This window comes from Microcebus murinus, unplaced genomic scaffold (assembly GCF_040939455.1).
Source record: "Microcebus murinus isolate Inina unplaced genomic scaffold, M.murinus_Inina_mat1.0 scaf029_hap2_Mmur4.0, whole genome shotgun sequence".
NCBI classification, from domain to species: domain Eukaryota; kingdom Metazoa; phylum Chordata; class Mammalia; order Primates; family Cheirogaleidae; genus Microcebus; species Microcebus murinus.
The window spans coordinates 70,186-122,893 of NW_027438975.1; the positions used below are offsets into that span (position 1 = coordinate 70,186).

The 52,708-nt window shown below is 62.6% G+C and overlaps 13 pseudogenes; all 13 read left to right on the top strand.

Annotated features, from left to right (window-relative positions):
• The first annotated feature begins 1,732 nt into the window (after nt 1–1,732).
• Nucleotides 1,733–1,851, top strand: LOC142868311 (uncharacterized; annotated as a pseudogene).
• Nucleotides 1,852–5,688: 3,837 nt separating this feature from the next.
• LOC142868350 (uncharacterized) lies at nt 5,689–5,808 on the top strand (annotated as a pseudogene).
• A 3,820-nt stretch (nt 5,809–9,628) lies between these two features.
• Nucleotides 9,629–9,747, top strand: LOC142868312 (uncharacterized; annotated as a pseudogene).
• Nucleotides 9,748–13,582: 3,835 nt separating this feature from the next.
• On the top strand, nt 13,583–13,701 carry LOC142868313 (uncharacterized; annotated as a pseudogene).
• A 3,837-nt stretch (nt 13,702–17,538) lies between these two features.
• LOC142868351 (uncharacterized) lies at nt 17,539–17,658 on the top strand (annotated as a pseudogene).
• Nucleotides 17,659–21,478: 3,820 nt separating this feature from the next.
• Nucleotides 21,479–21,597, top strand: LOC142868314 (uncharacterized; annotated as a pseudogene).
• A 3,823-nt stretch (nt 21,598–25,420) lies between these two features.
• LOC142868316 (uncharacterized) lies at nt 25,421–25,539 on the top strand (annotated as a pseudogene).
• Nucleotides 25,540–29,360: 3,821 nt separating this feature from the next.
• Nucleotides 29,361–29,479, top strand: LOC142868317 (uncharacterized; annotated as a pseudogene).
• A 3,820-nt stretch (nt 29,480–33,299) lies between these two features.
• On the top strand, nt 33,300–33,418 carry LOC142868318 (uncharacterized; annotated as a pseudogene).
• A 3,838-nt stretch (nt 33,419–37,256) lies between these two features.
• On the top strand, nt 37,257–37,375 carry LOC142868338 (uncharacterized; annotated as a pseudogene).
• A 3,816-nt stretch (nt 37,376–41,191) lies between these two features.
• Nucleotides 41,192–41,310, top strand: LOC142868319 (uncharacterized; annotated as a pseudogene).
• A 3,823-nt stretch (nt 41,311–45,133) lies between these two features.
• On the top strand, nt 45,134–45,252 carry LOC142868320 (uncharacterized; annotated as a pseudogene).
• A 3,824-nt stretch (nt 45,253–49,076) lies between these two features.
• On the top strand, nt 49,077–49,195 carry LOC142868321 (uncharacterized; annotated as a pseudogene).
• The last annotated feature ends 3,513 nt before the right edge of the window (nt 49,196–52,708 follow it).

Sequence of the window (52,708 nt, forward strand, 5' to 3'; positions counted from 1 at the left end):
GGGGGCGGGGTGGGAGGAGGAGGAGGAGGAGGAGGAGGAGGAGGAGGAGGAGGAGGAGGAGGTGGGAAGGGCCGTGGCCTGCAGTGGTGTTCCCCGGGGTGGCACAGCATGTGGCTTCTTCCACAGGCTGCTTGGCCTGGGCTCCCTGCACCTGGGCCTTTGGAGGACTGGCCCTGTGCTTGCCAACACTTCCTGCAGGGACCCAGAGCTGGGAGGTTGCATCTCTCAGCCCTGGGTCGGGCAGAGCCCCAGCGGGCCATGCCCACAACCTCTCTCAGCAGGGGTCCCCCAGAAGGCTCCTTTGGGACCAGGATTCTCTTGCGGGTGACTCTTTAAGGTCTGGCCCCTGGATGGAGGGGCACCAGGAGTAGAGGAGCAGGAAGGGGAAGGGGGTGGCCATGCGAGGGGACACTTTCAGGCCAAGTCCCAGCTTCAGTCTGATCCTCCTGGGAACCCCGGGGTGGACATCACACCTCCTGGTTGCCCCGCTCTGAGACAAGGAGCCGGGCTTCGCATTCCCACAGCAGCCAGTCGTGGGCTGAGGACACCTGGGGCGTTGGGAACTCCCTGGCTTCTCCTTGGCTTAACATCTGGAGCTGCTTGTGAATTGTGCCGCCACACACACCCGAGTGCAGGTGTCTTCTGCACAGACTGCGGGCCTCGCTCTTCTGAGTGCCGCTAGCTCGCGACCCACCCACGGGTGAACCTGGTCAGGGTACTTTCTCTCAGGGGCAGACTCTGATCCGGGCGGGCTACCGGTGTCTCTGTTTGCTCCTTTCTTTCTTCCACTTCGGGAAAGGCTTCCTTACTGGGTGTGGAAATCTCCTATGCCTTTCCTCGCCTATTCTGTCAGCTCTAAAATTCTCTTTCGGTTGCCACCCTCACAGATGGATTAGGAAACTCTTTGCGGTGCACTCATTAGTGAAATGACCTCAATGACGCTGGAATCCAATATCTAATGGCCGATTTTTAGCGAGTCCACACGCCAGGGTGGTTGGGGTCCAGTGCAGCCCCGGCCAGGCCCAGGCCCCTTGGACTGGGCCACAGGAGGACACAGAGGAGGGTCCCGGCCCCCACGGTAGCGGTGCGGGCAGTTCTCCAAGGGCTTGGGTGTTTTCCAGAGGGAGGAGATGGAGGGGACTGATTTCTTCAGCGCCCCACAAACCACGCCACCCCACCCCACCCCACCCATGGGACACATCCCGAGAGAGAGAGAGACGCCCCATACACTGGCTCCCCTCCCCCGTGCGCTGTGCCCCAGCCCTGGCCCGGGGGAATAGGCGGCCGCCGGGCCACAGGGTGGGGGGCGCAGCTGAAAGGGGTTGTGGGGGAGGGCCGCCCCTGGCTGGGGTCAAAGGGCGAGCGCCCCGCCCCTCCCGCCCGTGCGCAGTCTGCGGCCCCGGCGCGCTGGGGGTGGGGGGCGGGGAGGTGAAGGAGGCCAGGCGAGGAGAGGAGGGGGGCTTGAAGGTCTCCACCTTGGCGGGTCCAGCCGTGGAGGCGCATCTTGTGTGAGTGTGAGTGAGTGAGTGAGTGTGAGTGTGAGTGTGTGTGTGTACAGAGACAGCCCCCAACCCCGGCCCGCCCCGCCTGTCACCCCCCGTCCCTCGGAGCCCGCGGGACCCGGCCGGCGAACTCAACAGGCCCGACCCGGCGCGGGGCCTGGGGCGGGAGGAGGCGGCGGGGAAGCGCAGAGAGGCTCGGCTTCTTGAGCGGGGCAGGGGCGCCCTCCGCCGTCCACGGCCACACCACCCCGAACGCGCCCGATCCCGTCTGGTCTCGGAAGCTAAGCAGGGTCGGGCCTGGTTAGAACTTGGATGGGAGACCGCCCGGGAATACCGGGTGCCGTAGGCTTCTTCTTTTTTTTTTTTGCCTCTGGTTCTGTCGCGTTTCTGGGAGTGCGGGGGCGGCCCGGGGTGGGGGTGACCCCCACCCTCAGCGCCCGCCGCGGTGCCTGGCGCCCCAGCCCGCGCCGTTGGGCCTCCTCTTGTCCCGAGCCGTGACACCGCCGCCACGCGGCAGCATGCGTGGCTTCTGGACAGTCAGGTCTCAGACCAAAGGTCTGCTCTGTGGGAGCCGACACGCTGGAGGAAACCTTGAGAGTCTGAGAGGGGAGGGAGTTCCAGAAGAAGGCCAGGATGTCATTTTGAGGGAGTATGTGACCAGAACTCCTCCCGTTGCTTTTGGGGTTCTATGGGCTACACGTAGGAATCTTTGGTGGTGGCACCTGATGTTCGGGGATCCGGAGTCACACCCAGACCTGCTCCACAGGCCTCCTTTTACTTTTCTCTTCGGATTCATTTTTTTTTTTTTTTTTTTTTGAGACAGAGTCTCGGTTTGTTGCCCAGGCTAGAGTGAGTGCCGTGGCGTCAGCCTAGCTCACAGCAACTTCAAACTCCTGGGCTCGAGTGATCCTTCTGCCTCAGCCTCCAGGGTAGCTGGGACTGCAGGCATGCGCCACCATGCCCCGCTAATTTTTTATATATATATCAGTTGGCCAATTAATTTCTTTCTATTTATAGTAGAGACGGGGTCTCGCTCTTGCTCAGGCTGGTTTTGAACTCCTGACCTTGAGCAATCCGCCCGCCTCGGCCTCCCAAGAGCTAGGATTACAGGCGTGAGCCACAGCGCCCGGCCGGATTCATTATTTTTAAAAAGTGTCTCTTATCTCTATTATTGCATTTTCTTTTCTCTCTCTTTTCAAGCAGATGATGGGAGTCCAAGTATTAAGGTGACATGTGTTGCCCGTGCCCCCCTCCCCCCCCCCGTGTTCTTATTCATTTACCTCTCATGTTGTTCCAGCATATTGTGGGGGCACCAATGTTAAGGTCGGGTGCGTTGCCCTCTCCCAGCCTCCCCCCTCGGGTCAGAGCTTCAAGTGCGCCCATCCCCCAGTCGGTGCGTACCCACCCCATTCCTAATGGATGTGTATGCCCATCCCCTCCCCCCACCCGCCCGACACCCACCCGAAGAAGGTGATTCCTCTGTGTCCACTTAGGTGTCCATCGGTTCGTACCCATTTGCTGGTGAGCGCGAGCACGTGGTGCTCGTGTGTCCATTCTTGGGATACTTGGCTTACTGGAACGGGTTCCAGCTCTGGCCAGGAGAACCACGAGAGGTGCCCCCTCACCGCTGCTCCTCATAGCCGAATAGCACTCCGTGGTGTCCACGCGCCACATTTTATTTACCCACTCGTGGGTCGATGGGCACTCGGGTGGCTTCCAGGTCTTTGCGATTGTGACTTGTGCCCTGACACTAACCCTAACCCTTACCCAGCCCGTCTCCTCCACGGCCCCTGCCTGACTGACTCCTTCCCGCCCGGCCTATCACCTGTCACCGTCCTCTGCCCCTGCCTGACACGCTCGTCCCCGCCCGGGCCGTCACCGTCCTCGGCCCCTGCCTGACGGGGCTCCTCCGTCGCCTGGGCCTTCCAAGGGCTTGGTGTGGACGCTGGTTCCAGGACGCCCTCCCAGGAACCCGGTAGCAGGGCGGCCGCAGCGTCTCGTGCAACCCAACCGTCCGCCGGCTGGCCGCCTTCGCTAAGTGGCCTGCGGGGGACGTGCTCCCGCTGTGCCGTGGGGGCCCAGCCTGGTGTCTTCTCTGAGGCCCCGCGGCTGCCGCTCCCCGCAAGGGGATAGCCGAGGAGGTGGGGACCGCCTCCTCATGGGGACGTATACCCAGCTCTCCACGTCGGATTCCGGGGCTCTCTGTCCTGCCAGAAGGCCCAGCTGGCCTGCGGGTCCTTAGAGTGGCAAAAACATCCGAAAACTGAGATTGAGGGTCCGGTGGGTGTCTGCACTTTTGTGCTGGGCACCCCAGGGAGGCCCGGGGGCTGGCTGGACAACGTGGTCTGCTGGGCTGGGGGGGGGGGTTTGGAGGAGCAACTGATGCCCTTTGCACTTTGGGTAGCAAGTGTCTGAGGTGTCTCTGGGCCCTGTGCCATGTGGGGGCGGGGGCGGGGGCGGGGTGGGAGGAGGAGGAGGAGGAGGAGGAGGAGGAGGAGGAGGAGGAGGAGGAGGTGGGAAGGGCCGTGGCCTGCAGTGGTGTTCCCCGGGGTGGCACAGCATGTGGCTTCTTCCACAGGCTGCTTGGCCTGGGCTCCCTGCACCTGGGCCTTTGGAGGACTGGCCCTGTGCTTGCCAACACTTCCTGCAGGGACCCAGAGCTGGGAGGTTGCATCTCTCAGCCCTGGGTCGGGCAGAGCCCCAGCGGGCCATGCCCACAACCTCTCTCAGCAGGGGTCCCCCAGAAGGCTCCTTTGGGACCAGGATTCTCTTGCGGGTGACTCTTTAAGGTCTGGCCCCTGGATGGAGGGGCACCAGGAGTAGAGGAGCAGGAAGGGGAAGGGGGTGGCCATGCGAGGGGACACTTTCAGGCCAAGTCCCAGCTTCAGTCTGATCCTCCTGGGAACCCCGGGGTGGACATCACACCTCCTGGTTGCCCCGCTCTGAGACAAGGAGCCGGGCTTCGCATTCCCACAGCAGCCAGTCGTGGGCTGAGGACACCTGGGGCGTTGGGAACTCCCTGGCTTCTCCTTGGTTTAACATCTGGAGCTGCTTGTGAATTGTGCCGCCACACACACCCGAGTGCAGGTGTCTTCTGCACAGACTGCGGGCCTCGCTCTTCTGAGTGCCGCTAGCTCGCGACCCACCCACGGGTGAACCTGGTCAGGGTACTTTCTCTCAGGGGCAGACTCTGATCCGGGCGGGCTACCGGTGTCTCTGTTTGCTCCTTTCTTTCTTCCACTTCGGGAAAGGCTTCCTTACTGGGTGTGGAAATCTCCTATGCCTTTCCTCGCCTATTCTGTCAGCTCTAAAATTCTCTTTCGGTTGCCACCCTCACAGATGGATTAGGAAACTCTTTGCGGTGCACTCATTAGTGAAATGACCTCAATGACGCTGGAATCCAATATCTAATGGCCGATTTTTAGCGAGTCCACACGCCAGGGTGGTTGGGGTCCAGTGCAGCCCCGGCCAGGCCCAGGCCCCTTGGACTGGGCCACAGGAGGACACAGAGGAGGGTCCCGGCCCCCACGGTAGCGGTGCGGGCAGTTCTCCAAGGGCTTGGGTGTTTTCCAGAGGGAGGAGATGGAGGGGACTGATTTCTTCCGCGCCCCACAAACCACACCACCCCACCCATGGGACACATCCCGAGAGAGAGAGACGCCCCATACACTGGCTCCCCTCCCCCGTGCGCTGTGCCCCAGCCCTGGCCCGGGGGAATAGGCGGCCGCCGGGCCACAGGGTGGGGGGCGCAGCTGAAAGGGGTTGTGGGGGAGGGCCGCCCCTGGCTGGGGTCAAAGGGCGAGCGCCCCGCCCCTCCCGCCCGTGCGCAGTCTGCGGCCCCGGCGCGCTGGGGGTGGGGGGCGGGGAGGTGAAGGAGGCCAGGCGAGGAGAGGAGGGGGGCTTGAAGGTCTCCACCTTGGCGGGTCCAGCCGTGGAGGCGCATCTTGTGTGAGTGTGAGTGAGTGAGTGAGTGTGAGTGTGAGTGTGTGTGTGTACAGAGACAGCCCCCAACCCCGGCCCGCCGCTCCCTGCCCGCCCCGCCTGTCACCCCCCGTCCCTCGGAGCCCGCGGGACCCGGCCGGCGAACTCAACAGGCCCGACCCGGCGCGGGGCCTGGGGCGGGAGGAGGCGGCGGGGAAGCGCAGAGAGGCTCGGCTTCTTGAGCGGGGCAGGGGCGCCCTCCGCCGTCCACGGCCACACCACCCCGAACGCGCCCGATCCCGTCTGGTCTCGGAAGCTAAGCAGGGTCGGGCCTGGTTAGAACTTGGATGGGAGACCGCCCGGTGTATACCGGGTGCCGTAGGCTTCTTCTTTTCTTTTTTTGCCTCTGGTTCTGTCGCGTTTCTGGGAGTGCGGGGGCGGCCCGGGGTGGGGGTGACCCCCACCCTCAGCGCCCGCCGCGGTGCCTGGCGCCCCAGCCCGCACCGTTGGGCCTCCTCTTGTCCCGAGCCGTGACACCGCCGCCACGCGGCAGCATGCGTGGCTTCTGGACAGTCAGGTCTCAGACCAAAGGTCTGCTCTGTGGGAGCCGACACGCTGGAGGAAACCTTGAGAGTCTGAGAGGGGAGGGAGTTCCAGAAGAAGGCCAGGATGTCATTTTGAGGGAGTATGTGACCAGAACTCCTCCCGTTGCTTTTGGGGTTCTATGGGCTACACGTAGGAATCTTTGGTGGTGGCACCTGATGTTCGGGGATCCGGAGTCACACCCAGACCTGCTCCACAGGCCTCCTTTTACTTTTCTCTTCGGATTCATTTTTTTTTTTTTTTTTTTGAGACAGAGTCTCGGTTTGTTGCCCAGGCTAGAGTGAGTGCCGTGGCGTCAGCCTAGCTCACAGCAACTTCAAACTCCTGGGCTCGAGTGATCCTTCTGCCTCAGCCTCCAGGGTAGCTGGGACTGCAGGCATGCGCCACCATGCCCCGCTAATTTTTTATATATATATCAGTTGGCCAATTAATTTCTTTCTATTTATAGTAGAGACGGGGTCTCGCTCTTGCTCAGGCTGGTTTTGAACTCCTGACCTTGAGCAATCCGCCCGCCTCGGCCTCCCAAGAGCTAGGATTACAGGCGTGAGCCACAGCGCCCGGCCGGATTCATTATTTTTAAAAAGTGTCTCTTATCTCTATTATTGCATTTTCTTTTCTCTCTCTTTTCAAGCAGATGATGGGAGTCCAAGTATTAAGGTGACATGTGTTGCCCGTGCCCCCCTCCCCCCCCCGTGTTCTTATTCATTTACCTCTCATGTTGTTCCAGCATATTGTGGGGGCACCAATGTTAAGGTCGGGTGCGTTGCCCTCTCCCAGCCTCCCCCCTCGGGTCAGAGCTTCAAGTGCGCCCATCCCCCAGTCGGTGCGTACCCACCCCATTCCTAATGGATGTGTATGCCCATCCCCTCCCCCCACCCGCCCGACACCCACCCGAAGAAGGTGATTCCTCTGTGTCCACTTAGGTGTCCATCGGTTCGTACCCATTTGCTGGTGAGCGCGAGCACGTGGTGCTCGTGTGTCCATTCTTGGGATACTTGGCTTACTGGAACGGGTTCCAGCTCTGGCCAGGAGAACCACGAGAGGTGCCCCCTCACCGCTGCTCCTCATAGCCGAATAGCACTCCGTGGTGTCCACGCGCCACATTTTATTTACCCACTCGTGGGTCGATGGGCACTCGGGTGGCTTCCAGGTCTTTGCGATTGTGACTTGTGCCCTGACACTAACCCTAACCCTTACCCAGCCCGTCTCCTCCACGGCCCCTGCCTGACTGACTCCTTCCCGCCCGGCCTATCACCTGTCACCGTCCTCTGCCCCTGCCTGACACGCTCGTCCCCGCCCGGGCCGTCACCGTCCTCGGCCCCTGCCTGACGGGGCTCCTCCGTCGCCTGGGCCTTCCAAGGGCTTGGTGTGGACGCTGGTTCCAGGACGCCCTCCCAGGAACCCGGTAGCAGGGCGGCCGCAGCGTCTCGTGCAACCCAACCGTCCGCCGGCTGGCCGCCGTCGCTAAGTGGCCTGCGGGGGACGTGCTCCCGCTGTGCCGTGGGGGCCCAGCCTGGTGTCTTCTCTGAGGCCCCGCGGCTGCCGCTCCCCGCAAGGGGATAGCCGCGGAGGTGGGGACCGCCTCCTCATGGGGACGTATACCCAGCTCTCCACGTCGGATTCCGGGGCTCTCTGTCCTGCCAGAAGGCCCAGCTGGCCTGCGGGTCCTTAGAGTGGCAAAAACATCCGAAAACTGAGATTGAGGGTCCGGTGGGTGTCTGCACTTTTGTGCTGGGCACCCCAGGGAGGCCCGGGGGCTGGCTGGACAACGTGGTCTGCTGGGCTGGGGGGGGGGTTTGGAGGAGCAACTGATGCCCTTTGCACTTTGGGTAGCAAGTGTCTGAGGTGTCTCTGGGCCCTGTGCCATGTGGGGGCGGGGGCGGGGTGGGAGGAGGAGGAGGAGGAGGAGGAGGAGGAGGAGGAGGTGGGAAGGGCCGTGGCCTGCAGTGGTGTTCCCCGGGGTGGCACAGCATGTGGCTTCTTCCACAGGCTGCTTGGCCTGGGCTCCCTGCACCTGGGCCTTTGGAGGACTGGCCCTGTGCTTGCCAACACTTCCTGCAGGGACCCAGAGCTGGGAGGTTGCATCTCTCAGCCCTGGGTCGGGCAGAGCCCCAGCGGGCCATGCCCACAACCTCTCTCAGCAGGGGTCCCCCAGAAGGCTCCTTTGGGACCAGGATTCTCTTGCGGGTGACTCTTTAAGGTCTGGCCCCTGGATGGAGGGGCACCAGGAGTAGAGGAGCAGGAAGGGGAAGGGGGTGGCCATGCGAGGGGACACTTTCAGGCCAAGTCCCAGCTTCAGTCTGATCCTCCTGGGAACCCCGGGGTGGACATCACACCTCCTGGTTGCCCCGCTCTGAGACAAGGAGCCGGGCTTCGCATTCCCACAGCAGCCAGTCGTGGGCTGAGGACACCTGGGGCGTTGGGAACTCCCTGGCTTCTCCTTGGTTTAACATCTGGAGCTGCTTGTGAATTGTGCCGCCACACACACCCGAGTGCAGGTGTCTTCTGCACAGACTGCGGGCCTCGCTCTTCTGAGTGCCGCTAGCTCGCGACCCACCCACTGGTGAACCTGGTCAGGGTACTTTCTCTCAGGGGCAGACTCTGATCCGGGCGGGCTACCGGTGTCTCTGTTTGCTCCTTTCTTTCTTCCACTTCGGGAAAGGCTTCCTTACTGGGTGTGGAAATCTCCTATGCCTTTCCTCGCCTATTCTGTCAGCTCTAAAATTCTCTTTCGGTTGCCACCCTCACAGATGGATTAGGAAACTCTTTGCGGTGCACTCATTAGTGAAATGACCTCAATGACGCTGGAATCCAATATCTAATGGCCGATTTTTAGCGAGTCCACACGCCAGGGTGGTTGGGGTCCAGTGCAGCCCCGGCCAGGCCCAGGCCCCTTGGACTGGGCCACAGGAGGACACAGAGGAGGGTCCCGGCCCCCACGGTAGCGGTGCGGGCAGTTCTCCAAGGGCTTGGGTGTTTTCCAGAGGGAGGAGATGGAGGGGACTGATTTCTTCAGCGCCCCACAAACCACGCCACCCCACCCCACCCATGGGACACATCCCGAGAGAGAGAGACGCCCCATACACTGGCTCCCCTCCCCCGTGCGCTGTGCCCCAGCCCTGGCCCGGGGGAATAGGCGGCCGCCGGGCCACAGGGTGGGGGGCGCAGCTGAAAGGGGTTGTGGGGGAGGGCCGCCCCTGGCTGGGGTCAAAGGGCGAGCGCCCCGCCCCTCCCGCCCGTGCGCAGTCTGCGGCCCCGGCGCGCTGGGGGTGGGGGGCGGGGAGGTGAAGGAGGCCAGGCGAGGAGAGGAGGGGGGCTTGAAGGTCTCCACCTTGGCGGGTCCAGCCGTGGAGGCGCATCTTGTGTGAGTGTGAGTGAGTGAGTGAGTGTGAGTGTGAGTGTGTGTGTGTACAGAGACAGCCCCCAACCCCGGCCCGCCGCTCCCTGCCCGCCCCGCCTGTCACCCCCCGTCCCTCGGAGCCCGCGGGACCCGGCCGGCGAACTCAACAGGCCCGACCCGGCGCGGGGCCTGGGGCGGGAGGAGGCGGCGGGGAAGCGCAGAGAGGCTCGGCTTCTTGAGCGGGGCAGGGGCGCCCTCCGCCGTCCACGGCCACACCACCCCGAACGCGCCCGATCCCGTCTGGTCTCGGAAGCTAAGCAGGGTCGGGCCTGGTTAGAACTTGGATGGGAGACCGCCCGGGAATACCGGGTGCCGTAGGCTTCTTCTTTTTTTTTTTTGCCTCTGGTTCTGTCGCGTTTCTGGGAGTGCGGGGGCGGCCCGGGGTGGGGGTGACCCCCACCCTCAGCGCCCGCCGCGGTGCCTGGCGCCCCAGCCCGCGCCGTTGGGCCTCCTCTTGTCCCGAGCCGTGACACCGCCGCCACGCGGCAGCATGCGTGGCTTCTGGACAGTCAGGTCTCAGACCAAAGGTCTGCTCTGTGGGAGCCGACACGCTGGAGGAAACCTTGAGAGTCTGAGAGGGGAGGGAGTTCCAGAAGAAGGCCAGGATGTCATTTTGAGGGAGTATGTGACCAGAACTCCTCCCGTTGCTTTTGGGGTTCTATGGGCTACACGTAGGAATCTTTGGTGGTGGCACCTGATGTTCGGGGATCCGGAGTCACACCCAGACCTGCTCCACAGGCCTCCTTTTACTTTTCTCTTCGGATTCATTTTTTTTTTTTTTTTTTTTTGAGACAGAGTCTCGGTTTGTTGCCCAGGCTAGAGTGAGTGCCGTGGCGTCAGCCTAGCTCACAGCAACTTCAAACTCCTGGGCTCGAGTGATCCTTCTGCCTCAGCCTCCAGGGTAGCTGGGACTGCAGGCATGCGCCACCATGCCCCGCTAATTTTTTATATATATATCAGTTGGCCAATTAATTTCTTTCTATTTATAGTAGAGACGGGGTCTCGCTCTTGCTCAGGCTGGTTTTGAACTCCTGACCTTGAGCAATCCGCCCGCCTCGGCCTCCCAAGAGCTAGGATTACAGGCGTGAGCCACAGCGCCCGGCCGGATTCATTATTTTTAAAAAGTGTCTCTTATCTCTATTATTGCATTTTCTTTTCTCTCTCTTTTCAAGCAGATGATGGGAGTCCAAGTATTAAGGTGACATGTGTTGCCCGTGCCCCCCTCCCCCCCCCCGTGTTCTTATTCATTTACCTCTCATGTTGTTCCAGCATATTGTGGGGGCACCAATGTTAAGGTCGGGTGCGTTGCCCTCTCCCAGCCTCCCCCCTCGGGTCAGAGCTTCAAGTGCGCCCATCCCCCAGTCGGTGCGTACCCACCCCATTCCTAATGGATGTGTATGCCCATCCCCTCCCCCCACCCGCCCGACACCCACCCGAAGAAGGTGATTCCTCTGTGTCCACTTAGGTGTCCATCGGTTCGTACCCATTTGCTGGTGAGCGCGAGCACGTGGTGCTCGTGTGTCCATTCTTGGGATACTTGGCTTACTGGAACGGGTTCCAGCTCTGGCCAGGAGAACCACGAGAGGTGCCCCCTCACCGCTGCTCCTCATAGCCGAATAGCACTCCGTGGTGTCCACGCGCCACATTTTATTTACCCACTCGTGGGTCGATGGGCACTCGGGTGGCTTCCAGGTCTTTGCGATTGTGACTTGTGCCCTGACACTAACCCTAACCCTTACCCAGCCCGTCTCCTCCACGGCCCCTGCCTGACTGACTCCTTCCCGCCCGGCCTATCACCTGTCACCGTCCTCTGCCCCTGCCTGACACGCTCGTCCCCGCCCGGGCCGTCACCGTCCTCGGCCCCTGCCTGACGGGGCTCCTCCGTCGCCTGGGCCTTCCAAGGGCTTGGTGTGGACGCTGGTTCCAGGACGCCCTCCCAGGAACCCGGTAGCAGGGCGGCCGCAGCGTCTCGTGCAACCCAACCGTCCGCCGGCTGGCCGCCTTCGCTAAGTGGCCTGCGGGGGACGTGCTCCCGCTGTGCCGTGGGGGCCCAGCCTGGTGTCTTCTCTGAGGCCCCGCGGCTGCCGCTCCCCGCAAGGGGATAGCCGAGGAGGTGGGGACCGCCTCCTCATGGGGACGTATACCCAGCTCTCCACGTCGGATTCCGGGGCTCTCTGTCCTGCCAGAAGGCCCAGCTGGCCTGCGGGTCCTTAGAGTGGCAAAAACATCCGAAAACTGAGATTGAGGGTCCGGTGGGTGTCTGCACTTTTGTGCTGGGCACCCCAGGGAGGCCCGGGGGCTGGCTGGACAACGTGGTCTGCTGGGCTGGGGGGGGGGGTTTGGAGGAGCAACTGATGCCCTTTGCACTTTGGGTAGCAAGTGTCTGAGGTGTCTCTGGGCCCTGTGCCATGTGGGGGCGGGGGCGGGGGCGGGGTGGGAGGAGGAGGAGGAGGAGGAGGAGGAGGAGGAGGAGGAGGAGGAGGAGGTGGGAAGGGCCGTGGCCTGCAGTGGTGTTCCCCGGGGTGGCACAGCATGTGGCTTCTTCCACAGGCTGCTTGGCCTGGGCTCCCTGCACCTGGGCCTTTGGAGGACTGGCCCTGTGCTTGCCAACACTTCCTGCAGGGACCCAGAGCTGGGAGGTTGCATCTCTCAGCCCTGGGTCGGGCAGAGCCCCAGCGGGCCATGCCCACAACCTCTCTCAGCAGGGGTCCCCCAGAAGGCTCCTTTGGGACCAGGATTCTCTTGCGGGTGACTCTTTAAGGTCTGGCCCCTGGATGGAGGGGCACCAGGAGTAGAGGAGCAGGAAGGGGAAGGGGGTGGCCATGCGAGGGGACACTTTCAGGCCAAGTCCCAGCTTCAGTCTGATCCTCCTGGGAACCCCGGGGTGGACATCACACCTCCTGGTTGCCCCGCTCTGAGACAAGGAGCCGGGCTTCGCATTCCCACAGCAGCCAGTCGTGGGCTGAGGACACCTGGGGCGTTGGGAACTCCCTGGCTTCTCCTTGGCTTAACATCTGGAGCTGCTTGTGAATTGTGCCGCCACACACACCCGAGTGCAGGTGTCTTCTGCACAGACTGCGGGCCTCGCTCTTCTGAGTGCCGCTAGCTCGCGACCCACCCACGGGTGAACCTGGTCAGGGTACTTTCTCTCAGGGGCAGACTCTGATCCGGGCGGGCTACCGGTGTCTCTGTTTGCTCCTTTCTTTCTTCCACTTCGGGAAAGGCTTCCTTACTGGGTGTGGAAATCTCCTATGCCTTTCCTCGCCTATTCTGTCAGCTCTAAAATTCTCTTTCGGTTGCCACCCTCACAGATGGATTAGGAAACTCTTTGCGGTGCACTCATTAGTGAAATGACCTCAATGACGCTGGAATCCAATATCTAATGGCCGATTTTTAGCGAGTCCACACGCCAGGGTGGTTGGGGTCCAGTGCAGCCCCGGCCAGGCCCAGGCCCCTTGGACTGGGCCACAGGAGGACACAGAGGAGGGTCCCGGCCCCCACGGTAGCGGTGCGGGCAGTTCTCCAAGGGCTTGGGTGTTTTCCAGAGGGAGGAGATGGAGGGGACTGATTTCTTCAGCGCCCCACAAACCACGCCACCCCACCCCACCCCACCCATGGGACACATCCCGAGAGAGAGAGAGACGCCCCATACACTGGCTCCCCTCCCCCGTGCGCTGTGCCCCAGCCCTGGCCCGGGGGAATAGGCGGCCGCCGGGCCACAGGGTGGGGGGCGCAGCTGAAAGGGGTTGTGGGGGAGGGCCGCCCCTGGCTGGGGTCAAAGGGCGAGCGCCCCGCCCCTCCCGCCCGTGCGCAGTCTGCGGCCCCGGCGCGCTGGGGGTGGGGGGCGGGGAGGTGAAGGAGGCCAGGCGAGGAGAGGAGGGGGGCTTGAAGGTCTCCACCTTGGCGGGTCCAGCCGTGGAGGCGCATCTTGTGTGAGTGTGAGTGAGTGAGTGAGTGTGAGTGTGAGTGTGTGTGTGTACAGAGACAGCCCCCAACCCCGGCCCGCCCCGCCTGTCACCCCCCGTCCCTCGGAGCCCGCGGGACCCGGCCGGCGAACTCAACAGGCCCGACCCGGCGCGGGGCCTGGGGCGGGAGGAGGCGGCGGGGAAGCGCAGAGAGGCTCGGCTTCTTGAGCGGGGCAGGGGCGCCCTCCGCCGTCCACGGCCACACCACCCCGAACGCGCCCGATCCCGTCTGGTCTCGGAAGCTAAGCAGGGTCGGGCCTGGTTAGAACTTGGATGGGAGACCGCCCGGGAATACCGGGTGCCGTAGGCTTCTTCTTTTTTTTTTTTGCCTCTGGTTCTGTCGCGTTTCTGGGAGTGCGGGGGCGGCCCGGGGTGGGGGTGACCCCCACCCTCAGCGCCCGCCGCGGTGCCTGGCGCCCCAGCCCGCGCCGTTGGGCCTCCTCTTGTCCCGAGCCGTGACACCGCCGCCACGCGGCAGCATGCGTGGCTTCTGGACAGTCAGGTCTCAGACCAAAGGTCTGCTCTGTGGGAGCCGACACGCTGGAGGAAACCTTGAGAGTCTGAGAGGGGAGGGAGTTCCAGAAGAAGGCCAGGATGTCATTTTGAGGGAGTATGTGACCAGAACTCCTCCCGTTGCTTTTGGGGTTCTATGGGCTACACGTAGGAATCTTTGGTGGTGGCACCTGATGTTCGGGGATCCGGAGTCACACCCAGACCTGCTCCACAGGCCTCCTTTTACTTTTCTCTTCGGATTCATTTTTTTTTTTTTTTTTTTTTGAGACAGAGTCTCGGTTTGTTGCCCAGGCTAGAGTGAGTGCCGTGGCGTCAGCCTAGCTCACAGCAACTTCAAACTCCTGGGCTCGAGTGATCCTTCTGCCTCAGCCTCCAGGGTAGCTGGGACTGCAGGCATGCGCCACCATGCCCCGCTAATTTTTTATATATATATCAGTTGGCCAATTAATTTCTTTCTATTTATAGTAGAGACGGGGTCTCGCTCTTGCTCAGGCTGGTTTTGAACTCCTGACCTTGAGCAATCCGCCCGCCTCGGCCTCCCAAGAGCTAGGATTACAGGCGTGAGCCACAGCGCCCGGCCGGATTCATTATTTTTAAAAAGTGTCTCTTATCTCTATTATTGCATTTTCTTTTCTCTCTCTTTTCAAGCAGATGATGGGAGTCCAAGTATTAAGGTGACATGTGTTGCCCGTGCCCCCCTCCCCCCCCCCGTGTTCTTATTCATTTACCTCTCATGTTGTTCCAGCATATTGTGGGGGCACCAATGTTAAGGTCGGGTGCGTTGCCCTCTCCCAGCCTCCCCCCTCGGGTCAGAGCTTCAAGTGCGCCCATCCCCCAGTCGGTGCGTACCCACCCCATTCCTAATGGATGTGTATGCCCATCCCCTCCCCCCACCCGCCCGACACCCACCCGAAGAAGGTGATTCCTCTGTGTCCACTTAGGTGTCCATCGGTTCGTACCCATTTGCTGGTGAGCGCGAGCACGTGGTGCTCGTGTGTCCATTCTTGGGATACTTGGCTTACTGGAACGGGTTCCAGCTCTGGCCAGGAGAACCACGAGAGGTGCCCCCTCACCGCTGCTCCTCATAGCCGAATAGCACTCCGTGGTGTCCACGCGCCACATTTTATTTACCCACTCGTGGGTCGATGGGCACTCGGGTGGCTTCCAGGTCTTTGCGATTGTGACTTGTGCCCTGACACTAACCCTAACCCTTACCCAGCCCGTCTCCTCCACGGCCCCTGCCTGACTGACTCCTTCCCGCCCGGCCTATCACCTGTCACCGTCCTCTGCCCCTGCCTGACACGCTCGTCCCCGCCCGGGCCGTCACCGTCCTCGGCCCCTGCCTGACGGGGCTCCTCCGTCGCCTGGGCCTTCCAAGGGCTTGGTGTGGACGCTGGTTCCAGGACGCCCTCCCAGGAACCCGGTAGCAGGGCGGCCGCAGCGTCTCGTGCAACCCAACCGTCCGCCGGCTGGCCGCCTTCGCTAAGTGGCCTGCGGGGGACGTGCTCCCGCTGTGCCGTGGGGGCCCAGCCTGGTGTCTTCTCTGAGGCCCCGCGGCTGCCGCTCCCCGCAAGGGGATAGCCGAGGAGGTGGGGACCGCCTCCTCATGGGGACGTATACCCAGCTCTCCACGTCGGATTCCGGGGCTCTCTGTCCTGCCAGAAGGCCCAGCTGGCCTGCGGGTCCTTAGAGTGGCAAAAACATCCGAAAACTGAGATTGAGGGTCCGGTGGGTGTCTGCACTTTTGTGCTGGGCACCCCAGGGAGGCCCGGGGGCTGGCTGGACAACGTGGTCTGCTGGGCTGGGGGGGGGGGTTTGGAGGAGCAACTGATGCCCTTTGCACTTTGGGTAGCAAGTGTCTGAGGTGTCTCTGGGCCCTGTGCCATGTGGGGGCGGGGGCGGGGGCGGGGTGGGAGGAGGAGGAGGAGGAGGAGGAGGAGGAGGAGGAGGAGGAGGAGGAGGTGGGAAGGGCCGTGGCCTGCAGTGGTGTTCCCCGGGGTGGCACAGCATGTGGCTTCTTCCACAGGCTGCTTGGCCTGGGCTCCCTGCACCTGGGCCTTTGGAGGACTGGCCCTGTGCTTGCCAACACTTCCTGCAGGGACCCAGAGCTGGGAGGTTGCATCTCTCAGCCCTGGGTCGGGCAGAGCCCCAGCGGGCCATGCCCACAACCTCTCTCAGCAGGGGTCCCCCAGAAGGCTCCTTTGGGACCAGGATTCTCTTGCGGGTGACTCTTTAAGGTCTGGCCCCTGGATGGAGGGGCACCAGGAGTAGAGGAGCAGGAAGGGGAAGGGGGTGGCCATGCGAGGGGACACTTTCAGGCCAAGTCCCAGCTTCAGTCTGATCCTCCTGGGAACCCCGGGGTGGACATCACACCTCCTGGTTGCCCCGCTCTGAGACAAGGAGCCGGGCTTCGCATTCCCACAGCAGCCAGTCGTGGGCTGAGGACACCTGGGGCGTTGGGAACTCCCTGGCTTCTCCTTGGTTTAACATCTGGAGCTGCTTGTGAATTGTGCCGCCACACACACCCGAGTGCAGGTGTCTTCTGCACAGACTGCGGGCCTCGCTCTTCTGAGTGCCGCTAGCTCGCGACCCACCCACGGGTGAACCTGGTCAGGGTACTTTCTCTCAGGGGCAGACTCTGATCCGGGCGGGCTACCGGTGTCTCTGTTTGCTCCTTTCTTTCTTCCACTTCGGGAAAGGCTTCCTTACTGGGTGTGGAAATCTCCTATGCCTTTCCTCGCCTATTCTGTCAGCTCTAAAATTCTCTTTCGGTTGCCACCCTCACAGATGGATTAGGAAACTCTTTGCGGTGCACTCATTAGTGAAATGACCTCAATGACGCTGGAATCCAATATCTAATGGCCGATTTTTAGCGAGTCCACACGCCAGGGTGGTTGGGGTCCAGTGCAGCCCCGGCCAGGCCCAGGCCCCTTGGACTGGGCCACAGGAGGACACAGAGGAGGGTCCCGGCCCCCACGGTAGCGGTGCGGGCAGTTCTCCAAGGGCTTGGGTGTTTTCCAGAGGGAGGAGATGGAGGGGACTGATTTCTTCCGCGCCCCACAAACCACACCACCCCACCCATGGGACACATCCCGAGAGAGAGAGACGCCCCATACACTGGCTCCCCTCCCCCGTGCGCTGTGCCCCAGCCCTGGCCCGGGGGAATAGGCGGCCGCCGGGCCACAGGGTGGGGGGCGCAGCTGAAAGGGGTTGTGGGGGAGGGCCGCCCCTGGCTGGGGTCAAAGGGCGAGCGCCCCGCCCCTCCCGCCCGTGCGCAGTCTGCGGCCCCGGCGCGCTGGGGGTGGGGGGCGGGGAGGTGAAGGAGGCCAGGCGAGGAGAGGAGGGGGGCTTGAAGGTCTCCACCTTGGCGGGTCCAGCCGTGGAGGCGCATCTTGTGTGAGTGTGAGTGAGTGAGTGAGTGTGAGTGTGAGTGTGTGTGTGTACAGAGACAGCCCCCAACCCCGGCCCGCCGCTCCCTGCCCGCCCCGCCTGTCACCCCCCGTCCCTCGGAGCCCGCGGGACCCGGCCGGCGAACTCAACAGGCCCGACCCGGCGCGGGGCCTGGGGCGGGAGGAGGCGGCGGGGAAGCGCAGAGAGGCTCGGCTTCTTGAGCGGGGCAGGGGCGCCCTCCGCCGTCCACGGCCACACCACCCCGAACGCGCCCGATCCCGTCTGGTCTCGGAAGCTAAGCAGGGTCGGGCCTGGTTAGAACTTGGATGGGAGACCGCCCGGTGTATACCGGGTGCCGTAGGCTTCTTCTTTTCTTTTTTTGCCTCTGGTTCTGTCGCGTTTCTGGGAGTGCGGGGGCGGCCCGGGGTGGGGGTGACCCCCACCCTCAGCGCCCGCCGCGGTGCCTGGCGCCCCAGCCCGCACCGTTGGGCCTCCTCTTGTCCCGAGCCGTGACACCGCCGCCACGCGGCAGCATGCGTGGCTTCTGGACAGTCAGGTCTCAGACCAAAGGTCTGCTCTGTGGGAGCCGACACGCTGGAGGAAACCTTGAGAGTCTGAGAGGGGAGGGAGTTCCAGAAGAAGGCCAGGATGTCATTTTGAGGGAGTATGTGACCAGAACTCCTCCCGTTGCTTTTGGGGTTCTATGGGCTACACGTAGGAATCTTTGGTGGTGGCACCTGATGTTCGGGGATCCGGAGTCACACCCAGACCTGCTCCACAGGCCTCCTTTTACTTTTCTCTTCGGATTCATTTTTTTTTTTTTTTTTTTGAGACAGAGTCTCGGTTTGTTGCCCAGGCTAGAGTGAGTGCCGTGGCGTCAGCCTAGCTCACAGCAACTTCAAACTCCTGGGCTCGAGTGATCCTTCTGCCTCAGCCTCCAGGGTAGCTGGGACTGCAGGCATGCGCCACCATGCCCCGCTAATTTTTTATATATATATCAGTTGGCCAATTAATTTCTTTCTATTTATAGTAGAGACGGGGTCTCGCTCTTGCTCAGGCTGGTTTTGAACTCCTGACCTTGAGCAATCCGCCCGCCTCGGCCTCCCAAGAGCTAGGATTACAGGCGTGAGCCACAGCGCCCGGCCGGATTCATTATTTTTAAAAAGTGTCTCTTATCTCTATTATTGCATTTTCTTTTCTCTCTCTTTTCAAGCAGATGATGGGAGTCCAAGTATTAAGGTGACATGTGTTGCCCGTGCCCCCCTCCCCCCCCCGTGTTCTTATTCATTTACCTCTCATGTTGTTCCAGCATATTGTGGGGGCACCAATGTTAAGGTCGGGTGCGTTGCCCTCTCCCAGCCTCCCCCCTCGGGTCAGAGCTTCAAGTGCGCCCATCCCCCAGTCGGTGCGTACCCACCCCATTCCTAATGGATGTGTATGCCCATCCCCTCCCCCCACCCGCCCGACACCCACCCGAAGAAGGTGATTCCTCTGTGTCCACTTAGGTGTCCATCGGTTCGTACCCATTTGCTGGTGAGCGCGAGCACGTGGTGCTCGTGTGTCCATTCTTGGGATACTTGGCTTACTGGAACGGGTTCCAGCTCTGGCCAGGAGAACCACGAGAGGTGCCCCCTCACCGCTGCTCCTCATAGCCGAATAGCACTCCGTGGTGTCCACGCGCCACATTTTATTTACCCACTCGTGGGTCGATGGGCACTCGGGTGGCTTCCAGGTCTTTGCGATTGTGACTTGTGCCCTGACACTAACCCTAACCCTTACCCAGCCCGTCTCCTCCACGGCCCCTGCCTGACTGACTCCTTCCCGCCCGGCCTATCACCTGTCACCGTCCTCTGCCCCTGCCTGACACGCTCGTCCCCGCCCGGGCCGTCACCGTCCTCGGCCCCTGCCTGACGGGGCTCCTCCGTCGCCTGGGCCTTCCAAGGGCTTGGTGTGGACGCTGGTTCCAGGACGCCCTCCCAGGAACCCGGTAGCAGGGCGGCCGCAGCGTCTCGTGCAACCCAACCGTCCGCCGGCTGGCCGCCGTCGCTAAGTGGCCTGCGGGGGACGTGCTCCCGCTGTGCCGTGGGGGCCCAGCCTGGTGTCTTCTCTGAGGCCCCGCGGCTGCCGCTCCCCGCAAGGGGATAGCCGCGGAGGTGGGGACCGCCTCCTCATGGGGACGTATACCCAGCTCTCCACGTCGGATTCCGGGGCTCTCTGTCCTGCCAGAAGGCCCAGCTGGCCTGCGGGTCCTTAGAGTGGCAAAAACATCCGAAAACTGAGATTGAGGGTCCGGTGGGTGTCTGCACTTTTGTGCTGGGCACCCCAGGGAGGCCCGGGGGCTGGCTGGACAACGTGGTCTGCTGGGCTGGGGGGGGGGTTTGGAGGAGCAACTGATGCCCTTTGCACTTTGGGTAGCAAGTGTCTGAGGTGTCTCTGGGCCCTGTGCCATGTGGGGGCGGGGGCGGGGTGGGAGGAGGAGGAGGAGGAGGAGGAGGAGGAGGAGGAGGTGGGAAGGGCCGTGGCCTGCAGTGGTGTTCCCCGGGGTGGCACAGCATGTGGCTTCTTCCACAGGCTGCTTGGCCTGGGCTCCCTGCACCTGGGCCTTTGGAGGACTGGCCCTGTGCTTGCCAACACTTCCTGCAGGGACCCAGAGCTGGGAGGTTGCATCTCTCAGCCCTGGGTCGGGCAGAGCCCCAGCGGGCCATGCCCACAACCTCTCTCAGCAGGGGTCCCCCAGAAGGCTCCTTTGGGACCAGGATTCTCTTGCGGGTGACTCTTTAAGGTCTGGCCCCTGGATGGAGGGGCACCAGGAGTAGAGGAGCAGGAAGGGGAAGGGGGTGGCCATGCGAGGGGACACTTTCAGGCCAAGTCCCAGCTTCAGTCTGATCCTCCTGGGAACCCCGGGGTGGACATCACACCTCCTGGTTGCCCCGCTCTGAGACAAGGAGCCGGGCTTCGCATTCCCACAGCAGCCAGTCGTGGGCTGAGGACACCTGGGGCGTTGGGAACTCCCTGGCTTCTCCTTGGTTTAACATCTGGAGCTGCTTGTGAATTGTGCCGCCACACACACCCGAGTGCAGGTGTCTTCTGCACAGACTGCGGGCCTCGCTCTTCTGAGTGCCGCTAGCTCGCGACCCACCCACTGGTGAACCTGGTCAGGGTACTTTCTCTCAGGGGCAGACTCTGATCCGGGCGGGCTACCGGTGTCTCTGTTTGCTCCTTTCTTTCTTCCACTTCGGGAAAGGCTTCCTTACTGGGTGTGGAAATCTCCTATGCCTTTCCTCGCCTATTCTGTCAGCTCTAAAATTCTCTTTCGGTTGCCACCCTCACAGATGGATTAGGAAACTCTTTGCGGTGCACTCATTAGTGAAATGACCTCAATGACGCTGGAATCCAATATCTAATGGCCGATTTTTAGCGAGTCCACACGCCAGGGTGGTTGGGGTCCAGTGCAGCCCCGGCCAGGCCCAGGCCCCTTGGACTGGGCCACAGGAGGACACAGAGGAGGGTCCCGGCCCCCACGGTAGCGGTGCGGGCAGTTCTCCAAGGGCTTGGGTGTTTTCCAGAGGGAGGAGATGGAGGGGACTGATTTCTTCAGCGCCCCACAAACCACGCCACCCCACCCCACCCATGGGACACATCCCGAGAGAGAGAGACGCCCCATACACTGGCTCCCCTCCCCCGTGCGCTGTGCCCCAGCCCTGGCCCGGGGGAATAGGCGGCCGCCGGGCCACAGGGTGGGGGGCGCAGCTGAAAGGGGTTGTGGGGGAGGGCCGCCCCTGGCTGGGGTCAAAGGGCGAGCGCCCCGCCCCTCCCGCCCGTGCGCAGTCTGCGGCCCCGGCGCGCTGGGGGTGGGGGGCGGGGAGGTGAAGGAGGCCAGGCGAGGAGAGGAGGGGGGCTTGAAGGTCTCCACCTTGGCGGGTCCAGCCGTGGAGGCGCATCTTGTGTGAGTGTGAGTGAGTGAGTGAGTGTGAGTGTGAGTGTGTGTGTGTACAGAGACAGCCCCCAACCCCGGCCCGCCGCTCCCTGCCCGCCCCGCCTGTCACCCCCCGTCCCTCGGAGCCCGCGGGACCCGGCCGGCGAACTCAACAGGCCCGACCCGGCGCGGGGCCTGGGGCGGGAGGAGGCGGCGGGGAAGCGCAGAGAGGCTCGGCTTCTTGAGCGGGGCAGGGGCGCCCTCCGCCGTCCACGGCCACACCACCCCGAACGCGCCCGATCCCGTCTGGTCTCGGAAGCTAAGCAGGGTCGGGCCTGGTTAGAACTTGGATGGGAGACCGCCCGGGAATACCGGGTGCCGTAGGCTTCTTCTTTTTTTTTTTTGCCTCTGGTTCTGTCGCGTTTCTGGGAGTGCGGGGGCGGCCCGGGGTGGGGGTGACCCCCACCCTCAGCGCCCGCCGCGGTGCCTGGCGCCCCAGCCCGCGCCGTTGGGCCTCCTCTTGTCCCGAGCCGTGACACCGCCGCCACGCGGCAGCATGCGTGGCTTCTGGACAGTCAGGTCTCAGACCAAAGGTCTGCTCTGTGGGAGCCGACACGCTGGAGGAAACCTTGAGAGTCTGAGAGGGGAGGGAGTTCCAGAAGAAGGCCAGGATGTCATTTTGAGGGAGTATGTGACCAGAACTCCTCCCGTTGCTTTTGGGGTTCTATGGGCTACACGTAGGAATCTTTGGTGGTGGCACCTGATGTTCGGGGATCCGGAGTCACACCCAGACCTGCTCCACAGGCCTCCTTTTACTTTTCTCTTCGGATTCATTTTTTTTTTTTTTTTTTTTTTGAGACAGAGTCTCGGTTTGTTGCCCAGGCTAGAGTGAGTGCCGTGGCGTCAGCCTAGCTCACAGCAACTTCAAACTCCTGGGCTCGAGTGATCCTTCTGCCTCAGCCTCCAGGGTAGCTGGGACTGCAGGCATGCGCCACCATGCCCCGCTAATTTTTTATATATATATCAGTTGGCCAATTAATTTCTTTCTATTTATAGTAGAGACGGGGTCTCGCTCTTGCTCAGGCTGGTTTTGAACTCCTGACCTTGAGCAATCCGCCCGCCTCGGCCTCCCAAGAGCTAGGATTACAGGCGTGAGCCACAGCGCCCGGCCGGATTCATTATTTTTAAAAAGTGTCTCTTATCTCTATTATTGCATTTTCTTTTCTCTCTCTTTTCAAGCAGATGATGGGAGTCCAAGTATTAAGGTGACATGTGTTGCCCGTGCCCCCCTCCCCCCCCCGTGTTCTTATTCATTTACCTCTCATGTTGTTCCAGCATATTGTGGGGGCACCAATGTTAAGGTCGGGTGCGTTGCCCTCTCCCAGCCTCCCCCCTCGGGTCAGAGCTTCAAGTGCGCCCATCCCCCAGTCGGTGCGTACCCACCCCATTCCTAATGGATGTGTATGCCCATCCCCTCCCCCCACCCGCCCGACACCCACCCGAAGAAGGTGATTCCTCTGTGTCCACTTAGGTGTCCATCGGTTCGTACCCATTTGCTGGTGAGCGCGAGCACGTGGTGCTCGTGTGTCCATTCTTGGGATACTTGGCTTACTGGAACGGGTTCCAGCTCTGGCCAGGAGAACCACGAGAGGTGCCCCCTCACCGCTGCTCCTCATAGCCGAATAGCACTCCGTGGTGTCCACGCGCCACATTTTATTTACCCACTCGTGGGTCGATGGGCACTCGGGTGGCTTCCAGGTCTTTGCGATTGTGACTTGTGCCCTGACACTAACCCTAACCCTTACCCAGCCCGTCTCCTCCACGGCCCCTGCCTGACTGACTCCTTCCCGCCCGGCCTATCACCTGTCACCGTCCTCTGCCCCTGCCTGACACGCTCGTCCCCGCCCGGGCCGTCACCGTCCTCGGCCCCTGCCTGACGGGGCTCCTCCGTCGCCTGGGCCTTCCAAGGGCTTGGTGTGGACGCTGGTTCCAGGACGCCCTCCCAGGAACCCGGTAGCAGGGCGGCCGCAGCGTCTCGTGCAACCCAACCGTCCGCCGGCTGGCCGCCTTCGCTAAGTGGCCTGCGGGGGACGTGCTCCCGCTGTGCCGTGGGGGCCCAGCCTGGTGTCTTCTCTGAGGCCCCGCGGCTGCCGCTCCCCGCAAGGGGATAGCCGCGGAGGTGGGGACCGCCTCCTCATGGGGACGTACACCCAGCTCTCCACGTCGGATTCCGGGGCTCTCTGTCCTGCCAGAAGGCCCAGCTGGCCTGCGGGTCCTTAGAGTGGCAAAAACATCCGAAAACTGAGATTGAGGGTCCGGTGGGTGTCTGCACTTTTGTGCTGGGCACCCCAGGGAGGCCCGGGGGCTGGCTGGACAACGTGGTCTGCTGGGCTGGGGGGGGGGTTTGGAGGAGCAACTGATGCCCTTTGCACTTTGGGTAGCAAGTGTCTGAGGTGTCTCTGGGCCCTGTGCCATGTGGGGGCGGGGGCGGGGTGGGAGGAGGAGGAGGAGGAGGAGGAGGAGGAGGAGGAGGTGGGAAGGGCCGTGGCCTGCAGTGGTGTTCCCCGGGGTGGCATAGCATGTGGCTTCTTCCACGGGATGCTTGGCCTGGGCTCCCTGCACCTGGGCCTTTGGAGGACTGGCCCTGTGCTTGCCAACACTTCCTGCAGGGACCCAGAGCTGGGAGGTTGCATCTCTCAGCCCTGGGTCGGGCAGAGCCCCAGCGGGCCATGCCCACAACCTCTCTCAGCAGGGGTCCCCCAGAAGGCTCCTTTGGGACCAGGATTCTCTTGCGGGTGACTCTTTAAGGTCTGGCCCCTGGATGGAGGGGCACCAGGAGTAGAGGAGCAGGAAGGGGAAGGGGGTGGCCATGCGAGGGGACACTTTCAGGCCAAGTCCCAGCTTCAGTCTGATCCTCCTGGGAACCCCGGGGTGGACATCACACCTCCTGGTTGCCCCGCTCTGAGACAAGGAGCCGGGCTTCGCATTCCCACAGCAGCCAGTCGTGGGCTGAGGACACCTGGGGCGTTGGGAACTCCCTGGCTTCTCCTTGGTTTAACATCTGGAGCTGCTTGTGAATTGTGCCGCCACACACACCCGAGTGCAGGTGTCTTCTGCACAGACTGCGGGCCTCGCTCTTCTGAGTGCCGCTAGCTCGCGACCCACCCACTGGTGAACCTGGTCAGGGTACTTTCTCTCAGGGGCAGACTCTGATCCGGGCGGGCTACCGGTGTCTCTGTTTGCTCCTTTCTTTCTTCCACTTCGGGAAAGGCTTCCTTACTGGGTGTGGAAATCTCCTATGCCTTTCCTCGCCTATTCTGTCAGCTCTAAAATTCTCTTTCGGTTGCCACCCTCACAGATGGATTAGGAAACTCTTTGCGGTGCACTCATTAGTGAAATGACCTCAATGACGCTGGAATCCAATATCTAATGGCCGATTTTTAGCGAGTCCACACGCCAGGGTGGTTGGGGTCCAGTGCAGCCCCGGCCAGGCCCAGGCCCCTTGGACTGGGCCACAGGAGGACACAGAGGAGGGTCCCGGCCCCCACGGTAGCGGTGCGGGCAGTTCTCCAAGGGCTTGGGTGTTTTCCAGAGGGAGGAGATGGAGGGGACTGATTTCTTCAGCGCCCCACAAACCACGCCACCCCACCCCACCCATGGGACACATCCCGAGAGAGAGAGACGCCCCATACACTGGCTCCCCTCCCCCGTGCGCTGTGCCCCAGCCCTGGCCCGGGGGAATAGGCGGCCGCCGGGCCACAGGGTGGGGGGCGCAGCTGAAAGGGGTTGTGGGGGAGGGCCGCCCCTGGCTGGGGTCAAAGGGCGAGCGCCCCGCCCCTCCCGCCCGTGCGCAGTCTGCGGCCCCGGCGCGCTGGGGGTGGGGGGCGGGGAGGTGAAGGAGGCCAGGCGAGGAGAGGAGGGGGGCTTGAAGGTCTCCACCTGGGCGGGTCCAGCCGTGGAGGCGCATCTTGTGTGAGTGTGAGTGAGTGAGTGAGTGTGAGTGTGAGTGTGTGTGTGTACAGAGACAGCCCCCAACCCCGGCCCGCCGCTCCCTGCCCGCCCCGCCTGTCACCCCCCGTCCCTCGGAGCCCGCGGGACCCGGCCGGCGAACTCAACAGGCCCGACCCGGCGCGGGGCCTGGGGCGGGAGGAGGCGGCGGGGAAGCGCAGAGAGGCTCGGCTTCTTGAGCGGGGCAGGGGCGCCCTCCGCCGTCCACGGCCACACCACCCCGAACGCGCCCGATCCCGTCTGGTCTCGGAAGCTAAGCAGGGTCGGGCCTGGTTAGAACTTGGATGGGAGACCGCCCGGGAATACCGGGTGCCGTAGGCTTCTTCTTTTTTTTTTTTGCCTCTGGTTCTGTCGCGTTTCTGGGAGTGCGGGGGCGGCCCGGGGTGGGGGTGACCCCCACCCTCAGCGCCCGCCGCGGTGCCTGGCGCCCCAGCCCGCGCCGTTGGGCCTCCTCTTGTCCCGAGCCGTGACACCGCCGCCACGCGGCAGCATGCGTGGCTTCTGGACAGTCAGGTCTCAGACCAAAGGTCTGCTCTGTGGGAGCCGACACGCTGGAGGAAACCTTGAGAGTCTGAGAGGGGAGGGAGTTCCAGAAGAAGGCCAGGATGTCATTTTGAGGGAGTATGTGACCAGAACTCCTCCCGTTGCTTTTGGGGTTCTATGGGCTACACGTAGGAATCTTTGGTGGTGGCACCTGATGTTCGGGGATCCGGAGTCACACCCAGACCTGCTCCACAGGCCTCCTTTTACTTTTCTCTTCGGATTCATTTTTTTTTTTTTTTTTTTTTGAGACAGAGTCTCGGTTTGTTGCCCAGGCTAGAGTGAGTGCCGTGGCGTCAGCCTAGCTCACAGCAACTTCAAACTCCTGGGCTCGAGTGATCCTTCTGCCTCAGCCTCCAGGGTAGCTGGGACTGCAGGCATGCGCCACCATGCCCCGCTAATTTTTTATATATATATCAGTTGGCCAATTAATTTCTTTCTATTTATAGTAGAGACGGGGTCTCGCTCTTGCTCAGGCTGGTTTTGAACTCCTGACCTTGAGCAATCCGCCCGCCTCGGCCTCCCAAGAGCTAGGATTACAGGCGTGAGCCACAGCGCCCGGCCGGATTCATTATTTTTAAAAAGTGTCTCTTATCTCTATTATTGCATTTTCTTTTCTCTCTCTTTTCAAGCAGATGATGGGAGTCCAAGTATTAAGGTGACATGTGTTGCCCGTGCCCCCCTCCCCCCCCGTGTTCTTATTCATTTACCTCTCATGTTGTTCCAGCATATTGTGGGGGCACCAATGTTAAGGTCGGGTGCGTTGCCCTCTCCCAGCCTCCCCCCTCGGGTCAGAGCTTCAAGTGCGCCCATCCCCCAGTCGGTGCGTACCCACCCCATTCCTAATGGATGTGTATGCCCATCCCCTCCCCCCACCCGCCCGACACCCACCCGAAGAAGGTGATTCCTCTGTGTCCACTTAGGTGTCCATCGGTTCGTACCCATTTGCTGGTGAGCGCGAGCACGTGGTGCTCGTGTGTCCATTCTTGGGATACTTGGCTTACTGGAACGGGTTCCAGCTCTGGCCAGGAGAACCACGAGAGGTGCCCCCTCACCGCTGCTCCTCATAGCCGAATAGCACTCCGTGGTGTCCACGCGCCACATTTTATTTACCCACTCGTGGGTCGATGGGCACTCGGGTGGCTTCCAGGTCTTTGCGATTGTGACTTGTGCCCTGACACTAACCCTAACCCTTACCCAGCCCGTCTCCTCCACGGCCCCTGCCTGACTGACTCCTTCCCGCCCGGCCTATCACCTGTCACCGTCCTCTGCCCCTGCCTGACACGCTCGTCCCCGCCCGGGCCGTCACCGTCCTCGGCCCCTGCCTGACGGGGCTCCTCCGTCGCCTGGGCCTTCCAAGGGCTTGGTGTGGACGCTGGTTCCAGGACGCCCTCCCAGGAACCCGGTAGCAGGGCGGCCGCAGCGTCTCGTGCAACCCAACCGTCCGCCGGCTGGCCGCCGTCGCTAAGTGGCCTGCGGGGGACGTGCTCCCGCTGTGCCGTGGGGGCCCAGCCTGGTGTCTTCTCTGAGGCCCCGCGGCTGCCGCTCCCCGCAAGGGGATAGCCGCGGAGGTGGGGACCGCCTCCTCATGGGGACGTACACCCAGCTCTCCACGTCGGATTCCGGGGCTCTCTGTCCTGCCAGAAGGCCCAGCTGGCCTGCGGGTCCTTAGAGTGGCAAAAACATCCGAAAACTGAGATTGAGGGTCCGGTGGGTGTCTGCACTTTTGTGCTGGGCACCCCAGGGAGGCCCGGGGGCTGGCTGGACAACGTGGTCTGCTGGGCTGGGGGGGGGGTTTGGAGGAGCAACTGATGCCCTTTGCACTTTGGGTAGCAAGTGTCTGAGGTGTCTCTGGGCCCTGTGCCATGTGGGGGCGGGGGCGGGGTGGGAGGAGGAGGAGGAGGAGGAGGAGGAGGAGGAGGAGGTGGGAAGGGCCGTGGCCTGCAGTGGTGTTCCCCGGGGTGGCATAGCATGTGGCTTCTTCCACGGGATGCTTGGCCTGGGCTCCCTGCACCTGGGCCTTTGGAGGACTGGCCCTGTGCTTGCCAACACTTCCTGCAGGGACCCAGAGCTGGGAGGTTGCATCTCTCAGCCCTGGGTCGGGCAGAGCCCCAGCGGGCCATGCCCACAACCTCTCTCAGCAGGGGTCCCCCAGAAGGCTCCTTTGGGACCAGGATTCTCTTGCGGGTGACTCTTTAAGGTCTGGCCCCTGGATGGAGGGGCACCAGGAGTAGAGGAGCAGGAAGGGGAAGGGGGTGGCCATGCGAGGGGACACTTTCAGGCCAAGTCCCAGCTTCAGTCTGATCCTCCTGGGAACCCCGGGGTGGACATCACACCTCCTGGTTGCCCCGCTCTGAGACAAGGAGCCGGGCTTCGCATTCCCACAGCAGCCAGTCGTGGGCTGAGGACACCTGGGGCGTTGGGAACTCCCTGGCTTCTCCTTGGTTTAACATCTGGAGCTGCTTGTGAATTGTGCCGCCACACACACCCGAGTGCAGGTGTCTTCTGCACAGACTGCGGGCCTCGCTCTTCTGAGTGCCGCTAGCTCGCGACCCACCCACTGGTGAACCTGGTCAGGGTACTTTCTCTCAGGGGCAGACTCTGATCCGGGCGGGCTACCGGTGTCTCTGTTTGCTCCTTTCTTTCTTCCACTTCGGGAAAGGCTTCCTTACTGGGTGTGGAAATCTCCTATGCCTTTCCTCGCCTATTCTGTCAGCTCTAAAATTCTCTTTCGGTTGCCACCCTCACAGATGGATTAGGAAACTCTTTGCGGTGCACTCATTAGTGAAATGACCTCAATGACGCTGGAATCCAATATCTAATGGCCGATTTTTAGCGAGTCCACACGCCAGGGTGGTTGGGGTCCAGTGCAGCCCCGGCCAGGCCCAGGCCCCTTGGACTGGGCCACAGGAGGACACAGAGGAGGGTCCCGGCCCCCACGGTAGCGGTGCGGGCAGTTCTCCAAGGGCTTGGGTGTTTTCCAGAGGGAGGAGATGGAGGGGACTGATTTCTTCAGCGCCCCACAAACCACGCCACCCCACCCCACCCATGGGACACATCCCGAGAGAGAGAGACGCCCCATACACTGGCTCCCCTCCCCCGTGCGCTGTGCCCCAGCCCTGGCCCGGGGGAATAGGCGGCCGCCGGGCCACAGGGTGGGGGGCGCAGCTGAAAGGGGTTGTGGGGGAGGGCCGCCCCTGGCTGGGGTCAAAGGGCGAGCGCCCCGCCCCTCCCGCCCGTGCGCAGTCTGCGGCCCCGGCGCGCTGGGGGTGGGGGGCGGGGAGGTGAAGGAGGCCAGGCGAGGAGAGGAGGGGGGCTTGAAGGTCTCCACCTGGGCGGGTCCAGCCGTGGAGGCGCATCTTGTGTGAGTGTGAGTGAGTGAGTGAGTGTGAGTGTGAGTGTGTGTGTGTACAGAGACAGCCCCCAACCCCGGCCCGCCGCTCCCTGCCCGCCCCGCCTGTCACCCCCCGTCCCTCGGAGCCCGCGGGACCCGGCCGGCGAACTCAACAGGCCCGACCCGGCGCGGGGCCTGGGGCGGGAGGAGGCGGCGGGGAAGCGCAGAGAGGCTCGGCTTCTTGAGCGGGGCAGGGGCGCCCTCCGCCGTCCACGGCCACACCACCCCGAACGCGCCCGATCCCGTCTGGTCTCGGAAGCTAAGCAGGGTCGGGCCTGGTTAGAACTTGGATGGGAGACCGCCCGGGAATACCGGGTGCCGTAGGCTTCTTCTTTTTTTTTTTTGCCTCTGGTTCTGTCGCGTTTCTGGGAGTGCGGGGGCGGCCCGGGGTGGGGGTGACCCCCACCCTCAGCGCCCGCCGCGGTGCCTGGCGCCCCAGCCCGCGCCGTTGGGCCTCCTCTTGTCCCGAGCCGTGACACCGCCGCCACGCGGCAGCATGCGTGGCTTCTGGACAGTCAGGTCTCAGACCAAAGGTCTGCTCTGTGGGAGCCGACACGCTGGAGGAAACCTTGAGAGTCTGAGAGGGGAGGGAGTTCCAGAAGAAGGCCAGGATGTCATTTTGAGGGAGTATGTGACCAGAACTCCTCCCGTTGCTTTTGGGGTTCTATGGGCTACACGTAGGAATCTTTGGTGGTGGCACCTGATGTTCGGGGATCCGGAGTCACACCCAGACCTGCTCCACAGGCCTCCTTTTACTTTTCTCTTCGGATTCATTTTTTTTTTTTTTTTTTTTGAGACAGAGTCTCGGTTTGTTGCCCAGGCTAGAGTGAGTGCCGTGGCGTCAGCCTAGCTCACAGCAACTTCAAACTCCTGGGCTCGAGTGATCCTTCTGCCTCAGCCTCCAGGGTAGCTGGGACTGCAGGCATGCGCCACCATGCCCCGCTAATTTTTTATATATATATCAGTTGGCCAATTAATTTCTTTCTATTTATAGTAGAGACGGGGTCTCGCTCTTGCTCAGGCTGGTTTTGAACTCCTGACCTTGAGCAATCCGCCCGCCTCGGCCTCCCAAGAGCTAGGATTACAGGCGTGAGCCACAGCGCCCGGCCGGATTCATTATTTTTAAAAAGTGTCTCTTATCTCTATTATTGCATTTTCTTTTCTCTCTCTTTTCAAGCAGATGATGGGAGTCCAAGTATTAAGGTGACATGTGTTGCCCGTGCCCCCCTCCCCCCCCGTGTTCTTATTCATTTACCTCTCATGTTGTTCCAGCATATTGTGGGGGCACCAATGTTAAGGTCGGGTGCGTTGCCCTCTCCCAGCCTCCCCCCTCGGGTCAGAGCTTCAAGTGCGCCCATCCCCCAGTCGGTGCGTACCCACCCCATTCCTAATGGATGTGTATGCCCATCCCCTCCCCCCACCCGCCCGACACCCACCCGAAGAAGGTGATTCCTCTGTGTCCACTTAGGTGTCCATCGGTTCGTACCCATTTGCTGGTGAGCGCGAGCACGTGGTGCTCGTGTGTCCATTCTTGGGATACTTGGCTTACTGGAACGGGTTCCAGCTCTGGCCAGGAGAACCACGAGAGGTGCCCCCTCACCGCTGCTCCTCATAGCCGAATAGCACTCCGTGGTGTCCACGCGCCACATTTTATTTACCCACTCGTGGGTCGATGGGCACTCGGGTGGCTTCCAGGTCTTTGCGATTGTGACTTGTGCCCTGACACTAACCCTAACCCTTACCCAGCCCGTCTCCTCCACGGCCCCTGCCTGACTGACTCCTTCCCGCCCGGCCTATCACCTGTCACCGTCCTCTGCCCCTGCCTGACACGCTCGTCCCCGCCCGGGCCGTCACCGTCCTCGGCCCCTGCCTGACGGGGCTCCTCCGTCGCCTGGGCCTTCCAAGGGCTTGGTGTGGACGCTGGTTCCAGGACGCCCTCCCAGGAACCCGGTAGCAGGGCGGCCGCAGCGTCTCGTGCAACCCAACCGTCCGCCGGCTGGCCGCCGTCGCTAAGTGGCCTGCGGGGGACGTGCTCCCGCTGTGCCGTGGGGGCCCAGCCTGGTGTCTTCTCTGAGGCCCCGCGGCTGCCGCTCCCCGCAAGGGGATAGCCGCGGAGGTGGGGACCGCCTCCTCATGGGGACGTACACCCAGCTCTCCACGTCGGATTCCGGGGCTCTCTGTCCTGCCAGAAGGCCCAGCTGGCCTGCGGGTCCTTAGAGTGGCAAAAACATCCGAAAACTGAGATTGAGGGTCCGGTGGGTGTCTGCACTTTTGTGCTGGGCACCCCAGGGAGGCCCGGGGGCCGGCTGGACAACGTGGTCTGCTGGGCTGGGGGGGGGGTTTGGAGGAGCAACTGATGCCCTTTGCACTTTGGGTAGCAAGTGTCTGAGGTGTCTCTGGGCCCTGTGCCATGTGGGGGCGGGGGCGGGGTGGGAGGAGGAGGAGGAGGAGGAGGAGGAGGAGGAGGAGGTGGGAAGGGCCGTGGCCTGCAGTGGTGTTCCCCGGGGTGGCATAGCATGTGGCTTCTTCCACGGGATGCTTGGCCTGGGCTCCCTGCACCTGGGCCTTTGGAGGACTGGCCCTGTGCTTGCCAACACTTCCTGCAGGGACCCAGAGCTGGGAGGTTGCATCTCTCAGCCCTGGGTCGGGCAGAGCCCCAGCGGGCCATGCCCACAACCTCTCTCAGCAGGGGTCCCCCAGAAGGCTCCTTTGGGACCAGGATTCTCTTGCGGGTGACTCTTTAAGGTCTGGCCCCTGGATGGAGGGGCACCAGGAGTAGAGGAGCAGGAAGGGGAAGGGGGTGGCCATGCGAGGGGACACTTTCAGGCCAAGTCCCAGCTTCAGTCTGATCCTCCTGGGAACCCCGGGGTGGACATCACACCTCCTGGTTGCCCCGCTCTGAGACAAGGAGCCGGGCTTCGCATTCCCACAGCAGCCAGTCGTGGGCTGAGGACACCTGGGGCGTTGGGAACTCCCTGGCTTCTCCTTGGTTTAACATCTGGAGCTGCTTGTGAATTGTGCCGCCACACACACCCGAGTGCAGGTGTCTTCTGCACAGACTGCGGGCCTCGCTCTTCTGAGTGCCGCTAGCTCGCGACCCACCCACTGGTGAACCTGGTCAGGGTACTTTCTCTCAGGGGCAGACTCTGATCCGGGCGGGCTACCGGTGTCTCTGTTTGCTCCTTTCTTTCTTCCACTTCGGGAAAGGCTTCCTTACTGGGTGTGGAAATCTCCTATGCCTTTCCTCGCCTATTCTGTCAGCTCTAAAATTCTCTTTCGGTTGCCACCCTCACAGATGGATTAGGAAACTCTTTGCGGTGCACTCATTAGTGAAATGACCTCAATGACGCTGGAATCCAATATCTAATGGCCGATTTTTAGCGAGTCCACACGCCAGGGTGGTTGGGGTCCAGTGCAGCCCCGGCCAGGCCCAGGCCCCTTGGACTGGGCCACAGGAGGACACAGAGGAGGGTCCCGGCCCCCACGGTAGCGGTGCGGGCAGTTCTCCAAGGGCTTGGGTGTTTTCCAGAGGGAGGAGATGGAGGGGACTGATTTCTTCAGCGCCCCACAAACCACGCCACCCCACCCCACCCATGGGACACATCCCGAGAGAGAGAGACGCCCCATACACTGGCTCCCCTCCCCCGTGCGCTGTGCCCCAGCCCTGGCCCGGGGGAATAGGCGGCCGCCGGGCCACAGGGTGGGGGGCGCAGCTGAAAGGGGTTGTGGGGGAGGGCCGCCCCTGGCTGGGGTCAAAGGGCGAGCGCCCCGCCCCTCCCGCCCGTGCGCAGTCTGCGGCCCCGGCGCGCTGGGGGTGGGGGGCGGGGAGGTGAAGGAGGCCAGGCGAGGAGAGGAGGGGGGCTTGAAGGTCTCCACCTGGGCGGGTCCAGCCGTGGAGGCGCATCTTGTGTGAGTGTGAGTGAGTGAGTGAGTGTGAGTGTGAGTGTGTGTGTGTACAGAGACAGCCCCCAACCCCGGCCCGCCGCTCCCTGCCCGCCCCGCCTGTCACCCCCCGTCCCTCGGAGCCCGCGGGACCCGGCCGGCGAACTCAACAGGCCCGACCCGGCGCGGGGCCTGGGGCGGGAGGAGGCGGCGGGGAAGCGCAGAGAGGCTCGGCTTCTTGAGCGGGGCAGGGGCGCCCTCCGCCGTCCACGGCCACACCACCCCGAACGCGCCCGATCCCGTCTGGTCTCGGAAGCTAAGCAGGGTCGGGCCTGGTTAGAACTTGGATGGGAGACCGCCCGGGAATACCGGGTGCCGTAGGCTTCTTCTTTTTTTTTTTTGCCTCTGGTTCTGTCGCGTTTCTGGGAGTGCGGGGGCGGCCCGGGGTGGGGGTGACCCCCACCCTCAGCGCCCGCCGCGGTGCCTGGCGCCCCAGCCCGCGCCGTTGGGCCTCCTCTTGTCCCGAGCCGTGACACCGCCGCCACGCGGCAGCATGCGTGGCTTCTGGACAGTCAGGTCTCAGACCAAAGGTCTGCTCTGTGGGAGCCGACACGCTGGAGGAAACCTTGAGAGTCTGAGAGGGGAGGGAGTTCCAGAAGAAGGCCAGGATGTCATTTTGAGGGAGTATGTGACCAGAACTCCTCCCGTTGCTTTTGGGGTTCTATGGGCTACACGTAGGAATCTTTGGTGGTGGCACCTGATGTTCGGGGATCCGGAGTCACACCCAGACCTGCTCCACAGGCCTCCTTTTACTTTTCTCTTCGGATTCATTTTTTTTTTTTTTTTTTTTTTGAGACAGAGTCTCGGTTTGTTGCCCAGGCTAGAGTGAGTGCCGTGGCGTTAGCCTAGCTCACAGCAACTTCAAACTCCTGGGCTCCAGTGATCCTTCTGCCTCAGCCTCCAGGGTAGCTGGGACTGCAGGCATGCGCCACCATGCCCCGCTAATTTTTTATATATATATCAGTTGGCCAATTAATTTCTTTCTATTTATAGTAGAGACGGGGTCTCGCTCTTGCTCAGGCTGGTTTTGAACTCCTGACCTTGAGCAATCCGCCCGCCTCGGCCTCCCAAGAGCTAGGATTACAGGCGTGAGCCACAGCGCCCGGCCGGATTCATTATTTTTAAAAAGTGTCTCTTATCTCTATTATTGCATTTTCTTTTCTCTCTCTTTTCAAGCAGATGATGGGAGTCCAAGTATTAAGGTGACATGTGTTGCCCGTGCCCCCCTCCCCCCCCCGTGTTCTTATTCATTTACCTCTCATGTTGTTCCAGCATATTGTGGGGGCACCAATGTTAAGGTCGGGTGCGTTGCCCTCTCCCAGCCTCCCCCCTCGGGTCAGAGCTTCAAGTGCGCCCATCCCCCAGTCGGTGCGTACCCACCCCATTCCTAATGGATGTGTATGCCCATCCCCTCCCCCCACCCGCCCGACACCCACCCGAAGAAGGTGATTCCTCTGTGTCCACTTAGGTGTCCATCGGTTCGTACCCATTTGCTGGTGAGCGCGAGCACGTGGTGCTCGTGTGTCCATTCTTGGGATACTTGGCTTACTGGAACGGGTTCCAGCTCTGGCCAGGAGAACCACGAGAGGTGCCCCCTCACCGCTGCTCCTCATAGCCGAATAGCACTCCGTGGTGTCCACGCGCCACATTTTATTTACCCACTCGTGGGTCGATGGGCACTCGGGTGGCTTCCAGGTCTTTGCGATTGTGACTTGTGCCCTGACACTAACCCTAACCCTTACCCAGCCCGTCTCCTCCACGGCCCCTGCCTGACTGACTCCTTCCCGCCCGGCCTATCACCTGTCACCGTCCTCTGCCCCTGCCTGACACGCTCGTCCCCGCCCGGGCCGTCACCGTCCTCGGCCCCTGCCTGACGGGGCTCCTCCGTCGCCTGGGCCTTCCAAGGGCTTGGTGTGGACGCTGGTTCCAGGACGCCCTCCCAGGAACCCGGTAGCAGGGCGGCCGCAGCGTCTCGTGCAACCCAACCGTCCGCCGGCTGGCCGCCGTCGCTAAGTGGCCTGCGGGGGACGTGCTCCCGCTGTGCCGTGGGGGCCCAGCCTGGTGTCTTCTCTGAGGCCCCGCGGCTGCCGCTCTCCGCAAGGGGATAGCCGCGGAGGTGGGGACCGCCTCCTCATGGGGACGTATACCCAGCTCTCCACGTCGGATTCCGGGGCTCTCTGTCCTGCCAGAAGGCCCAGCTGGCCTGCGGGTCCTTAGAGTGGCAAAAACATCCGAAAACTGAGATTGAGGGTCCGGTGGGTGTCTGCACTTTTGTGCTGGGCACCCCAGGGAGGCCCGGGGGCCGGCTGGACAACGTGGTCTGCTGGGCTGGGGGGGGGGTTTGGAGGAGCAACTGATGCCCTTTGCACTTTGGGTAGCAAGTGTCTGAGGTGTCTCTGGGCCCTGTGCCATGTGGGGGCGGCGGCGGGGGCGGGGTGGGAGGAGGAGGAGGAGGAGGAGGAGGAGGAGGAGGAGGAGGAGGAGGTGGGAAGGGCCGTGGCCTGCAGTGGTGTTCCCCGGGGTGGCACAGCATGTGGCTTCTTCCACAGGCTGCTTGGCCTGGGCTCCCTGCACCTGGGCCTTTGGAGGACTGGCCCTGTGCTTGCCAACACTTCCTGCAGGGACCCAGAGCTGGGAGGTTGCATCTCTCAGCCCTGGGTCGGGCAGAGCCCCAGCGGGCCATGCCCACAACCTCTCTCAGCAGGGGTCCCCCAGAAGGCTCCTTTGGGACCAGGATTCTCTTGCGGGTGACTCTTTAAGGTCTGGCCCCTGGATGGAGGGGCACCAGGAGTAGAGGAGCAGGAAGGGGAAGGGGGTGGCCATGCGAGGGGACACTTTCAGGCCAAGTCCCAGCTTCAGTCTGATCCTCCTGGGAACCCCGGGGTGGACATCACACCTCCTGGTTGCCCCGCTCTGAGACAAGGAGCCGGGCTTCGCATTCCCACAGCAGCCAGTCGTGGGCTGAGGACACCTGGGGCGTTGGGAACTCCCTGGCTTCTCCTTGGTTTAACATCTGGAGCTGCTTGTGAATTGTGCCGCCACACACACCCGAGTGCAGGTGTCTTCTGCACAGACTGCGGGCCTCGCTCTTCTGAGTGCCGCTAGCTCGCGACCCACCCACGGGTGAACCTGGTCAGGGTACTTTCTCTCAGGGGCAGACTCTGATCCGGGCGGGCTACCGGTGTCTCTGTTTGCTCCTTTCTTTCTTCCACTTCGGGAAAGGCTTCCTTACTGGGTGTGGAAATCTCCTATGCCTTTCCTCGCCTATTCTGTCAGCTCTAAAATTCTCTTTCGGTTGCCACCCTCACAGATGGATTAGGAAACTCTTTGCGGTGCACTCATTAGTGAAATGACCTCAATGACGCTGGAATCCAATATCTAATGGCCGATTTTTAGCGAGTCCACACGCCAGGGTGGTTGGGGTCCAGTGCAGCCCCGGCCAGGCCCAGGCCCCTTGGACTGGGCCACAGGAGGACACAGAGGAGGGTCCCGGCCCCCACGGTAGCGGTGCGGGCAGTTCTCCAAGGGCTTGGGTGTTTTCCAGAGGGAGGAGATGGAGGGGACTGATTTCTTCAGCGCCCCACAAACCACGCCACCCCACCCCACCCATGGGACACATCCCGAGAGAGAGAGACGCCCCATACACTGGCTCCCCTCCCCCGTGCGCTGTGCCCCAGCCCTGGCCCGGGGGAATAGGCGGCCGCCGGGCCACAGGGTGGGGGGCGCAGCTGAAAGGGGTTGTGGGGGAGGGCCGCCCCTGGCTGGGGTCAAAGGGCGAGCGCCCCGCCCCTCCCGCCCGTGCGCAGTCTGCGGCCCCGGCGCGCTGGGGGTGGGGGGCGGGGAGGTGAAGGAGGCCAGGCGAGGAGAGGAGGGGGGCTTGAAGGTCTCCACCTGGGCGGGTCCAGCCGTGGAGGCGCATCTTGTGTGAGTGTGAGTGAGTGAGTGAGTGTGAGTGTGAGTGTGTGTGTGTACAGAGACAGCCCCCAACCCCGGCCCGCCGCTCCCTGCCCGCCCCGCCTGTCACCCCCCGTCCCTCGGAGCCCGCGGGACCCGGCCGGCGAACTCAACAGGCCCGACCCGGCGCGGGGCCTGGGGCGGGAGGAGGCGGCGGGGAAGCGCAGAGAGGCTCGGCTTCTTGAGCGGGGCAGGGGCGCCCTCCGCCGTCCACGGCCACACCACCCCGAACGCGCCCGATCCCGTCTGGTCTCGGAAGCTAAGCAGGGTCGGGCCTGGTTAGAACTTGGATGGGAGACCGCCCGGGAATACCGGGTGCTGTAGGCTTCTTCTTTTTTTTTTTTGCCTCTGGTTCTGTCGCGTTTCTGGGAGTGCGGGGGCGGCCCGGGGTGGGGGTGACCCCCACCCTCAGCGCCCGCCGCGGTGCCTGGCGCCCCAGCCCGCGCCGTTGGGCCTCCTCTTGTCCCGAGCCGTGACACCGCCGCCACGCGGCAGCATGCGTGGCTTCTGGACAGTCAGGTCTCAGACCAAAGGTCTGCTCTGTGGGAGCCGACACGCTGGAGGAAACCTTGAGAGTCTGAGAGGGGAGGGAGTTCCAGAAGAAGGCCAGGATGTCATTTTGAGGGAGTATGTGACCAGAACTCCTCCCGTTGCTTTTGGGGTTCTATGGGCTACACGTAGGAATCTTTGGTGGTGGCACCTGATGTTCGGGGATCCGGAGTCACACCCAGACCTGCTCCACAGGCCTCCTTTTACTTTTCTCTTCGGATTCATTTTTTTTTTTTTTTTTTTTTGAGACAGAGTCTCGGTTTGTTGCCCAGGCTAGAGTGAGTGCCGTGGCGTTAGCCTAGCTCACAGCAACTTCAAACTCCTGGGCTCCAGTGATCCTTCTGCCTCAGCCTCCAGGGTAGCTGGGACTGCAGGCATGCGCCACCATGCCCCGCTAATTTTTTATATATATATCAGTTGGCCAATTAATTTCTTTCTATTTATAGTAGAGACGGGGTCTCGCTCTTGCTCAGGCTGGTTTTGAACTCCTGACCTTGAGCAATCCGCCCGCCTCGGCCTCCCAAGAGCTAGGATTACAGGCGTGAGCCACAGCGCCCGGCCGGATTCATTATTTTTAAAAAGTGTCTCTTATCTCTATTATTGCATTTTCTTTTCTCTCTCTTTTCAAGCAGATGATGGGAGTCCAAGTATTAAGGTGACATGTGTTGCCCGTGCCCCCCTCCCCCCCCCGTGTTCTTATTCATTTACCTCTCATGTTGTTCCAGCATATTGTGGGGGCACCAATGTTAAGGTCGGGTGCGTTGCCCTCTCCCAGCCTCCCCCCTCGGGTCAGAGCTTCAAGTGCGCCCATCCCCCAGTCGGTGCGTACCCACCCCATTCCTAATGGATGTGTATGCCCATCCCCTCCCCCCACCCGCCCGACACCCACCCGAAGAAGGTGATTCCTCTGTGTCCACTTAGGTGTCCATCGGTTCGTACCCATTTGCTGGTGAGCGCGAGCACGTGGTGCTCGTGTGTCCATTCTTGGGATACTTGGCTTACTGGAACGGGTTCCAGCTCTGGCCAGGAGAACCACGAGAGGTGCCCCCTCACCGCTGCTCCTCATAGCCGAATAGCACTCCGTGGTGTCCACGCGCCACATTTTATTTACCCACTCGTGGGTCGATGGGCACTCGGGTGGCTTCCAGGTCTTTGCGATTGTGACTTGTGCCCTGACACTAACCCTAACCCTTACCCAGCCCGTCTCCTCCACGGCCCCTGCCTGACTGACTCCTTCCCGCCCGGCCTATCACCTGTCACCGTCCTCTGCCCCTGCCTGACACGCTCGTCCCCGCCCGGGCCGTCACCGTCCTCGGCCCCTGCCTGACGGGGCTCCTCCGTCGCCTGGGCCTTCCAAGGGCTTGGTGTGGACGCTGGTTCCAGGACGCCCTCCCAGGAACCCGGTAGCAGGGCGGCCGCAGCGTCTCGTGCAACCCAACCGTCCGCCGGCTGGCCGCCGTCGCTAAGTGGCCTGCGGGGGACGTGCTCCCGCTGTGCCGTGGGGGCCCAGCCTGGTGTCTTCTCTGAGGCCCCGCGGCTGCCGCTCCCCGCAAGGGGATAGCCGCGGAGGTGGGGACCGCCTCCTCATGGGGACGTATACCCAGCTCTCCACGTCGGATTCCGGGGCTCTCTGTCCTGCCAGAAGGCCCAGCTGGCCTGCGGGTCCTTAGAGTGGCAAAAACATCCGAAAACTGAGATTGAGGGTCCGGTGGGTGTCTGCACTTTTGTGCTGGGCACCCCAGGGAGGCCCGGGGGCTGGCTGGACAACGTGGTCTGCTGGGCTGGGGGGGGGGTTTGGAGGAGCAACTGATGCCCTTTGCACTTTGGGTAGCAAGTGTCTGAGGTGTCTCTGGGCCCTGTGCCATGTGGGGGCGGGGGCGGGGTGGGAGGAGGAGGAGGAGGAGGAGGAGGAGGAGGTGGGAAGGGCCGTGGCCTGCAGTGGTGTTCCCCGGGGTGGCACAGCATGTGGCTTCTTCCACGGGATGCTTGGCCTGGGCTCCCTGCACCTGGGCCTTTGGAGGACTGGCCCTGTGCTTGCCAACACTTCCTGCAGGGACCCAGAGCTGGGAGGTTGCATCTCTCAGCCCTGGGTCGGGCAGAGCCCCAGCGGGCCATGCCCACAACCTCTCTCAGCAGGGGTCCCCCAGAAGGCTCCTTTGGGACCAGGATTCTCTTGCGGGTGACTCTTTAAGGTCTGGCCCCTGGATGGAGGGGCACCAGGAGTAGAGGAGCAGGAAGGGGAAGGGGGTGGCCATGCGAGGGGACACTTTCAGGCCAAGTCCCAGCTTCAGTCTGATCCTCCTGGGAACCCCGGGGTGGACATCACACCTCCTGGTTGCCCCGCTCTGAGACAAGGAGCCGGGCTTCGCATTCCCACAGCAGCCAGTCGTGGGCTGAGGACACCTGGGGCGTTGGGAACTCCCTGGCTTCTCCTTGGTTTAACATCTGGAGCTGCTTGTGAATTGTGCCGCCACACACACCCGAGTGCAGGTGTCTTCTGCACAGACTGCGGGCCTCGCTCTTCTGAGTGCCGCTAGCTCGCGACCCACCCACTGGTGAACCTGGTCAGGGTACTTTCTCTCAGGGGCAGACTCTGATCCGGGCGGGCTACCGGTGTCTCTGTTTGCTCCTTTCTTTCTTCCACTTCGGGAAAGGCTTCCTTACTGGGTGTGGAAATCTCCTATGCCTTTCCTCGCCTATTCTGTCAGCTCTAAAATTCTCTTTCGGTTGCCACCCTCACAGATGGATTAGGAAACTCTTTGCGGTGCACTCATTAGTGAAATGACCTCAATGACGCTGGAATCCAATATCTAATGGCCGATTTTTAGCGAGTCCACACGCCAGGGTGGTTGGGGTCCAGTGCAGCCCCGGCCAGGCCCAGGCCCCTTGGACTGGGCCACAGGAGGACACAGAGGAGGGTCCCGGCCCCCACGGTAGCGGTGCGGGCAGTTCTCCAAGGGCTTGGGTGTTTTCCAGAGGGAGGAGATGGAGGGGACTGATTTCTTCAGCGCCCCACAAACCACGCCACCCCACCCCACCCATGGGACACATCCCGAGAGAGAGAGACGCCCCATACACTGGCTCCCCTCCCCCGTGCGCTGTGCCCCAGCCCTGGCCCGGGGGAATAGGCGGCCGCCGGGCCACAGGGTGGGGGGCGCAGCTGAAAGGGGTTGTGGGGGAGGGCCGCCCCTGGCTGGGGTCAAAGGGCGAGCGCCCCGCCCCTCCCGCCCGTGCGCAGTCTGCGGCCCCGGCGCGCTGGGGGTGGGGGGCGGGGAGGTGAAGGAGGCCAGGCGAGGAGAGGAGGGGGGCTTGAAGGTCTCCACCTGGGCGGGTCCAGCCGTGGAGGCGCATCTTGTGTGAGTGTGAGTGAGTGAGTGAGTGTGAGTGTGAGTGTGTGTGTGTACAGAGACAGCCCCCAACCCCGGCCCGCCGCTCCCTGCCCGCCCCGCCTGTCACCCCCCGTCCCTCGGAGCCCGCGGGACCCGGCCGGCGAACTCAACAGGCCCGACCCGGCGCGGGGCCTGGGGCGGGAGGAGGCGGCGGGGAAGCGCAGAGAGGCTCGGCTTCTTGAGCGGGGCAGGGGCGCCCTCCGCCGTCCACGGCCACACCACCCCGAACGCGCCCGATCCCGTCTGGTCTCGGAAGCTAAGCAGGGTCGGGCCTGGTTAGAACTTGGATGGGAGACCGCCCGGGAATACCGGGTGCCGTAGGCTTCTTCTTTTTTTTTTTTGCCTCTGGTTCTGTCGCGTTTCTGGGAGTGCGGGGGCGGCCCGGGGTGGGGGTGACCCCCACCCTCAGCGCCCGCCGCGGTGCCTGGCGCCCCAGCCCGCGCCGTTGGGCCTCCTCTTGTCCCGAGCCGTGACACCGCCGCCACGCGGCAGCATGCGTGGCTTCTGGACAGTCAGGTCTCAGACCAAAGGTCTGCTCTGTGGGAGCCGACACGCTGGAGGAAACCTTGAGAGTCTGAGAGGGGAGGGAGTTCCAGAAGAAGGCCAGGATGTCATTTTGAGGGAGTATGTGACCAGAACTCCTCCCGTTGCTTTTGGGGTTCTATGGGCTACACGTAGGAATCTTTGGTGGTGGCACCTGATGTTCGGGGATCCGGAGTCACACCCAGACCTGCTCCACAGGCCTCCTTTTACTTTTCTCTTCGGATTCATTTTTTTTTTTTTTTTTTTTTGAGACAGAGTCTCGGTTTGTTGCCCAGGCTAGAGTGAGTGCCGTGGCGTTAGCCTAGCTCACAGCAACTTCAAACTCCTGGGCTCGAGTGATCCTTCTGCCTCAGCCTCCAGGGTAGCTGGGACTGCAGGCATGCGCCACCATGCCCCGCTAATTTTTTATATATATATCAGTTGGCCAATTAATTTCTTTCTATTTATAGTAGAGACGGGGTCTCGCTCTTGCTCAGGCTGGTTTTGAACTCCTGACCTTGAGCAATCCGCCCGCCTCGGCCTCCCAAGAGCTAGGATTACAGGCGTGAGCCACAGCGCCCGGCCGGATTCATTATTTTTAAAAAGTGTCTCTTATCTCTATTATTGCATTTTCTTTTCTCTCTCTTTTCAAGCAGATGATGGGAGTCCAAGTATTAAGGTGACATGTGTTGCCCGTGCCCCCCTCCCCCCCCCCGTGTTCTTATTCATTTACCTCTCATGTTGTTCCAGCATATTGTGGGGGCACCAATGTTAAGGTCGGGTGCGTTGCCCTCTCCCAGCCTCCCCCCTCGGGTCAGAGCTTCAAGTGCGCCCATCCCCCAGTCGGTGCGTACCCACCCCATTCCTAATGGATGTGTATGCCCATCCCCTCCCCCCACCCGCCCGACACCCACCCGAAGAAGGTGATTCCTCTGTGTCCACTTAGGTGTCCATCGGTTCGTACCCATTTGCTGGTGAGCGCGAGCACGTGGTGCTCGTGTGTCCATTCTTGGGATACTTGGCTTACTGGAACGGGTTCCAGCTCTGGCCAGGAGAACCACGAGAGGTGCCCCCTCACCGCTGCTCCTCATAGCCGAATAGCACTCCGTGGTGTCCACGCGCCACATTTTATTTACCCACTCGTGGGTCGATGGGCACTCGGGTGGCTTCCAGGTCTTTGCGATTGTGACTTGTGCCCTGACACTAACCCTAACCCTTACCCAGCCCGTCTCCTCCACGGCCCCTGCCTGACTGACTCCTTCCCGCCCGGCCTATCACCTGTCACCGTCCTCTGCCCCTGCCTGACACGCTCGTCCCCGCCCGGGCCGTCACCGTCCTCGGCCCCTGCCTGACGGGGCTCCTCCGTCGCCTGGGCCTTCCAAGGGCTTGGTGTGGACGCTGGTTCCAGGACGCCCTCCCAGGAACCCGGTAGCAGGGCGGCCGCAGCGTCTCGTGCAACCCAACCGTCCGCCGGCTGGCCGCCGTCGCTAAGTGGCCTGCGGGGGACGTGCTCCCGCTGTGCCGTGGGGGCCCAGCCTGGTGTCTTCTCTGAGGCCCCGCGGCTGCCGCTCCCCGCAAGGGGATAGCCGCGGAGGTGGGGACCGCCTCCTCATGGGGACGTATACCCAGCTCTCCACGTCGGATTCCGGGGCTCTCTGTCCTGCCAGAAGGCCCAGCTGGCCTGCGGGTCCTTAGAGTGGCAAAAACATCCGAAAACTGAGATTGAGGGTCCGGTGGGTGTCTGCACTTTTGTGCTGGGCACCCCAGGGAGGCCCGGGGGCTGGCTGGACAACGTGGTCTGCTGGGCTGGGGGGGGGGTTTGGAGGAGCAACTGATGCCCTTTGCACTTTGGGTAGCAAGTGTCTGAGGTGTCTCTGGGCCCTGTGCCATGTGGGGGCGGGGGCGGGGTGGGAGGAGGAGGAGGAGGAGGAGGAGGAGGAGGAGGAGGTGGGAAGGGCCGTGGCCTGCAGTGGTGTTCCCCGGGGTGGCACAGCATGTGGCTTCTTCCACGGGATGCTTGGCCTGGGCTCCCTGCACCTGGGCCTTTGGAGGACTGGCCCTGTGCTTGCCAACACTTCCTGCAGGGACCCAGAGCTGGGAGGTTGCATCTCTCAGCCCTGGGTCGGGCAGAGCCCCAGCGGGCCATGCCCACAACCTCTCTCAGCAGGGGTCCCCCAGAAGGCTCCTTTGGGACCAGGATTCTCTTGCGGGTGACTCTTTAAGGTCTGGCCCCTGGATGGAGGGGCACCAGGAGTAGAGGAGCAGGAAGGGGAAGGGGGTGGCCATGCGAGGGGACACTTTCAGGCCAAGTCCCAGCTTCAGTCTGATCCTCCTGGGAACCCCGGGGTGGACATCACACCTCCTGGTTGCCCCGCTCTGAGACAAGGAGCCGGGCTTCGCATTCCCACAGCAGCCAGTCGTGGGCTGAGGACACCTGGGGCGTTGGGAACTCCCTGGCTTCTCCTTGGTTTAACATCTGGAGCTGCTTGTGAATTGTGCCGCCACACACACCCGAGTGCAGGTGTCTTCTGCACAGACTGCGGGCCTCGCTCTTCTGAGTGCCGCTAGCTCGCCACCCACCCACTGGTGAACCTGGTCAGGGTACTTTCTCTCAGGGGCAGACTCTGATCCGGGCGGGCTACCGGTGTCTCTGTTTGCTCCTTTCTTTCTTCCACTTCGGGAAAGGCTTCCTTACTGGGTGTGGAAATCTCCTATGCCTTTCCTCGCCTATTCTGTCAGCTCTAAAATTCTCTTTCGGTTGCCACCCTCACAGATGGATTAGGAAACTCTTTGCGGTGCACTCATTAGTGAAATGACCTCAATGACGCTGGAATCCAATATCTAATGGCCGATTTTTAGCGAGTCCACACGCCAGGGTGGTTGGGGTCCAGTGCAGCCCCGGCCAGGCCCAGGCCCCTTGGACTGGGCCACAGGAGGACACAGAGGAGGGTCCCGGCCCCCACGGTAGCGGTGCGGGCAGTTCTCCAAGGGCTTGGGTGTTTTCCAGAGGGAGGAGATGGAGGGGACTGATTTCTTCAGCGCCCCACAAACCACGCCACCCCACCCCACCCATGGGACACATCCCGAGAGAGAGAGACGCCCCATACACTGGCTCCCCTCCCCCGTGCGCTGTGCCCCAGCCCTGGCCCGGGGGAATAGGCGGCCGCCGGGCCACAGGGTGGGGGGCGCAGCTGAAAGGGGTTGTGGGGGAGGGCCGCCCCTGGCTGGGGTCAAAGGGCGAGCGCCCCGCCCCTCCCGCCCGTGCGCAGTCTGCGGCCCCGGCGCGCTGGGGGTGGGGGGCGGGGAGGTGAAGGAGGCCAGGCGAGGAGAGGAGGGGGGCTTGAAGGTCTCCACCTGGGCGGGTCCAGCCGTGGAGGCGCATCTTGTGTGAGTGTGAGTGAGTGAGTGAGTGTGAGTGTGAGTGTGTGTGTGTACAGAGACAGCCCCCAACCCCGGCCCGCCGCTCCCTGCCCGCCCCGCCTGTCACCCCCCGTCCCTCGGAGCCCGCGGGACCCGGCCGGCGAACTCAACAGGCCCGACCCGGCGCGGGGCCTGGGGCGGGAGGAGGCGGCGGGGAAGCGCAGAGAGGCTCGGCTTCTTGAGCGGGGCAGGGGCGCCCTCCGCCGTCCACGGCCACACCACCCCGAACGCGCCCGATCCCGTCTGGTCTCGGAAGCTAAGCAGGGTCGGGCCTGGTTAGAACTTGGATGGGAGACCGCCCGGGAATACCGGGTGCCGTAGGCTTCTTCTTTTTTTTTTTTGCCTCTGGTTCTGTCGCGTTTCTGGGAGTGCGGGGGCGGCCCGGGGTGGGGGTGACCCCCACCCTCAGCGCCCGCCGCGGTGCCTGGCGCCCCAGCCCGCGCCGTTGGGCCTCCTCTTGTCCCGAGCCGTGACACCGCCGCCACGCGGCAGCATGCGTGGCTTCTGGACAGTCAGGTCTCAGACCAAAGGTCTGCTCTGTGGGAGCCGACACGCTGGAGGAAACCTTGAGAGTCTGAGAGGGGAGGGAGTTCCAGAAGAAGGCCAGGATGTCATTTTGAGGGAGTATGTGACCAGAACTCCTCCCGTTGCTTTTGGGGTTCTATGGGCTACACGTAGGAATCTTTGGTGGTGGCACCTGATGTTCGGGGATCCGGAGTCACACCCAGACCTGCTCCACAGGCCTCCTTTTACTTTTCTCTTCGGATTCATTTTTTTTTTTTTTTTTTTTTTGAGACAGAGTCTCGGTTTGTTGCCCAGGCTAGAGTGAGTGCCGTGGCGTTAGCCTAGCTCACAGCAACTTCAAACTCCTGGGCTCGAGTGATCCTTCTGCCTCAGCCTCCAGGGTAGCTGGGACTGCAGGCATGCGCCACCATGCCCCGCTAATTTTTTATATATATATCAGTTGGCCAATTAATTTCTTTCTATTTATAGTAGAGACGGGGTCTCGCTCTTGCTCAGGCTGGTTTTGAACTCCTGACCTTGAGCAATCCGCCCGCCTCGGCCTCCCAAGAGCTAGGATTACAGGCGTGAGCCACAGCGCCCGGCCGGATTCATTATTTTTAAAAAGTGTCTCTTATCTCTATTATTGCATTTTCTTTTCTCTCTCTTTTCAAGCAGATGATGGGAGTCCAAGTATTAAGGTGACATGTGTTGCCCGTGCCCCCCTCCCCCCCCCCGTGTTCTTATTCATTTACCTCTCATGTTGTTCCAGCATATTGTGGGGGCACCAATGTTAAGGTCGGGTGCGTTGCCCTCTCCCAGCCTCCCCCCTCGGGTCAGAGCTTCAAGTGCGCCCATCCCCCAGTCGGTGCGTACCCACCCCATTCCTAATGGATGTGTATGCCCATCCCCTCCCCCCACCCGCCCGACACCCACCCGAAGAAGGTGATTCCTCTGTGTCCACTTAGGTGTCCATCGGTTCGTACCCATTTGCTGGTGAGCGCGAGCACGTGGTGCTCGTGTGTCCATTCTTGGGATACTTGGCTTACTGGAACGGGTTCCAGCTCTGGCCAGGAGAACCACGAGAGGTGCCCCCTCACCGCTGCTCCTCATAGCCGAATAGCACTCCGTGGTGTCCACGCGCCACATTTTATTTACCCACTCGTGGGTCGATGGGCACTCGGGTGGCTTCCAGGTCTTTGCGATTGTGACTTGTGCCCTGACACTAACCCTAACCCTTACCCAGCCCGTCTCCTCCACGGCCCCTGCCTGACTGACTCCTTCCCGCCCGGCCTATCACCTGTCACCGTCCTCTGCCCCTGCCTGACACGCTCGTCCCCGCCCGGGCCGTCACCGTCCTCGGCCCCTGCCTGACGGGGCTCCTCCGTCGCCTGGGCCTTCCAAGGGCTTGGTGTGGACGCTGGTTCCAGGACGCCCTCCCAGGAACCCGGTAGCAGGGCGGCCGCAGCGTCTCGTGCAACCCAACCGTCCGCCGGCTGGCCGCCGTCGCTAAGTGGCCTGCGGGGGACGTGCTCCCGCTGTGCCGTGGGGGCCCAGCCTGGTGTCTTCTCTGAGGCCCCGCGGCTGCCGCTCCCCGCAAGGGGAGAGCCGCGGAGGTGGGGACCGCCTCCTCATGGGGACGTATACCCAGCTCTCCACGTCGGATTCCGGGGCTCTCTGTCCTGCCAGAAGGCCCAGCTGGCCTGCGGGTCCTTAGAGTGGCAAAAACATCCGAAAACTGAGATTGAGGGTCCGGTGGGTGTCTGCACTTTTGTGCTGGGCACCCCAGGGAGGCCCGGGGGCTGGCTGGACAACGTGGTCTGCTGGGCTGGGGGGGGGGTTTGGAGGAGCAACTGATGCCCTTTGCACTTTGGGTAGCAAGTGTCTGAGGTGTCTCTGGGCCCTGTGCCATGTGGGGGCGGGGGCGGGGTGGGAGGAGGAGGAGGAGGAGGAGGAGGAGGAGGAGGAGGTGGGAAGGGCCGTGGCCTGCAGTGGTGTTCCCCGGGGTGGCACAGCATGTGGCTTCTTCCACGGGATGCTTGGCCTGGGCTCCCTGCACCTGGGCCTTTGGAGGACTGGCCCTGTGCTTGCCAACACTTCCTGCAGGGACCCAGAGCTGGGAGGTTGCATCTCTCAGCCCTGGGTCGGGCAGAGCCCCAGCGGGCCATGCCCACAACCTCTCTCAGCAGGGGTCCCCCAGAAGGCTCCTTTGGGACCAGGATTCTCTTGCGGGTGACTCTTTAAGGTCTGGCCCCTGGATGGAGGGGCACCAGGAGTAGAGGAGCAGGAAGGGGAAGGGGGTGGCCATGCGAGGGGACACTTTCAGGCCAAGTCCCAGCTTCAGTCTGATCCTCCTGGGAACCCCGGGGTGGACATCACACCTCCTGGTTGCCCCGCTCTGAGACAAGGAGCCGGGCTTCGCATTCCCACAGCAGCCAGTCGTGGGCTGAGGACACCTGGGGCGTTGGGAACTCCCTGGCTTCTCCTTGGTTTAACATCTGGAGCTGCTTGTGAATTGTGCCGCCACACACACCCGAGTGCAGGTGTCTTCTGCACAGACTGCGGGCCTCGCTCTTCTGAGTGCCGCTAGCTCGCGACCCACCCACTGGTGAACCTGGTCAGGGTACTTTCTCTCAGGGGCAGACTCTGATCCGGGCGGGCTACCGGTGTCTCTGTTTGCTCCTTTCTTTCTTCCACTTCGGGAAAGGCTTCCTTACTGGGTGTGGAAATCTCCTATGCCTTTCCTCGCCTATTCTGTCAGCTCTAAAATTCTCTTTCGGTTGCCACCCTCACAGATGGATTAGGAAACTCTTTGCGGTGCACTCATTAGTGAAATGACCTCAATGACGCTGGAATCCAATATCTAATGGCCGATTTTTAGCGAGTCCACACGCCAGGGTGGTTGGGGTCCAGTGCAGCCCCGGCCAGGCCCAGGCCCCTTGGACTGGGCCACAGGAGGACACAGAGGAGGGTCCCGGCCCCCACGGTAGCGGTGCGGGCAGTTCTCCAAGGGCTTGGGTGTTTTCCAGAGGGAGGAGATGGAGGGGACTGATTTCTTCAGCGCCCCACAAACCACGCCACCCCACCCCACCCATGGGACACATCCCGAGAGAGAGAGACGCCCCATACACTGGCTCCCCTCCCCCGTGCGCTGTGCCCCAGCCCTGGCCCGGGGGAATAGGCGGCCGCCGGGCCACAGGGTGGGGGGCGCAGCTGAAAGGGGTTGTGGGGGAGGGCCGCCCCTGGCTGGGGTCAAAGGGCGAGCGCCCCGCCCCTCCCGCCCGTGCGCAGTCTGCGGCCCCGGCGCGCTGGGGGTGGGGGGCGGGGAGGTGAAGGAGGCCAGGCGAGGAGAGGAGGGGGGCTTGAAGGTCTCCACCTGGGCGGGTCCAGCCGTGGAGGCGCATCTTGTGTGAGTGTGAGTGAGTGAGTGAGTGTGAGTGTGAGTGTGTGTGTGTACAGAGACAGCCCCCAACCCCGGCCCGCCGCTCCCTGCCCGCCCCGCCTGTCACCCCCCGTCCCTCGGAGCCCGCGGGACCCGGCCGGCGAACTCAACAGGCCCGACCCGGCGCGGGGCCTGGGGCGGGAGGAGGCGGCGGGGAAGCGCAGAGAGGCTCGGCTTCTTGAGCGGGGCAGGGGCGCCCTCCGCCGTCCACGGCCACACCACCCCGAACGCGCCCGATCCCGTCTGGTCTCGGAAGCTAAGCAGGGTCGGGCCTGGTTAGAACTTGGATGGGAGACCGCCCGGGAATACCGGGTGCCGTAGGCTTCTTCTTTTTTTTTTTTGCCTCTGGTTCTGTCGCGTTTCTGGGAGTGCGGGGGCGGCCCGGGGTGGGGGTGACCCCCACCCTCAGCGCCCGCCGCGGTGCCTGGCGCCCCAGCCCGCGCCGTTGGGCCTCCTCTTGTCCCGAGCCGTGACACCGCCGCCACGCGGCAGCATGCGTGGCTTCTGGACAGTCAGGTCTCAGACCAAAGGTCTGCTCTGTGGGAGCCGACACGCTGGAGGAAACCTTGAGAGTCTGAGAGGGGAGGGAGTTCCAGAAGAAGGCCAGGATGTCATTTTGAGGGAGTATGTGACCAGAACTCCTCCCGTTGCTTTTGGGGTTCTATGGGCTACACGTAGGAATCTTTGGTGGTGGCACCTGATGTTCGGGGATCCGGAGTCACACCCAGACCTGCTCCACAGGCCTCCTTTTACTTTTCTCTTCGGATTCATTTTTTTTTTTTTTTTTTTTTTGAGACAGAGTCTCGGTTTGTTGCCCAGGCTAGAGTGAGTGCCGTGGCGTTAGCCTAGCTCACAGCAACTTCAAACTCCTGGGCTCCAGTGATCCTTCTGCCTCAGCCTCCAGGGTAGCTGGGACTGCAGGCATGCGCCACCATGCCCCGCTAATTTTTTATATATATATCAGTTGGCCAATTAATTTCTTTCTATTTATAGTAGAGACGGGGTCTCGCTCTTGCTCAGGCTGGTTTTGAACTCCTGACCTTGAGCAATCCGCCCGCCTCGGCCTCCCAAGAGCTAGGATTACAGGCGTGAGCCACAGCGCCCGGCCGGATTCATTATTTTTAAAAAGTGTCTCTTATCTCTATTATTGCATTTTCTTTTCTCTCTCTTTTCAAGCAGATGATGGGAGTCCAAGTATTAAGGTGACATGTGTTGCCCGTGCCCCCTCCCCCCCCGTGTTCTTATTCATTTACCTCTCATGTTGTTCCAGCATATTGTGGGGGCACCAATGTTAAGGTCGGGTGCGTTGCCCTCTCCCAGCCTCCCCCCTCGGGTCAGAGCTTCAAGTGCGCCCATCCCCCAGTCGGTGCGTACCCACCCCATTCCTAATGGATGTGTATGCCCATCCCCTCCCCCCACCCGCCCGACACCCACCCGAAGAAGGTGATTCCTCTGTGTCCACTTAGGTGTCCATCGGTTCGTACCCATTTGCTGGTGAGCGCGAGCACGTGGTGCTCGTGTGTCCATTCTTGGGATACTTGGCTTACTGGAACGGGTTCCAGCTCTGGCCAGGAGAACCACGAGAGGTGCCCCCTCACCGCTGCTCCTCATAGCCGAATAGCACTCCGTGGTGTCCACGCGCCACATTTTATTTACCCACTCGTGGGTCGATGGGCACTCGGGTGGCTTCCAGGTCTTTGCGATTGTGACTTGTGCCCTGACACTAACCCTAACCCTTACCCAGCCCGTCTCCTCCACGGCCCCTGCCTGACTGACTCCTTCCCGCCCGGCCTATCACCTGTCACCGTCCTCTGCCCCTGCCTGACACGCTCGTCCCCGCCCGGGCCGTCACCGTCCTCGGCCCCTGCCTGACGGGGCTCCTCCGTCGCCTGGGCCTTCCAAGGGCTTGGTGTGGACGCTGGTTCCAGGACGCCCTCCCAGGAACCCGGTAGCAGGGCGGCCGCAGCGTCTCGTGCAACCCAACCGTCCGCCGGCTGGCCGCCGTCGCTAAGTGGCCTGCGGGGGACGTGCTCCCGCTGTGCCGTGGGGGCCCAGCCTGGTGTCTTCTCTGAGGCCCCGCGGCTGCCGCTCCCCGCAAGGGGAGAGCCGCGGAGGTGGGGACCGCCTCCTCATGGGGACGTATACCCAGCTCTCCACGTCGGATTCCGGGGCTCTCTGTCCTGCCAGAAGGCCCAGCTGGCCTGCGGGTCCTTAGAGTGGCAAAAACATCCGAAAACTGAGATTGAGGGTCCGGTGGGTGTCTGCACTTTTGTGCTGGGCACCCCAGGGAGGCCCGGGGGCTGGCTGGACAACGTGGTCTGCTGGGCTGGGGGGGGGGTTTGGAGGAGCAACTGATGCCCTTTGCACTTTGGGTAGCAAGTGTCTGAGGTGTCTCTGGGCCCTGTGCCATGTGGGGGCGGGGGCGGGGTGGGAGGAGGAGGAGGAGGAGGAGGAGGAGGAGGAGGAGGTGGGAAGGGCCGTGGCCTGCAGTGGTGTTCCCCGGGGTGGCACAGCATGTGGCTTCTTCCACGGGATGCTTGGCCTGGGCTCCCTGCACCTGGGCCTTTGGAGGACTGGCCCTGTGCTTGCCAACACTTCCTGCAGGGACCCAGAGCTGGGAGGTTGCATCTCTCAGCCCTGGGTCGGGCAGAGCCCCAGCGGGCCATGCCCACAACCTCTCTCAGCAGGGGTCCCCCAGAAGGCTCCTTTGGGACCAGGATTCTCTTGCGGGTGACTCTTTAAGGTCTGGCCCCTGGATGGAGGGGCACCAGGAGTAGAGGAGCAGGAAGGGGAAGGGGGTGGCCATGCGAGGGGACACTTTCAGGCCAAGTCCCAGCTTCAGTCTGATCCTCCTGGGAACCCCGGGGTGGACATCACACCTCCTGGTTGCCCCGCTCTGAGACAAGGAGCCGGGCTTCGCATTCCCACAGCAGCCAGTCGTGGGCTGAGGACACCTGGGGCGTTGGGAACTCCCTGGCTTCTCCTTGGTTTAACATCTGGAGCTGCTTGTGAATTGTGCCGCCACACACACCCGAGTGCAGGTGTCTTCTGCACAGACTGCGGGCCTCGCTCTTCTGAGTGCCGCTAGCTCGCGACCCACCCACTGGTGAACCTGGTCAGGGTACTTTCTCTCAGGGGCAGACTCTGATCCGGGCGGGCTACCGGTGTCTCTGTTTGCTCCTTTCTTTCTTCCACTTCGGGAAAGGCTTCCTTACTGGGTGTGGAAATCTCCTATGCCTTTCCTCGCCTATTCTGTCAGCTCTAAAATTCTCTTTCGGTTGCCACCCTCACAGATGGATTAGGAAACTCTTTGCGGTGCACTCATTAGTGAAATGACCTCAATGACGCTGGAATCCAATATCTAATGGCCGATTTTTAGCGAGTCCACACGCCAGGGTGGTTGGGGTCCAGTGCAGCCCCGGCCAGGCCCAGGCCCCTTGGACTGGGCCACAGGAGGACACAGAGGAGGGTCCCGGCCCCCACGGTAGCGGTGCGGGCAGTTCTCCAAGGGCTTGGGTGTTTTCCAGAGGGAGGAGATGGAGGGGACTGATTTCTTCAGCGCCCCACAAACCACGCCACCCCACCCCACCCATGGGACACATCCCGAGAGAGAGAGACGCCCCATACACTGGCTCCCCTCCCCCGTGCGCTGTGCCCCAGCCCTGGCCCGGGGGAATAGGCGGCCGCCGGGCCACAGGGTGGGGGGCGCAGCTGAAAGGGGTTGTGGGGGAGGGCCGCCCCTGGCTGGGGTCAAAGGGCGAGCGCCCCGCCCCTCCCGCCCGTGCGCAGTCTGCGGCCCCGGCGCGCTGGGGGTGGGGGGCGGGGAGGTGAAGGAGG